We start from the raw sequence: 69,781 nt of genomic DNA, 5'->3' as shown, positions 1-69,781 counted from the left end.
AATCACATAGGACATCCGCTTGTAGTCAGCCTGCCTACTGCTTCCCCAGGCCAACAGCCTCCAATCAGGGCACACCTGAGGCCTTCCCTTTTTTCTGCTTTAAAGCTTTCAACTCTGCCTGCCTTTGAGTCTTTGCCAAAACGCAGGCGGCACTGGCCCACTCCTTCACTATAGCAAGTTCAGAGCAAATAGCCTTGTTTTCCTTGGTCTTCGTTTATTTCCACAGTTAACCAGAGAGACTTAAATACACGTGCATGTATGCATAAAATATGTATGTGTGTATGTACATACAGACTGGCAGCACAGAGTTAAATATCCTTTCAAAAATTAGTTTTAGGGGCTTCCCTGGTGGCGCAGTAGTTAGGAATCCACCTGCCAATGCAGGGGACACAGGTTCAAGCCCTGGTCCAGGAAGATCCCACATGCCGTGGAGCAACTAAGCCCATGCGCCACAACTACTGAGCCCACGTGCCACAACTACTGAGGCCCACGCACCTAGAGCCTGTGCTCTGCAACAAGAGAAGCCACCGCAATGGGAAGCCTGTGCACCGCAACAAAGAGTAGACCCTCTCACCGCAACTAGAGAAGAGCCCGCGTGCAACAATAAAGACCCAACGGAGCCAAAAATAAAATAAATAAATTTATTAAAAAATAAATTAGTTTTAATTGGCAAATGACTGAATTTTAATTCCAGGATTCTTTGGCAAATATCTAGGTAAAAATGTGTCTAAACAAAATGGAGGCGCTTTCCCAGAAACTACTGTATCCAAAATGTCATGGTTCTAAATTTGCAGAGGGTTACCTTAAAAGTGTAACCTGTGCTGCGTTGGAGAATGGGTGGCCGGCCCTCAGGAGGGGCAGTGTCTGCCTCCTCCAGACCCTCTTTGGCCCTAAGATGGTGAAACTAGGACAGACCCCCCAGCAAACTTCAGGCTGGGGGAAGCCGAAGATTCTGGGCAGGGCAGATCTTTATCTGTTCCTAGAAAGGGACTGTGACAACCAGAAACCACAGGTGGACAGAAACACCAAAGGCTCCAGGTATCACTGGAGGAGAAATGCAGAGAGGGGCCCTGGGGTCAGATGAGGAAGAAGAGAGCTCTGTGGGATCACTGTCACTGTCACAGTGAGGACAGGAGGGACGAATTAATCAGCCTTGCAAATTGAATTGGGCCCCTGTGGACTGAAAGAAATTAAGGTAACCTTCAAATAAATCAGCTATGGCCAAGTATGTAACATTTTTATTAAAAATGTAAATCTAACCCTGGCTTCTAAACCAACCAGACTGAGCATCTTGACTTTCTGTGACTGGCCTTGTGAGACTAGAGTTGGGGTCTGGGGGGTGTCAGGTGGTGGAGACACAGGCTGCTCCCCTGGTCCTGTCGAGTTGGGGCCTGGGGCAGAGGTGAGGGGTTTGATGCAGGCTGTCAGATGTATCTGTACCACCAGCCGTCTGACCCCATGTCCCTGATCCCAGCTGTCCTCCCTACCCTTCTGCACCACAAAGGGGACGCCCAACCGCACCCAAGCTCTCCAAACTGGGTGCACTGTCACCATCATGCTAATAAGTCAGTGTTTCCTTTTTGCTGGTAAAATCCTTTCTGGCAGCTTAAACACATGTTCAGCTACTGCATTCGAGTTTCCAGCACACCGTCTCAGGTGTGACATCTTTTGTTTTATCATTAAATTATCACTTTTTCTGCCTGAGTTCAAATCCTAACTCCATCCCCTGCTCAATCCGTGCCCTCGGTGCCTCTGTTCTCTCATGTGGAAGAAAGCAGTGCTAAGTGCGTACTTGGTTGGGTTGACGAGAGGATTCAATGAGTCAAGTGCTCAGGGGGGTCCCTGGCGCATGGCAGGCACAGCGGACATCCTAGCTCCTCATCACTAATCTGTCAGTGGGGACCGGAATCTAGGCACTCAGTGGCGGGCAGTCGTGGAATGTACTCTCGGGCTTTGAGGGCTGCAGACAGCTCCAAAGGCAGCCATCCCAGGAAGGAGAGAAGGAATGTGGCAGAAATCATGTGCTAGCTGAGAAAATAGTACTTGAAAAGAAATGAGATATCCCTGAAGATGCTGAGATATTTGGTAGAAAGGGCCTTGGAGATGCTGCTGGTGAGGCCAGAGGCTGGCCTCCGTGTTTCTGAAGCAGTAGCCCTGCTTTGATCGTGTGGTTGGGCGAGCCTACCAAGCAGGGTGATGCCTTTTGAGTTTTGACCATCGAGGTGGTCAGAACTGCTACCTGGTGGGCCAGCTTGGCTGAAGGCCTAAGACCCAGCAGACTTCTTCTGGTAAAGCTTCCCTGAGGCCAGGACCGGCTGCATGATTTGTGGGACCCAGTGTGCAATGAGAATGCAGGCCTCTTGTCTGAAAAGTAGGAAATGGTGCTGTTAAAGATACTAACAATACACAGCTTTTTCCTTTCTTCTAAGCCTGTCGTGATGCTTTTTATTTGCTACTTAATGTCACGCTCCATCAGGCGTGAGGACAGTGAAGTGAAGGTGCAGACCCTCAGAGGCTGCCAGGATCCCGTTCCCGCCAGCTACTGGACTACAGGGCCCCAGCAGGGGTGGGAAGTCGACCTCCCCTTCCCACGGGCCTGCCACCCAAGCTCATGGTGGAAGGGGAATCCCAAGGGAATGCAGCTTCCATGCACAGACACACCTGGTGCCTAGATGAGGGGTGGGCCTCCTACAAGTGACCTGCTAAACACGCCACGGCACAGCCAGCCTGGGGCGAGGACGGCTGCCTGCTCTGAGGCTCCTGCTGGGAGCTGAGGGCGCCAGAGACACACTGGCCTCTCGGTCACTCCCCACCACGACCAACATGACCCCGTCACTGGCCTGGGCTGAGGGCAGCAGCAGGCTGGGGTGGGGTGGGCAAGGCTGGGGAGCAGGTCGCTGAGAACTGTCTAGTTCCTGGTCCCAGGAGGCAGTGGGATGCAGGACCCCAAGCCCCCAGCCTTCTATTGCCCCATCAGACTTCACTTAACAAAACACAAATTCAAAGGTAAAATTATTAAGCATTTCAAGACCACGACCACAAAGCATGAAATCCTTAAGTACGGGGCCCTCCTGAGCCTGGCGCCCTGTGTGACTGCCCTGATGCAAGCCCATGGCCCCCTTGACACCCCCTCTCAGCCCTCTGGCTTCTCAGCACCCGGTGCAAGCTTCCCTCATGGGATAAAATCTGCATGCTGTAAGCAAAGGGCCACAGAAATGCAACCAAAAATGGTCTGTAATGGATTCTGTCTCACTCACAAGTCCCCACTCCTGCTAAGGGCAAAAAAATGAAAAAGAAAAGTTGAACACCGTGAACTTGCTAATCAAAGCTAACTCAGTCTCTTCAGCCTTCAAGAACTCCTTCCGAGTTAACTCAGTCCCATCAAGATAAGAGGAGTTCAAGTACATTCAGGTTGGGGTTTCCTGTCAGGGCTCCTTCTCCCCACGCCTTCCCCGACAGCGTCCTGGCTCCGGCTTCTGCCTCTAAGACGTGCAGCTAAGGCGGTGCCTGTCCTGGGCCCACTGAGCAGCAGTCGGCCTGGTCCTTGAGCTCTGGCCACAGAACCCTCCGAGACCACCGCCTGGCCTCCCATGTTCTCCAGCCACGCTCACCTTGGGCCTTTCCACTGCTGTTATGACCTGGGGGAGCGAGCCAAGGCCTTTGTATCTGATCTCCTGCCTCTTCCTACCTGATGGGAACTTTCCCAAGTCGTATCCTTTGACCTTGTATCCTGCTTCTGGGTCCAAGTCCACCAGATTTGGTCAGTGTTTCTTAAAGGGGAGCCCTTCGAATTTAGAAAATCCCTTTCTTCTCTGAACCAAGTTCAGTTTCAAGACTATTATCTCATGTGCACTCAGAGTTGGTCTTAAGACTCAATGGTTAAAGGGTCTTTTTTTTTTCTTCTCTTGTTACATTTCTACTACAAAAATCACAATCCTCCCTGAGACAAACAGGTGCCTCTGGATGAATGAGAGAAGGAAAAGATATTAATATATTAAGATTTTTATTTCTCTTTTACCTCTAGCATAGTACTTACCACAAATGTATTGAAATTGTTTCCTTATCTGTTTTTCCAAATAGAGTGTAGTTACCTAAAGGCAGGGGACAAATATCACTCATTTTCTATGTCAAGTACCTAAATATTGTGCCTGGCGCTTTAAAGGCCCTCAGAAATGGATGGATGGATGGATGGATGGATGGATAGGTGTGTGGGTGGGTAGGTGAATGGACAGGTGGGCAAGTGGATGGGTGAATGAATGAGTGAAAGGATGGGTGGTGGATGAATGGCTGGGTGGATAGATGAAAAAAATCTTCAGGGGCTTCCCTGGTGGCGCAGTGGTTAAGAATCTGCCTGCCAATGCAGGGGACACGGGTTCGAGCCCTGGTCTGGGAACATCCCACATGCCGCGGAGCAACTAAGCCCGTGCGCCACAACTACTGAGCCTGCGCATCTGGAGCCTGTGCTCTGCAACAGGAGAGGCCATGACAGTGAGAGGCCCGTGCACTGCGATGAAGAGTGGGCCCTGCTCACCGCAACTGGAGAAAGCCCTCGCACAGAAACGAAGACCCAACACAGCCAAAAAGAAAAAAATCTTCAGGACTTTCCTGGTGGCACAGTGGTTAAGAATCTGCCTGCCAATGCAGGAGACACGGGTTCGAGCCCTGGTCTGGGAAGATCCCACATGCCGTGGAGCAACTAAGCCCGTGCACCACAACTACTGGGCCTGCGCTCTAGAGCCTTCAAGCCGCAGCTACTGAAGCCCGCGCGCCTAGAGTCTGCTCCGCAACAAGAGAAGCCACTGCAATGAGAAGCCCGTGCACAGCAAGGAAGACCCAATGCAGCTCAAAATCAATCAATCAATCAATCAATAAACTTTTAAAAAAAATATCTTAAAAAAATGTACCTAAAAAAAAAAATGTACCTAGCAAACTCCTACTTGTAACCAAATGGAGTCCCATTCCACCCTGAGACGTAGAGGAAGCTGGGGCTATAGTATTGTAGTTGTGGTTATTTTAATGGGGCATCTTATTATCCTGAACAAAAATTATCGTTCTATTGGTAAGGAAGAAGGGCAGAGTGGATAATGGGTTTCCAGGAACAGCCAGAGGAGTTGCATTTTAGCCGAACCTTTGCAAGATGTGTGAGAGGGAAAGGGTATTTTGAGCTGAGGAAACAGCCTAACCAAAGGGGTGGAGGCGAGAGAGCCCATGGCAGGTGCAGGGGCTCCTAGTAAGTTCTTTCTAAGTGTTAGCCCATCACTGTTACTATACCCAGGCAGAAGGTTCTGTAGAAAAGATTTGTATTTCAACCTACACTGTAAATAAATATTACGTTATAGAATGGGGTATGAAAGACTGACTTGTAAATGTGGGCTGCCATTATTTTTTGAATCTCTATTCTAGCTGGGCTGTGTCCTTTTTGTTCATTCCTAACATGCCTCGTCCCTTCTCCTTCCTGTTCTCAGCCGCTCCTGCCAGAGAGCTGCCTATCAGTCTTCTCAAAGATCCAGCTGCGGTTTTGTTGATCCTCTTCTTTTTTTCTTTAATTTCTGTTCTTTGTTATTTCCTAATTTCCTTCCTTCTACTTTAATTTTGCTGCTTTATTCTATTCTCTTCCTTCCTTCTAGAGTTGGACACTTATTTGGAGTGTTTCTTCTTCTTTTTTTTCTTTTTGGCTACACCGTGCAGCATGTGGGGTCTTAGTTCCCTGACCAGGGATCGAGCCCACGCCCCTTGCATTGTAAGCGTGGAATCTTAACCACCGGACTGCCAGGGAAACGCTCTTCTTTTCTAATGTGTGTGTTTACGGTTATAACTCTCCCTCTGCATAATCCTGCAGTGGGATTCTTCTAGTTTAGCACATAGTGATCTAATTACCTTTCGGTTCTCAATATTTTCTGATTTCCCTTATGATATCTTCTTTGACCCTTATATTGGGTGATTCGTGAATTTGAATTTTAAAACATATGGGTTAAAAAAAAACAATTTTACCTAAAAATAGAGTTGCCATGTGATCCAGCAATCCCACTCCTGGGCCTATATCCAGAGAAAACTATAATTTGAAAAGATACATGCTCCCCGATGTTCATAGCAGCACTATTTACAATAGCCAAGACGTAGGAGTAACCTAAGTGTCCATAGACAGATGAATGGACAAAGAAGATGTGGCATATATATATATATATATATATATATGTATGTATCCCACTGTAATTTATTAATGGAGAGACATGTAGTTGCTGTTTATTTATTTTTACTGCTTTATATGACCAAGATGTAAGCTATTTATCTTCTCTGCCACCAAAGGATATTTAGCTTATTTCCATCTTTTCTCTATTATACATAATGCTGCTATGAACATTCTTAATAGCTCTAGTGCTCATACTTTTACGTATGAGAAGCAAAACTAGAAGTGAAACTGTCAGGTCATAGCATCACCAGATAATGTCAAATTGCACGCTAGGTACTTCCCTGGTGGTCCAGTGGTTAAGACTCTGTGCTCCCAATGAAGGGGGCAGGGGTTTGATCCCTGGTCAGGGAATTAGAGCCTGCATGCCGCAGTGAAGATCCTGCATGCCACAACTAAGACCCGGTGCAGACAAATAACTAAATAAATATTTTAAAAATTGCACTCTAAAGTGGTTGTCTATCCTCTGTGTCTCTTAATCTCTCTTGAAGTTTTCCCTACATTTTCTGCTCTACTTTGCATTCTGGATTTTTTTTTTTGTGGTACGTGGGCCTCTTACCGTTGTGGCCTCTCCCATTGCGGAGCACAGGCTCCAGATGCGCAGCCTCAGCGGCCATGGCTCACGGGCCCAGCCGCTCCACGGCATGTGGGATGTTCCCGGACTGGGGCACGAACCCGCGTCCCCTGCATTGGCAGGCAGACTCTCAACTACTGCGCCACCAGGGAAGCCCTTGGATATTTTTAAAAAATATCTTCCAGTTCATCAATTCTCTCTTCATCTCTGTCTGATCTGCCATTAACCCTGTCTTGAGCTTTAAATTTCATTTTTTATATTACTCATTTCTAGAAGTTCTATTTGGAGCTTTTACTTTTGTTTGTTTTTAATTTTTATTATGGATATCTCAAATATATAAAATTAGAGTTAATAGAATATGAAACCCCTATGTACTTATGCTTATTCACCTTCCACAAGTGCCAACCCACACAGCTGTCCACTCTGGGATTATTCTGAGGCAATCTCAAATATCATATCATTTCATCTGTAAATATTGTTCAGATCTGCCTATTCTTGTTTTCATGATGTATTGCTATTTTCTTGAGCGTTTGAACCTTTCATTTTGGCCTTGAATCATTATAAGCATTCTTATCGCACAATCTCTTTTGGCCCTGCTGTTGTACTATCTCAGAGTCTTAGGGCTCTAATCCTCCTGTTTGTGGCATCTGCTGTGTTCAAGATGACCTCTTTCTTCATGAATACAGGCATACCTTGGAGATATTGTGGGTTTGCTTCCAGACCACCACAATAAAGCACATACCAAAATAAAATGCATCACACGAATTCTTTGGTTTCCCAGTGCATATAAATTTATGTTTCCACTATACTCTAGTCTGGGAAGTGTGCAATAGCAGTATGTCTATAAAAAACAAGGCACATACCTTAATTAAAAAATACTTTATTGCTAAAAAATGCTAACCATCATCTGAGCCTTCAGCAAGTCATAATAGTAACATCACAGATCACTGTAACGAATAGAAAAAGAATGAAAAAGTTTGAAATATTGTGAGAATGACCAAAACGTGGCACAGAGACATGAAGTGAGCAAATACTGTTGGAAAATGCTGCTGAAAAACTCGCTTGGCACAGGGTTGCCACAAACCCTCAATTTGTAGAAAATGCAGTGTCTGTGAAGCACTATAATGCAAGGTGCAACAAAACAAGGGGTGCCGGTACCGGAATTTGGTATCGTGAGCTCATCTTTGGAGGAGCTTGTTTTTCCCAGGAGAACTTCTTGCTACCTGAGTTGTAAGAGTGTCCCTCTAAAGCCATTTTGCAGCTGCTCTGCCAGGTGGCCCAGGGTTATCACCAGCCTGGGACCAATTTTTTCCTTTGGCATGAGAATCTCAGACCATGCATACAATACCACTTTGGGCCTCAAACCCATTCAAAGCACATAGGTGAGGTTTGGATTTTTCAGAGGATCCTTTTGTAAGTAGCCTGTTCTCGCCTGTGCTGTGATAGACAAACTTCTTGTTATCTCCTCATGCCAGGGGACAGGGTTTTCCTAGCTCTTCACCCCTTCACTGAGAGATCAGCCTTCAGAAGAGCCTGGCTTTTCAGGCAGTCAGTTTCACCTGTCCACCTCCTGTCCTCCGAAGATCTTACCTTCCATCTCCACATCTCATCCCAATCTGGAGGCCAAAGCCAAGGCCCCTGGGTTACTGGCTCTGATTGCATCCCTCCCTGAGGCAGCTGTGGGGTCAGATCCCATGATTAGCACTCTGGTTTCTCCCTCTTTGTTCTGGCCCCTGGGGCTATCCCTTTCTTGCTTGCCAACTCAGCCTGCGCTTACGGTTTCTTTATGTAGGTATATTTTATCCCGCATTTCTATGTTTTTGTATGGAGAGTTTTTTCACATTACACCGGTCAAGATTTTGTCAGAACTGAGTCCCCTTTATTGTGAAAGCTGGTTTAATTTGTTTCTGCTTTTGTTTCTTACTTGCAATTTAAAAAATAAACCTAGGAACTTCCCTGGTGGCGCAGTGGTTAAGACTCCGTGCTCCCGTTGCAGGGGGCCCGGCTTTGACCCCTGGTCAGGGAACTGGATCCCACATGTATGCCGCAACTAAGGAGCCCACCTGCCACAACTAAGACCCGGTGCAACCAAATAAATAAATGAACAAATATTTAAAAAATAACACACAATTATCATAGCATCATGCTCAGATCAGACCCACCTGCCCCCAAAGCCACTGCAGAGGTGCACCCATTCCCTCTGGTCCTTGCTTTGCCAAGAACTTTGGGTATGAATGGTCTATCTGTACTACACAGAGGCAGGCCTGCTCAAGACTCTGGTTCATGTGACCACACTTCAGTCATCCTACAGAGACTTTGAGGACAGAGTCCCTGACCTTTTTTTTTTTGCGGTACGCGGGCCTCTCACTGTTGTGGCCTCTCCCGTTGCGGAGCACAGGCTCCGGACACGCAGGCTCAGCGGCCATGGCTCACGGGCCCAGCCGCTCCGCGGCATGTGGGATCCTCCCGGACCGGGGCACGAACCTGTGTCCCCTGCATCGGCAGGCGGACTCTCAACCACTGCGCCACCAGGGAAGCCCTCCCTGCCCGTTTTTGGGGACAGACCAGCTCTGGTTTTTGCTGTATGAAACATACGAATAGTGCTCTGTGCTGCTCCCATTTTGCAGAATTCTGGATTTTGCTGTGATACGGCCTCTGTCTTTTTTCTTTGTAAGTAGGCGACCATCCATCTAAAATACTGATTTGTATCACTACCGCTAAATAGCCAGCCAGCAAAAACTAGCCTGAGTGTTCATAACCTAGTTCTTTTCCTGTCAAGAAAGAAGAATCTAAGAGATGGAGTAAGTTTTACCTGCCGCTGCCACAAATCTTTAGCCCCTGGGCTCAGTCCCTGCTGTGCTCCTTGCTCATGTTCTGGGTTCGATGAGGGAGGGGCCAGGCTTCCCCCTCCAAACCCCTCTCTGCCCCGCTGCCAACTGATGTGAGGCAGAATTTGGCCAGGCCCGTATCAAAAACCCCACTGAGAAGGTTCTCTTTGTGATGATGAAAATGTTCCAAAATTAGATTATGGTGGTGGGTGTACAACTCTGTAAATATACAGGAATATTACTCTTTAAATATACGAAAAAATTTAAAACCATTGAATTGTGCACTTCAAGCAGTAAATTTATGGAGTATAAATTAAATCTCAATAAGACTATTTCTTTTAAGGGCATAAAATTATATGGGGAAAAAAACCTGCTTGGGCACCAAAGCCCTGCTGTGACCGTAACCTCCTCCCATGCACCACGCTGTTCCAGGCACCGTGACTCGGCACAGACCGTCTCCTCCACCTGGGATGCCCTTGCTGCTGACCTCCTAGGTATCCTATACAGCTGAGCTGCAGCGTGGCTTCCTCCAGGAAGTTTCTCTGATGCTCTGTGCCTCCCGCAGTATCCTGGCTTACCTCTGCCACTGCTGTGGTCCCATGGAAACCAATGTCCCCAGTTTATTTATTGGTTTGCCTCCTGTGACTACATCTTAGTTATCTCGGCACCTCTCGGGTCTGTCTAGGTGCCTGGCCCCTTGAAGATGCTCCGTTGATTCTTCAACCAGACCCAGCTGGCTTCCCGGGTCTCCCTATTGAGTACTGAGCCCTCTGCAGTGGTAGGTACTGTAGCGGTGAGCCTGCAGGCGGTTAAAACTCCTGTGGAACTACCGAAATGCCTGGTTACCCTCCTCCTTGCACTCCTTTTTAGCTTTTTCTTAACCTCTGATTTAGCAATTACCAATTAGCAGTTTTGCAAGAAACACCTTCCTTGTCTTGCTGGAATGCTTCTCTACTAAGGTGCTTTTCCCTTGGGGAGTGGAAAAAAACTAGGGGACTGCATGTACTAACTGAATGAAAGAGCGGAGAAAGGCCAATTAACATTCAGCTAAGAGAGGAAATGATTTCTCCCATCAGCAATAAAAAGTGACAGCTCTATCAGAAAATGAGCTGGGGGAGCCGCAGAGCCTGGCCGGGCAGGTGGGGCGGGAAGGAGTCTGCGGGCCTCCTCGCGAGGGGTAGGGATGGCTGAGGGCAGAGAGTGCTGGGACTCAGGGAGTCGCTCAGGTATCCAGAGGAGCCCTCGGGAGGCGGCCCGCCCACGAGGTCTTCCACCTCGTCCCTCCTTTCTGAGCTGCTCCCCCCTCCCTCCCCGGCAAGAAGACTAGCTCTGTTCAGGTTTTAGAGCCGGAACTCAGAGCTCTGACTCTCCTAGCGGCTTCTCCCTGTGCACTCGTTTCCTCCGACCTTATCATAAAAGGAAGCCACGTGACGTCTATTTATGGTAGCGGCGTGGTCTGGGGAGAGGAGGCTCACAGTACGTGAATTCCAAGGGCTGATGAAATTGTTCTGGCCCTCCGGATCTCTCCCTGCCATGAATGAATAATCGAGCGCGGGGGCAGGGCGGAAAAATCAAACTCCAGGGTTATCTGACAGACGGGTGCCTGCCTGAGCGCTACGTAGGTAATTTGTTCTAGAAATCAGAGCTTATAAACCAGATAGGAGTCAAAAGCTCCTATCAAATTCAACAGCTTTAATGTGAGAGGAAGTGCAGAGAAAAAAGAGGGGGGAAAGCACCCCCATTTGGCCTGGTGAGGAAGACATTTAGCTTTCAAAAATATAACCACGTTCTATTTTAAATGTAAGTACATTTTTCTGAAAAAGAGGAGGCCAATGAGACAGATACAGCAAACAGCAAATGATACAAAGGAGATCTGAGACTAGAGCAGCTGTTCGTTTCAACTGGAAATACATCAAGAAGCAGTTTGGGGTTGTGTTTTGTAGACGGTTCCGGACCACGTCCTGTCTGATTTACAAAAATGAAACAAATTCAGGAGAGCGGGTTCAGAGCCTAAGAGCATCAGCTCTTCCCAAGGCATCTATGTGCCCATATCATGGGGACATAGGGAGCAGAAACTGTCTGCTGAGACAGTGCAGGGATTCTCATTTCTCCAGACAGCTGTCTTCAGCAGACATTCGTGGGGGAAAGGCAGAAGTCTGGAGCAGCATTGTCAGAGATGATAGCTCTGGGGCTTTGGTTTTCTGAATGGCTCCCAAATGCTTTTGAACTGGGATTTCTGATCGGGTCTCTTGTCCAAAATGTTCTACTGTTTTATGTTCTCAGTATAGTAGGTATAACAAGGCAATAAACGGTAAGGCCTTTCATACCCAAGAATTGATTCTGGATGAAATCAATAAGTTCAGGTATATTTATGGATGCCATGCCCTTAACAGGTTATTAAAAGATGTCTTTCAAGTTACACTGCTGATTGTTGAGGTTAACAGCAAGGAAATGCTAGCTGTTGCTAAATAAATCCCAACTGTTAATAGTTTAACACAAAAAGACATGTGTCTCACCCCTATAACAGACCGATATGAGCGTTCACAGTTGGTGGGAGGTGTTTCTCCATTCAGTGATTCAGGGACCACAGCCTTTCCGTCTTTTGGCTCCACTACCCCCTAAGGCTTCATCACCTGCCTCCATCACAGAAAGGGAGAGGATGAAGAAAGAATATTTATTTCTTGACTGCATTGGCTTGGAAGTGGCATACAGCACTTCTCACACTCCATTGGCAAGAACTGTTCATACTGCCTCACCAGAGACAAGGACAACTTGGAAACTCAGTCCCTGGTTGTGTAGCCGCTTCCTGGCAACACATCTATGCCGTTGAGGGGAAGAGCGTGCCTTTTGGTAGATAGCTGTCTTTGTCTCCTCCAAACATCTTGGTGCCACTTTAAAAAACAATCCTCTGCAAAGAACTGAAAATGAAAATATGTGTGGGATGCAGGTTAAGTGGAGCTGAAAGGGAATATACAGCATGAAGTGCTGACATTTGAAAAGAGGAATGTCTCAAATCAATAACCTAAATTCCTACCTCAAGAAACTAGAAAAAAGACAAACAAAATACACCCAAAGCAAGCAGAAGGAAAGAAATGATAAAGAGTAGAAATCAATGAAATTGAAAACAATACAGAAAGTCAATGAAACAAAAACGGGTTCTTTGAAAAAAAATAGTAAACCTCTAGAAAGACTGACAAGGTAAAAAGAGAATACACAAATCACCAGTATCAGGAATGACACAAGGGTATCACCACAGATCCTACAGCCATTAAAAGGATAATAAAGGAATACCATAAACAACTTTACACTTATAAATTGATAATTTAGATGAAACAGACCAATTCCTTGAAAACCTCAGACTACCAAAACTCAAGCAAGATGAGATACATAATCTGAAAAGACCTATAACCATTAAAGAAATTGAATTCATCATTTTAAATCTCCCATAAAAAACCCTCTAGGTCCAGGTGGGTTCAATAGAGAATTCTACCAAACATTTAATGAAAAATTAACACCAATATTATGATGCAATCTCTTCCTGAAATAGTAGAGAAGAGAATACTTCTCAAATCATTTTATGAGGCCAGTATTGCCCTGATATAAAAACCAAAGGCAGCATGAAAAAAAGAAAACTACAGACCAATATATTTCACGGACATAGAGAAATCCTCATCAAAATGTTAACAAATTTATAACAAATATAAAAAGAATTATATACCACAATCAAGCGGAACACATTCTACGTATGCAAGGCTCTCTCAATATTCAAAAATCAATTAATGTAACCCACCATATCAATAGGCTAGAGAAGAAAAATTATACGATCATATCAATGAATGCAGAAAAAGCGTTTGACAAAATCCAACATCCATTCATGATTTTAAAATAACCCAGGACTTCCCTGGTGGTCCAGTGGTTAAGAATCCGCCTTCCAACACAGGGTACTGGGGTTCGATCCCTGGTCGCGGAACGAAGATCCCACACACCACAGGGCAACTAAGCCCGAGCGCCACCACTACTGAGCCTGCACGCTGCAACTAAGACCCGACACAGCCAAAAACAAACAAACAAACAAATAAATAATTTTAAAAAATAAAATAACCGAAAACTCTTAGCAAACTGGGAGTAGACGGGAATTTCTTCAACTTGATAAAGAGCATCTGCAAAATATCTATAGCGAATAGTCCCACAAATTTTGTTTTTGTTTTGTTTTTTTTTGTTTTTGCGGTACGCGGGCCTCTCACTGTTGTGGCCTCTCCCGTTGCGGAGCACAGGCTCCGGACGCGCAGGCTCAGCGGCCATGGCTCATGGGCCCAGCTGCTCCGCGGCATGTGGGACCTTCCTGGACCGGGGCACGAACCCGTGTACCCTGCATCGGCAGGCGGACTCTCAACCACTGCGCCACCAGGGAAGCCTATCCTTTTGCTTTTGTTTTTTTAGGGGATTTCTTTCATTTCAATTTAATGTATTTATAATTAAATAAGGCAGTTACATGGTTCCAGAGTCAAAACTACAGAACAAGGTATGTTTCGAGAGGTCCAGTTCTACCCCTATTCTCTCTACACTGTTCCCTCTCTCCCACTTCGTGTGATCCTATTTTTTAGGTTTTCTTTCTTTTTTTTTTTTTAAAGAACTAGCATTTTATTTATTTATGGCTGCGTTGGGTCTTCGTTGCTGCACACGGACTTTCTCTAGTTGTGGCGAGTGGGGGCTACTCTGTTGCGGTGCGCGGGCTTCTCATTGTGGTGGCTTCTCTTGTTGTAGAGCACGGGCTCTAGGCGCGCAGGCTTCAGTAGTTGTGGCATGTGGGCTCAGTAGTTGTGGCTCGCAGGCTGTAGAGTGCAGGCTCAGTAGTTGTGGTGCATGGGCTTAGTTGCTCTGCGCCATGTGGGATCTTCCCATACCAGGGCTCAAACCCATGTCCCCTGCATTGGCAGGCGGATTCTTAACCACTGCGCCACCAGGGAAGTCCTTGGTTGTTTTCTTCTTAAGAAGGAGAAAATCCAGTGTATTTGCATGTTTGTACACTGATGGAAATGACCCAACAGCAAGCGGGGAATGATGCAGGAGCCAGGGAGAATTTCCAAAGCAGTGGGTTGAGTTGGCAAGAAGGACAGGATACGGCCCCAGGAGAGGTCCCGGGTGGGTGCGGGCAGCGCAGGAGAGCAGAAACTCATTGAGTTCCTGCTATGTGCCAGGCATTGCCACAGTGCTGGGAACTCAGCAGTGGGCAAATGACAACTCACTGGTCTCGTGGAGCTCATGTTCCAGTAAAGGGAGATGGACAGCAAACAAGGTAAAAGAAGATAAAAAAGACACTGCAGTAGTGCCAAAGAAGAACACAGGCAGGGAGGGAGACGCAGCTTGGAGAAGGTGCCATTTTAGACGGGGTGGCCTGGAAAGACCTCCCCAGGAGGGGAGCCTTTTAGTGAAGCTGGGAAACGGTGACGGGAGGGACTGTCATGGATATTGTTGGGGGGCAAGGCTCAAGGCAGAGGGATCGGCAAGTAGCAAGGCTCAGAGGGGAGCGAGTTTGGCTGGAGAACCAGCAAGGAGGCCAGTGTGGCGAGTGGGTGAGCCTGAGAGAGAAGGGGAGGAGGCTGGACGGAAAGTAACAGGTGGGGTGGCAGCAGGTCCTAGAGAGCCTGTGAGGGCTCAAGGACACTGGCTTTGACCCCGAGTGACACGAAGGGTGTGCAGGTGTGACGCGACCCGGCTTAGCCCTCTGCTGCTGAGCACAAGCTGGGGAAGGACACGTAGGCAGAGGCGGGCGCTTGGCGGGGAGGCTGCACGGTGAACCGGGTGGGAGACAGGGGCTCGGAGGGGGCCGGTGGCGTGGAGGGGACGTGAGGGGCTGTATTGTGGGGATACTTTCAGGTGGAGGGGTGCGGTGTGAGAGGAGGCGGGGACGTGAGGACGACCCCAAGGTTTTAGTCTGAACAAGCAGAAGGATGGAGGCAAGGGATCTTGAGGGATCCTGAGTTCTTTGCTGGCCGGTTCTCCTTTTCCTCAGGAAAGTACAGCAGGTGGGCGAAGCAGAGAGGGGAGGTGGGGTTATTCCTCAAGGAGCGGGGGCAGCAACTGGACCAGGTGGCAGTGGGGCCCCTTCGGGGTGGGCGGTTTGGATCGTGAGTGACAGCGGTCCGTGGGGATGTGTGTTGGCCTCCAGCCACCTTGGGGAGAGTGGGCGTCTGCACAGGTGGGTGGAGGGTGGGATCTAACCAGAGCCGGGCTCTCCCCAGGCAAGTAGGATGAGGATGGAGAGGGGGGTTCCAGGTGTCAGAGTGGCTGTGGTGCTGAGTGAGGATGGGGTGAGGGTAAGATCATGCCTCGTAGGTCCTGAGGTAGCCAAGGATTGTTGGAACCAGGAATCCGGAAGCAGGAAGTGGATGGTAAGAGGTGGTGACGAAGAAGTGCTAGAGATTGAGGGGCTGAAGGATCTGGGCACAGGTGCAAGGTCCAGAGCGTGCCTTGGGTCCTTGGGCTTCGAGGAGGACAAAGCCATTGGAGGAGAGAAAGTGAAGGACTGAGAGGCCTAAGGACTATCGACACGGATTCTGGAATCACTGAGAAGACAGGAGCAGTTGGTGGATGGGACAGGAGGCCATGCGCTAGGATCTTCAAGGACCGGGGGCGGCGTGGCCTGGAGGTCTGGGTACCTGCCGCAAGGAGAGGTAACAGGTGACACGTAAGGAGAGCTGAGGACGGGAGGCGCAGAGGGAGGCTTTGTAAGGAAGAGGGAGGAGAATAGTCCAGAAACAGCCGCGAGAGCAAGGATGGCACAGACCCACCTGCAGGCCCAGTAGCGCCAGAACTAAACAGAGCTGCTCCCACCTCCCCACCCCGGAGGGCTGCAGCGGAACATATGGATTATACCACAAAGCTCGGTTTAGTCCTAGGGCCCGTCGCTGGCCACCCTCCTCCCCACCCTGGCCTGGTCGTTCCAAGAGAAGGGAAGCAGACCTGGAGGAGGCTGAAGTGACAGCAGTGCTCCTCAGTTGGTTGACCTTTGTCATCCCTGAGCTGCGACAGGAACCCAGATCTTCCCAGACCGTGCTCCCCTCTCTACCCTACCTCTGAGCAGGTCTGACTCAGAGGCCATTAGAAACCTGATGGGAACCTGGAACCCCACTCTCAGGTGTTACCCAAGGGAAATGGAAACTCATGTTCACACGAAAACCCAGACATGAATGCTTATAGCAATTTTATTCATAGTCACTGAAATCGGGGAAGAGCCCGCATCCTTCACCTGGAGGGATCAGCCACTGTGGTCATCCACACAGGAGCACACTCGGCGGGAACCCCTCCTCAATACGGGGGAAGCCGCACGACAGCATGGACGGACCTCAGAAACGTATGTCCAGTGAAAGAATCCAGACGCGATAGGCCACGTGCTTGCGATTCCACTTCTATGAACCTCTTTTTGGAAAAGACAAAAGGAGAACAGGCCAGTGGTTCCTGAAGGCTGCGGCGGGGGTCTGACCACAAAGGGGCTGCAGGAGGGAATTGGGGAGGTGATGGACTGTTTTTTTTTTTTATTATTATCTATTTATTTTGGCCGCGCTGGGTCTTAGCCGTGGCACAAGTTATCTTCGTTGCGGTGTGCGGGATCCTTTTTTTTAGTCGGGCAGGCGGGCTCCTTAGTTGCGGCATGCATGCGGGATCTAGCTCCCTAACCAGGGATCGAACCCCGGCCCCCTGCATTGGGAATGCGGAGTCTCAGCCACTGGGCCACCAGGGAAGTTCCTGGAATGTTCTTTATATTGACTATGGTAGTGGTTACACGACTCTATGCACTTGTCAAAACCCAGAGAATTATATACCCAAGAGAGTGAATTTTATTGTATGTAAATTTAAAAATAAATCTTTCTAAAAGTTAAAAAAAAAAAAAAACCTTCATTGTTTCCAAATAAAGGAAGAAGAAAGTTGTGATACATCCACATTTAGGGATTTTAAAATGAACTCAGTCTCATCATTTTGGAGCTTTTTATCAGAGAGGGGGAGGAACCAGTATTCAACAAGCACCTTCCTAAGATTTGGTGAGTAGCCAGGCACGTGCTAGGACCTAGTGTGTATTTTCTTGTTTAATTCTAATAAATTTGGGGGGGGGGGCGGGATTATTATCCCCACTTTACAGATGAATAAACTGAGGCTCAGAGAAGTGAATTACGTTCAAGTCAAAAGGAAGATGGAGCAGGGATTTGAACCCAGGTCTGTAGACTCCAAAGGGTATCATGGGATAACAGATAAATGTGCTTTTCTATTTTCCAGACTTTTCATAAGGTTATGTGGCTTTACAATAAAAGGTTACCTACTTCTCTCTTACTACTCCTTGTTGTAAAAGGGTTGCTCCCAAGTGGATTCAGAGGTGTTTAAAATCCCTTGCCTGCCTCTTCTTCAGGAGTCATCATCCTCCCTAACGATCCCTACTTGGTTTCTTTATTCGGTGGATTTGTTTCCTGAGGCTGCTGTGACAAAGTACCACGAACTGAGTGGCTTCAGACAACAGACACTTGTTCTGGAGGTTAGCGCTCCAAAGTCGAGATGTCGGCAGGGTCATGCTCCTGCTGAAGGTTCTGGGGGAGAATCCTTCCTTTCCTCTCCCAGCTTCTGGTGGCCCCCAGCATCCCTTGGCTTGTAACTACATCACCCCAGTCTCTGTCTCCATCTTCATGTGGACTTGCTTCCTGTGTCTCTGTGTGTCCCCTCCTCTTCTTACAAGGACACCAGCCACTGGATTTAGGGCCGACCCTAAATCCAAGATGATTTCATCTCGAGATGAAAGGAACTAATGATATCTGCAAAGACCCTATTTCCAAATAAAGTCACATTCACAGGGGGTTAGTCTTTGAACATATCTTTTGGGGAACACAGTTCAACCGACTACATTCAGTAAGACTGTCTCAGAGAGGGCGGAGAGAAGCTGGGGCCCTGGTGCTCGCTGGTGGCCTTGTAGTCTTCGCTGCCCCAGGCTGTCCCGCCCAGACCTCGGGCTGGGGCTGCGCCTCCCTCTCCCCTCTCCTCTGTCCGGCAGGCGGGGGGAGGGCAAGCTAGTGTTGCTGCTTAGCAGCAGAAAATCACAAAGTCACCATTCCTAATAAATCCCATTGCTTCTCCCTCCTTCCTTCTCCCAGCAATTTCCCCAGTGGTGTCTGTGGTGAAACAAGGCGACCTGGAGAAATGGGGGGGAGGGAAGTCTGGATTAGAAAAGAGCCTGACGAGAACATATCCTTTTATGATGGGGGCGGTTCTGCCAGTTTTTGCTGGGCCTCCCCTGTTCCCCCTGCCGCCCCACCCTGCCCTAGGAACAGCCTTGATTGTCCTGTGGGGACTCCTGCCCTCTCCAGGTCAGTCAATCGGGCAGGGCTGTCCCCACCGCAGCTGGCTTCTTTCAGTTCCCTGCCCTCTGCCTCTTCCCCCAGGGCCAGTCCCCCCAACCCCACCCCGGGCAGAGCAGATCAACAGATCTTTGCTTTTCTGCAGCCTTGCTTGGCCCTCCCTCCCGATTTAGCTGACCGGCCAGGCGCAGGCTGGAGCAGCCCACACCGGCCTGCCCACCGGCCCGAAGCAAGACGCATTCAGGTGAAAAGGGCGAGGATGGCCCCACCGCAGTAAAAACCAACAAACCCAGTTCCCTGGCTGTGTGTGGCTCTGTGCTTTATTTGTTTGCAGGTCAGAAGAGTGAGGAAGGTTGCAGGTGAGCCTGAGGGTGTAGACCCCTTTGGGGGAGAGGGACTGAGGGGTGGGAGGGCGGGTGTGATGAGCTTTGTCTTTATAGATCTTTGATTATTACACTTTCTGAGCTCTGATTTCACTCTGTCCCCCAGCATCCTCACTGGGCCCTTGTTTCTGCCCTGCTCTGTTCGTCCTCCTTCCTCACCCTTGGGATTTCAGAGCTTTCATCCTGAGCCCTGGTCCAAGGTCCACTGCCACCACCCACAACCTTGCCTACCAGGCCCCTGGCTCCCTGCCCTGACGCCCGCAGCTCCCAATCAGGGTACCCCTGGCTTTTCTGTTGCTGGATCAACCTATGAGCATCCTTGACAGTAACTCATGAACTTGCCACAGCTTCTCCGATGCCTGGCTCCCTTCTCTGAAAAGTTGGGGAGCTGCTACCTTACAGGGGTCTGTGCACAAGGGAAAAAAATGGTTGAAAAAGTGCTTTGTAAAACTGGGATTTGCTGTCAAATGAGAAAGCTTATTACTAAAGATGTGAGATGCAGAACACTTAACCAGCACTTAAACAATCTTTTTTTTTTTTTTTTTTTACTGTCACGAAGGCTGAGCAGAGGGGCCGTGGAATCCAGGATGTCAGGACGGAGATGCCACCTTGTTGTATGCTACCCCAACGCCCCTCCCGCCCCACCTCTCCCCTCCCAGCTGACCTGGGGGTGGGGCGGGACAGAGGATCCCCACCCGGTGAGGACACGTTCACCGCCTCTCTGACCCTCTGCTCAGCGCATTCAGCTGACCCTCTGTCCCTCACGGTGGCCCTGGCAAAGAGGAGAGAGCCAGGGGCTGTGGGGGCCATGGCGGGGGCCGTGAGGGGATGAAGGGGCCGTCAGAGAGCAGGGCATCTCCAGTATCAGCTTTGGGGCTTCATCAATATCTTGCCAGGGTGCAACACGTACAGTTCTGCAAGATTCAGAATAGCCTCAAATCACCACATTTTCGGAAAACGGATGAAAAGCTGATCAAACAGACGTTTGGTGCCAGGATGAAGGGGAGCTGGGTCCTGCACGATCGAGTTGGAGGCAAAGTGCGGGCTGGAGTTCTCTACAGCTGGAGGAGGAGCCGTCAGTCATCCGTCAGGTCTGAAAGGGAAAGGAAACGAGGCGGAGCCTGGCTGCCGAGGTGGCCGGGTGGGCTGGTCAGAGCGCCCCCGTGTGGAGGGCAGGCCGAGGCCAGGGCGGGAGGCTGGCGCCCCGCCTGCTGGGAAACCACAGCCTAGTTGGAACTGGTTCAGAATCCTGATCAGAGACATCACCCCCTTCTCCATGCCTGGGGAGACAGAGGAGCTCCCAGCACCGGGCTCCTGGGCCCCCCTGCAGAGCCCCAGACGGCAGCATCCCCGGACAGAAGTGAACAGCCCCGTGTACGTCCACGGGCTCTCACTCACAGGCACTCCCATTCCTTGTGGCTGTTCTTTTCATCGGCCTCATGGTGGAGGAAGGGGAGGCTCAGAGGACCCTCATGACTTGCCCAAGTTCCCGCAGGTAGGAAGAGGCCGGACTGGGCCTTGAACCCGGAACTCCTGCCTCCAAGTCCAGACTCAGTTTCCTATAAGGCAGAGAGGCCACCCCTACCTGCAAGGGTTATTTCCAAGGCTGCGCCTTTTGAGAGAGACGGAAAACTAGCAGGAGTTTGGCTGCCACATCCTCTTTGGGGCACTTTTTCTGGAACAGCCAAGGAGTGGCTTGGTTCCACCTGCCTGGATGTACCTGCTCAGTCGGTGCCATTCAGTCAAAATACAGGCTTTATTTCGGCCACTGAATTGCAATATGTAACTGCATTGCGTTCACATGACCATAGGTTTCTGTAAGGTTTGCAGATGTGAGACATTTCAACCTCAGTTAGTTAAACCTCTTTCCCCTCAATTCCCTTCTCTTCTCTCTTCCAGGCGGCTGGTGCTGGACTGGCCCTGGGTTATGTGGCTCCCAGTTACCTCCACGTGGAGGCCAGTTCTTGGGCCGTTGAGGGTCCAGATGGCTTCCAGGAATTCTCCCACCGATGAATGAAGAAGAGGACATCCGATGAACACGATGGAATAAAGTTTAAATCTCCTGGTGATTTGACATGAAATATTGACATCAATGAACATAACTCACAATAGGTCCCTGCAGAGAGGACAGCACAGCCACACTGGGTAAGGAGGGTTGTCCATCCAAGGAGCAGGGGAGTCCCCGCGTGAGGAAACTGGACATGCCCTGAATTCTTCCTGCTCATCTATGAAGGAAACTTGGTCGAAGTTTATATTCTCTCGATAGAATATGACGTTCCAGAATCCTTGTCCAACAAAGAGGTGATCAGTGTACAGAATCACAGGGAATGCATTGTAGAGGTGGGCGGGCAGTCCATACAGAATAGTCTATGTTCCTGGGTTGCTTAATGTTATGGTTTTGTCAGCCTTTTAGAACTTGTAACTTGTGTGTTCTGTTCTCACAAGAAGGGGAAGTTAATATTCACAGTCGTACCTAAAATTGGCTTTGCACTTGTAGGGATTTTTTCCAGTGAAAATCCCCTGGAAACCGTAAGCCTCAGACCCCAGTTTCCTCTGTGCTGAGAGCAGGCGGTATCCAGAGAAGAGAGGGGCTTGTTCCTACCACTGCCTCGCTCTGGGTCCTGGCTGGCCGGGTTCCCCAGCTCGGTTCTTTCTCTGTCAACAGGGGGATCGCGTCCCTCCTGGGGGGCTGTGACATCACGTGTGTAAAGTGCCTGCAGGCCTCCTGCGTCCGTAACAGATGCCAGTTCTTAGCCCCTTCCCTCCGTCTTTTCCTGGCGCGTGTCTCACAAAGATGGTTTCAGTTCCTCCCGTGGGCCCCGCTAAGAGGGTGAGTATTATCTTTGCCTTTGCTCTGAACTTCCGCATAGAGAGCGGATCCCGAGAGCCCGAGAAAGCCTTTTCAAAATGACCTGTGAACAATCTCAGCCAGTGATGTGAGGGGTTAGGATCAGCCTGTCAGGATAAAGAGGGGGTCTTCTGCGGCAGTGCCTCTCCCTTCGGGCCGCCCTAATGGGCCCCTTCAGGGAAGGGCAGGCTTTGCCACGGGAGAGGCAGACGTTAGTCAACATCATGAGTTACTTCAAAAGAGGACCCACGTGGGGGGTGGCCTCTGGGGCATAGAGGGGGCACAGCAGAGGGTCGACCAGCAGCTCAGGGGAAACAGGGGACCCAGAAGGAGGTAGGGGATTCTCAGGAGGCATCTGTCCAGAATGTGGGCAGGGCCGTGGTCCCATTGACCTCAGCCCTGGTCAGACCCCAGCTGGGCACTAGGGAGATGCAGGCTGGAGGAGCCCTCTATGGGGAAGGGTCTGGAAGCCGGGTGGGGGGAATGATCAGGACCAGGGATGTCCTGGCCTGAAGAGGGGAGGCAGGACACCACACCCCCCTGTCCTCACCTGTGAGAAGGAAAGAGACCTGCTCGGGAAATGGAAGAAGAAAGACCTGGAGGTGAAAACTCCGAGGGAAAGGGCTTCCCTGGTGGCGCAGTGGTTAAGAATCCGCCTACCCGTGCAGGGGACATGGGTTCAAGCCCTGGTCTGGGAAGATCCCACATGCCGTGGAGCAACTAAACCTGTGTGCCACAACTACTGAGCCTGTGCTCTAGAGCCCATGAGCCACAGCTACTGAGCCTGTGTGCTGCAACTGCTGAAGCCCGTGCGCCTAGAGCCCGTGCTCCGCAGCAAGAGAAGGCACTGCAATGAGAAGCCCATGCACTGCAACGAAGAGTAGCCCCCGCTCGCCGCAACTAGAGAAAGCCTGCACGCAGCAACGAAGACCCGACGCAGCCAAAATTAAGTAAATTTAAAAAAAAAAAAAAGGAGGACTTGTATCCTTCTTAAAAAAAAAAAACAACTCCGAGGGAAAGACATTTCATCCAGGGCAGGGGCGGCTCCGTGAGCCTGAGAGCCTCCCGTCAAGGGAACACAAGCAGAGGGAGGGGTGGGGAGGGGAGGGAGCAAAGCCATAGGGACTCCAGGGAGAGGTGGCAGGAGCCCCAGGCCACCTGCAGACCCCAGGAAGCCCACTGAACCCATCCCCCCTCATCTCCTCCTCCCCCAGTGTGTTCCGCAAACAGCCAAGGCCTCCTGCTCTCACCCCTGCTTCCACCCTTCCCACCTGACCCCAAGCACAGCTGTCCCCTCAGCTGCCCGGACCCCAGCACCATTTGCTAGTCTCCTCCCCTCCCCCTCTGGGGGGGAGGGGGAAGGATGGTGTCAGAGGGGACCCTTGCCTGGGTCCAGGCCCTGGGCCAGGTGACAATGGGCCTCCTGCCTACTCTGAGGTCAGCTGCATCTGGCAAGGAGCCCAGCCCCGGTCCCATGGGCAGCTCAGGGATGGCCATGGCCTGCGCATGGCTCATCTTCCAGAAGGTGGTGACACAAAGATCAGCAGCTAGATTCAGGGAGGGAAGAAAGGAAAAGAAGTGGCCAGCAGGGCGCAGGGATGCGGTGACTCAGGCCCGGGCTCCCAGCCAGGCTGGGCCGCTGCTTAGGAATACTTTCACCCAAGTCCAATGGAAGAAGCCTGAAAATACTTTCCTTTGGGCTCCGTGGGGGTGGGGGAATTTCCTGGGGAGGAGGTTTCTGGGTGAGTGAAATCTTTGGGCTCTCAGGCTGCTGCCCATCTGCTGTGACCTGGTGGAAATTTCACGGCGCAGCATCCAAAGGTCTAGACTCAGCTGACTTCTCCCCTTTCTTTTTCTACCTGGACGAAGGGCAGACTGTGGTCCTTCTCGATCAGCACGCCCCATGAAGATTTCTGGTCCTAAAAAGCCCACCACCTCTCCTCAGTGTTGCAGGCGGTTTTGTAAAGAACGGGGTTTTCACTCCAGTGAACGCAGGAAATCTCTTTACTTCCAAATGAGCTGTGTCTTCTGGAGAAAGTCTTTCCACTCAGAAACCGTGTCATAAATGATGCCGGGCTTCCAGGAACAGCCAGGAATCTGCTTAACTCAGAGTGTGGCTGAAAATCTGTACTGTGAAGTGAAAACAGTAGGAATCTATACTAGTTGCAATACCAGTAATTTTTTAATAGAAAAATAAATGGTTTCATTCATCTGATTGTTGACACTGGAGAGAGAAGGTAGCTTCGTCAGAGGATGGGGGAGGAGGGAGTCCGTCCCAGTCTGGCTCCCCTGGACCCCTGTCCTGTCTCAGCTTCTTAGCCTGGACCTGACGTCCCAGCCCCTCCTGCCAGCCCTCTCTCTTCTACTCCTGGAGCATCTTACCAAGACTCTGTGAATGTTGTGGCCTTGGTTTCCATGGCAGGCTCAGCCTGATCTGGGCTTGTGTCCCCTTCACACTGGGTTCCCACTGGGTTGTGACTTAGATGTGTGGGTGTCAAGCTCTGTCCTAGATGGAAAGGGCCCAGGACAGGGCCTGGCTCAGAGCAACGCCCTGGAGATGTTTGCTGAATGAATGAATGAGCGAACCAAAGTTCCTTGTGGGCCATTGGAGGGATTTCTGGACTCCTGTAGGAACTAGAGGTGCTGGCTTGGGTTCTTTGCTGTCTGTGGACCTAAGGCCTTCTGACCTTGACCCAGGTCTCCCCAGGCAGAGGGTATGAGGGAGCGGGCCTAGACACAGTTCGATGGGAAGAGAAGTGAGAGGAAAGGTACCTCTGGGCAGGGAGGAGAGGGGAGAGCAGAGCTTTCCTGAGGGGTCAGCTGGTGGGAGAGTCACCGGATGCTGCCCAGCCCCCTGCACCCTGCTCTGGAACCTACCAGGGGTCCAGCTCGAGGACTCCAGGCTGCCTGGAAGGCCTCCCGTCCCGTTCCCACTCCCCAACCTTCCCGCGTGTCTCCCTGCTGCCCCCAGACCCGCCCCCCAGGCAGAGTTCCTCATCCATAACCGCACACCCTTGGGGGCTACACCTGCCTCATCTCCTGATGCTGGACGCTTGTTCTCTGCAGAACCTGCTCCCCTCCGAGCCGCCGGCCCACCTCTTGTAAAGAGACCTACTCGAGAGAGGCTCAAAGGCTGAGGCAAAACAGCTACTTTCAATCAACATCTCGTTCTTTGCCAAGCACTCTCACCTGTGTTACCACAACTGTTCCTCATCCAATCCGTGCAAGGTGGGTATTTCACCCCCATACTGTAGGTGAGGAAACTGCCCCCACTGGCTTAGGAGGTAAGGCTGGGATGCAAATGGAGGGGGCTTGTTCCAGTTCCATCACACCGGCCTTCCAAGGGGGAGGGAGAAGGGAGGGAGGACAAGTGGAGGAGAAGGGGGGAGAAGGAAGGAAGGAACCCTCTTTGAAGGGTTCCTGCTGGCCAGTGGCCCCTTCAGAGCAGGCCCCCTGGAGAGCTGCCCATCACCCTACCCACAGCCCCTTGGAAATCTGCCTTGGGAAGCACTTCGGGCAGTTTCTCAAGTGTGACAACCAGCATCTGTTAAAACACAGGTCCTCTGGCCTCCGGAAGCCTTGTGGAGCTGGATCGCTGGTGTGGGACCAGGAATCTTTGTAAGGAGTGGCTGCCACACAGCCCGCTCTGCCCACAGGGAGCTGAGGCCCTCTGTCCCAAAGAACCATAAAGCTGTGTGAGGTGCCAGTGCATGAATTAGCCTCGGGGGAGGCTAGTTGCTTCCTTAATTGGCTGAACTCTATGGGGAGCCCTGCTGGGGGCCATGGACTGGTTTTCCTGGCGCCCAATAACTGGCTCCTATGAAGCTTTCCAAGAGGAATTTCTAAGGTGTTCCCAGCCAAAGCAGCTGTTAGGACAGAGTGGGGCGGGCTCTGAAGGAGGCTCCTGTGTGTGCCCAAGGAGGCAGGCGGGCTGGGGCCCTGCAGCCGCATGCCCTGCCCTCTGTTCCCACAGGCCCCCAGCGCATGCCTGGTCCTGCCGGCCCTGTCCACCCCCTGCCCCCTGCGACTTTATCATGCGACCTCTCATGTCCGGCTCTGACCTTGCTGAGTAGTGGCCTCTGGGCAGCCCAAGACCCCAGAGAGGGAAGAAGTGACCTGGAGAGGAAGACATCGCAGGTGAGAGCCACATGTGCCACCAGGTGGCACCATCAGCACAGGACAACCCAGGGGCTGTCCTCGTGGCTGGAGGGGGTGGCGGCTTGAGTACGGGACCTTCGAGCTCTGGTCCCCGCCGCCCAAGGACCTCCAGTGATTAGCCTCCTGGTCGGTGCTTGTCTCTGCTGGGGACACAACGGTACCAAGAGCCTAATCCTAACAAGGCCTTGGCACGTGGTGAACATGGAATAAAGGTTGAAAACTGATGCCACCTTTGTTTTTCAGATCTTCAGGATTATTTTCAGTGTGGCAGGGGCTGGGGAGGGGGCACTAGCTCCTTGCTGCCTCCCCCCAACAGAGTTAGCAAGGAGAGTCTTATCTAACTCTGAGTATGTGTCCAATAGGAAAACCCTGCACTGTGGTCCCCTCTGGGACCCCCAAGCAGGCCACTTCATTTTTCCCCATCACTAAATGAGGGTTGTAATACGAGCCCCTCCGGGAGAATCAAATGAATTGCAGGAGAGCATAGTGATTAGAAGTGCAGCCGGGAACTCAAGTCCTTGTTCCACTGCTTACTAGCTGTGTGGACTTAGGTTAGGTGGCTTACAGTCTCTGAACTTCAGTTTCCTCATCTGTAAAATGGGGGCAATAATAACACCTACCCACATGAGGTTTCTGTGAGGACTGAAGTATTCGATACACGTAAAGCCTTTAGAATGATGTCTGGCATGAAACAAATATTTCATAAACAGGCCAAAATCGGAGCAGCTTGAACGGAGAAGGGACTTTGGAGATGGGCCAGGTCAGCATTCCAGGCCAGGTAGGCATCTTCCAGCAGCGTGCGGGTGGATGGTTTGCACGGCTACGGCAACAGAGAGCTCGTTCCCTCCTGAGAAAGTTCACAATTAGATGGGTCTCGTTCGACTGAGTTATAGCCAGTTCTCAGGCCCCCTGGGCTTGGTGGTCAGGTCCACTCTCAGACTGAGGTCAGCGGTGGGGGGGTCCGTCAGCACCACCCACCTGCAGGCTGCTACACGGTGCAGAAAGGGGGCCTCCAAGGCGAACCTGAGTATTGCTAGGAGAGGAGGGAGGCTGCCCTCCGCACCGCTCTCTCCAGTGTGGGGGTGCTTGAGGGAGAGGATGGAAGGAAACAAGGAGCCGACCCAGCTGCCCCTGGTACCCCGGGCAGTGGGGACGTAGAGGCCCGACAGAGGGGGACATTTTCCATCTCGACCACCAGGCCAGTTCAGAGGGCGTTCTCGGGGGCCCCTCCAACTGGTGGGCTCCTCTGGTGCTGGCGTCTATACCGAGGAAGGAAGTGACTTCCTGCAGGGGGGAAAGGGAGGAGAATGGAAACGCAGAGAAGACACAGAAGATCCTGAGCGTCGGAGCCAAGCGCGGCTCCAGGGGACTCACCTCACTCGATCACTCACCCTCACTCACTTGGGGCAGTTGGAAATCCTGTCTGGGGGTTCTGTTTTCCTCCCTAGACAGGGAGCACCTTAAGGGCAAAAGTAAGATTTATGTTTTATACTCCCACTGCCTGGCATACAGTAGGCACTTAATATGTGTATGGAGGCCAGCAACTGTGGTCCAGTTTGGAAAGCTTTAGTCTTTGTGTGGACAAGGCACCTTAGGACTTTAGGGGATGTGTGTGCTTCCCCATTTCCTCTTCCTTCACAGCTGCCACCTCCTCCGTGAAGTCCTCCTGGGTAGCCCCTCCTCCCTCCACCCCAAGTAGTTCACTTCTTCCCCTGCCTCCCTCTTTGCTCTGTACACACTTCTGCCATTGAGGCGGGCTGGAGCAGTGGTTAGGAGCAGAGGCTGGGTCATTTCCCCTGGACACATTTCTTAGCTGTGTGACCTTGAGCAAATTTTATTTTAACCTCCTTGTGCCTCAGTGTCCTTATCTGTAAAATGGTAGTGATTATAGTACCTGCCTCATAGAATTGCAGTGAGGATTAAATTGATGTGTAGATTAAAATCATTTTGGATGGTGTATGGCATTGAGTAACTGCTCTGAACTGTGATGTGATTGTATAATTGTGTTGATTATATTATATTATCTGGAGGCCTATATATTAGGCGTCTCTCTCTCTCTCTCTCTCTCTCTCTATATATATATATATATATATATATTATAGTTCTCCCCCTGCCCGGAGACATGGGCTCCTCGAAGCTGGGGTCTTTCACTTCTGCATCCTTCTGTTGAGGCCAGTGCCTGGTGAAGAACAGGTGCTCAGCAAAATGTGAAGGGATAGATGGATGGATGGGTGGACAGGCAGACAGTTGACTGGACAAGAGCAGGGGCTGAGTATGCAGGCCCCAGGGCCCTCGCCTGCAGACTCAGCTGTGGAGGCCTGGCCCAAAGGCCACGAAGCTCCTGGCTACCCACTGGGGATGCCAACAGAGGCCTCATGTCCTCTGCTCTTCCTTTCACCCACTTATTCGAAGCTCCTACCAAGGGCAGGGGAGAGGAGAAGCCTATGGACCAAAGTCCAGCAAGTTCATTGCTTGGTGGCCACTTCAGTGAGAGGAGGTGGAGAGTCTTGAAGAAAATGAGGTTTCTGGATGTGCTGTGGTTTCTCTTCCATCACCCTTGTTCCTGAGGCCCAGACAGTACAACCTGGGCCCTCTGGCTCCCCACCCAAGGTCCATGCCTGCCTCTCCCCAGGAGACTGAGTGGCTTCAGAACATCTACGAAACTCAACAATGACCCAAGACCCCCAGCCACTTCTTTTCAAGTCACATCTGCCCGGGGCATGGCCCTCCTCCTGCCCCACCCTGGAGTCCAGCCATCCCACGGGGGCCTGAAGGGAGCCTACTATGAGCCAGGCTCGATGTTAGGCACCCACCTTCAGAGCAAGCCTGGGCAGGAGGCACTTTACCCCCGTCTTATGCTCATTCATGCATCATTCATGCACCAGTATTTATCGAGCACATACTAGGTGCCGGCACTGTGCTAGGCTCGGCGGGGTCAGAGGTAAAGAAGACAAACAGAAGGCCACAGGCAGGCAAGAGGCCGTGGGCTGGACTTGGGCTCAGAGGTGGCAAAGCTCCTGGGGCTCCGAGCGTGCAGATCCGGAGGTGGGCTGCACCGTTAGGGGGCCCAGGGCCTTGTGTTGATGGCCGGGGGAAGGTAGAGCAGCCCCGGAGTGGACAGGCAGGTGTGGAGGCAGAGCCCGGGTCCGTGTTCCGAGGCTGCCTGGCGCTCGGCTGCCTTCCGATGCCGAGTCCTAAAGAGACCCCAGAGGCACAGACTGATGCCTTTACAGTGCTCCCTCCGTGCGTGGAGGCATTAACATGACGTCTATCACCATGGTATCGAGGTGCTTAGACAACCTGCTCCCCCCAGGAGCTCGGAAGCAGCGTGAAGCAGATTATCTGTGTCTCACTGTGACATATGCTATCATGTATCACTGTGATAGATCCACAGTCAATACCACTGGGGTCCCTGCCGCCCCCCAGCCAGTAGGAAATGTCTTGTGTTCATACGTCTTCCTCACCTGGTGGGCGGGCCCTGCTGCTTGCCATCCTCCTGGCATTCCTGGAGTTGGTGGGAAACGGCTTCTGGTTTTCATTGTTTGTGTGCTAAGTGGCTGAGGGGAAAGCACTCAGACGAAGGGCGGAAACTGGACCCCGTCCTGCCATCCCTGGGGGCCGCGTCAGGGGTGGGGAGAGAGGTTCCGGCTTCACACAGCTGGGCACTGAATGCCCGCCCCAGGTACCCACCCTGATCTCGGCAAGTTGCTTTGCCTCTCGGGGGCGTAGTTTGTCAAATTGGGATAAAAACCTTTATCTTGAGGGTTGATGGGCACTAATGGGGAAAGGAGGGGAAGCGCTCAGCTTGCGCTGAAACACATCACCTTCCATTCAGCCCGCCTTCCTCCCGTGCCAGCTGGCTCCTCTCACCACCTCCCCAGACCCCTTCCCTCTGCCACTCCGGACACGTGGCAGACCTCTGTCCCCCCACATTCGGCCCTGCCCGGTGCTGGGCTCCAGAAGGCCAGGCCGAGCGGCTCCCAGTCTGCGGGGGAAAGGGGCCCAGGCGGCAAAGAATTACCTGTGCTGGGGCCTGTGGAGGGGGGACAGGGGCTGCTGTTCTGGCTGGATGGGGAAGAAATGCACGTGTCTCCTGGTGGAGAAGCGGTGGCTCAAGTTTAGGGAAGCTGCAGGGAGGGAAGACATCTCATGTGAGGTCGGTCAGAGGGGAGGCGTTGGCTGGGCCTCTGCGGGGCACCCAGGGTGGCCTTCACTGGACTAATGACGGGCTCTTTGGCCCCGTGGAAAGCGGGGAACTTGTGGCTCCTGCCCTCCCCCTGACGGCCTGCCCTGTCCCATCCTCCCGACCACTTCCACCCCCTGCTCCCACACCCAAAACCCTACTCTTGGAGGAGCACCTTAATCCAACGGGCTCCTGGACTATTTCCGAGGGGAACTTTCTGTGAATGGGGATGGCTTTTTGTTTTTGTTAAGAGTTTCAGGCGTGAGCAGCTAAACCAGCCCTGGAAATCCCATGGAAATCCTGTGCCCACCTCTGTCACCAGTGTCTTCTGGACAGGCCACTAGCTGGAAAGGGGCTGAGGAGGGAGAAGCCCACCCCCCGGGGGGATTGGGAGGCCTAGCCCCTCCCAACTCTTCCCCTGGACAAGATCCTCACCTGGAGGCCGGCCACCTGGCCTGGGGCTGTTCCCACTACTTGAGTGGAAATTCTGGGGTTATTTTTTTTATTTTTATTTTTTTTTTGGTACGCGGGCCTTTCACTGTTGTGGCCTCTCCCGTTGCGGAGCACAGGCTCCTGACGCGCAGGCTCAGCGGCCATGGCTCACGGGCCCAGCCGCTCCGCGGCATGTGGGATCTTCCCAGACCGGGGCACGAACCCGTGTCCCCTGCATCGGCAGGCGGACTCTCAACCACTGCGCCACCAGGGAAGCCCAATTCTGGGGTTATTGAGAGGACAAGGGGGCCAACTGAGGCCTTGAGGAAGCGGAAGGGCGGCCAGGGAGGAGCTTATTGGCTAAGCCAAGGGGAACTGTGGATGCCAGCAGGCTGTCTCCTCGTGTGAGCTAAAGAGGAAGGAGGGACACTGACCCGGGGGCCCCGATGGAGAGCCGGCCTCCTTGGTGGCGGGCCCCACCGGGCCCCATCCCAGCCCCCCGGCTCCTGGGCTTGTTCCTGCTCCCCTGGACCCTGCAGCTCGCAGGCACAGGTACGCCATCCTCCTTCCCACGCGCTCCTCTCTGGCTCGTGTTGCCCCGCAGCTAGTTCCCGGGACCTGTCTCGGGGGATTTGCTGGTTGCGTTTGAACATTGCAGACTTCACAGGGGAAGCCTTCAGGGACCAGGAGATGTTTAGCTAAGGCCTTGCCAAGGTGGCTTTGAAGAGGTGGGGGCAGCGTTCCCCACCCTCGCTGCTGAAACAGCCTCCCTACCAGCACAGCCTGACCTCCTGGCCCTTCAAAGAGGTGGGTGGGCGTTGCTGCGGCCTGGGGGCATCCAGTTGGGTGGGCAATCCCTGTAAACTCCCAAGGCAGCTTACAGTGGAGCCACCGCATGGAACCTGCCCAGGTGTGGCCCCTCTTAGCTGGGGGAGGAGGGAGGCAGCTGCTGGCCATGGGAGCACAATGCCTGGGGCACAGAATTGCCACTGTTGCCAGAAAGGGGGGCACCTCCCACTTCCTGAAATACAACCAGAGGCCACATCATTACTTTCCGGGGGCTGACACTGTGCCCCTTTCCTGGTCCCAGGTTCCCTCCGAAGCTGGGTGGACTGGATCCAAGCCAGGCGCTGGGATGAGTGGCTTTGGGGCGAGTTCATCCAGGCCAGGGAACTCCCAGGAGCGTCCCTGGCCAGGGCTGCCCACCCCGGGGTCCCTGAGGCTCGGTCTCACCTGGGCAGTGCCATCTCACCTGGGCAGTGCCGACCTTCTTGCAGCCCCAGGAGTCCTCCCCCTGCCCTCCGCGGTGCAGGCTGGGTGCTTTCCTTCCCCTTCCCCTTGACTTTTATGAGCTTTCCAGGAGCTGCTCTCCACTCTCTACTTCATCCTCTGCCTTTCGGTTATACCATAAACAATAACAGCTATTCTTATTATCATGAATTAGCCTCTTTGAGCACATAAGCTGGGCTTCACATGCGTACTCAGGCCCCCTCGAGGCTCCCTTGGGGTGCTGTCCCCACTGGCACCATTCAGGAACCGGGAAATTGAGGCCCAGGGAGGCCAGGTAGCTTGCCCATGGCCTGGAGGGTAAATAGAGGCCAGGTTCAGCCCCGAGCCAGGACTCTTGGCAGTGGGCTCTGGGGGGTCCTCTTACCTTTCTTTGTAAAGAACATTCTTCACAGAAAGATCTACCCCCCTGGGGAGGCAAGACTTGACTGTGTGGCACCTACTGCAGGCCTTGAGGCCCGGCCCCCTGTGAGGTCATCTCCTTTCATCTGGGCACCTCACACACACCCCCTCACCCACCCATGGACAGATGCAAAGATGGCCTGAGGAAATGTGGCTTGTGGGTGACAATGTGTTGGAACGCCTACTTTTTCATTTTTAACTTAATTTCCCCCCAATTCCCATCATTTCTCTTTGTGTGGTCCCTCCTCCCCAGAAGGGACCTGGCACATCCTAGTACCTGAGTGGAAGAGGCTTTTCGGGGTGCTGCTGTGAGAAGCATTTCTGTAACTCTCTTGACTGGAAAGAAACAACAGATTTCCCCCCCAGTATTGCAGCAAACATGCAGAAGAGAAACTGCTCTTTCGCAAGAGATGGAAACACCTTGTGGTCTCCTAGAAACTCTCTTAGTTTGGGGCAGCGCCTTGCAGCATGCGGGATCTGGGACCTTAGTTCCTCGACCAGGGACAAAACCCATGCTCCCTGCATTGGGAGCGTGGAGTCTTAACCACTGGAGCACCAGGGAGGTCCCTTCTAGAACCTCTTGGAGCAGCAGACAGCACCCCATTATTCCTGGTCCTTCCCCTGTGGGCACCTGGCTCTGTCTCTCTGCTGTGCCACACCCCTTCCCCACCCTCTTGTCTCTGAGCAAGAGGGTTTGGTGGAGGGTTTGGTGGAGGGAATCCTACCCCTCCTATGTCCCCCAAACCTCCCCTGACCTCACCCATCAGCCTGGTGCAAACAGCTCCACCACTGCCAGCACCAAGACCCAGCCTGTGGCCTCAGCTGTGTCCACCGGGGGCCTTGCGGAGCATATCGTCCATGAAGCTTTGGCTTGATGCACCGTTTCCCTGAACTGCCTGATGCAGCGTTGAGTGCAGGCCAGGGGCGTTTGCAGGCCTGAGTTTGGGTCTGAGCGCTGCAACTCATCCTGGGCCCCTGGGCAGGTTCTTAATGTTGCTGTGCCTCGATGGCCTCATCTGTCAAGTGGGTGCGACAGGAGTGCTTGCTGGTGGCCCATCCCCAGACTGAGGTTAGGGCATGTGGTTAGGGCTCAGAGAATGTCAGCCACCTGCCAGCCTAGAGGAGCCAATCGAAATGCAAGGTTCAGTTGGCTGGCTCTACATCTTGGGGAGCCCACGGGTTCCTTGGGGTCACTTCGACTTTTCCAGGGGTCTCCAGCACACCCTCGGATGGCACCTCAGGACCTCTGTTGCTCCCAGCCCTCCTCCTCCTGCTCTCCTCAGAGGTGAATCATCTGAGTCTGAGGCTCAGCTTTCCTGGGAGCAGCTGCACACCTGCTCTAGCCCTGCTTCCACCAAGTCTCAAGTCACCTGCAAGGGCTCTGAGGCCAGACAGACCATGTTCAAGTCCTGCCTTCTTATATTGACTGCTGTGTGACTTCAGGCAAGTTACTTAACCTTTCTGAGCCTCAGTGTCCTCAAAAAAGTCAGTCCTCTTTCTCTCCCTGGCCTTTCCAGAGCTCTGGGCTGTATTTATCTCTCAAATATTCATTGAAGAGGACCAGTTCTAGGCACTGGGGGGACCTGGTGGTGAACAAGCCACAGCCCCCACCCCAAGCCTGGTGGAGTCCGTGAGACTCACCCACAGAACAAGACCCAAGGCCGGAGTACCGATGCAGGCTCGCCTCCCCTCCCCCGTTTGCTCTGGGCTCAGGGTCACCGCTCCCTTTGTTGCCCACAAGATGCTCGGGAGCCTGCTGCCTCCCTTCCCGCAGCTCTGGGCCTCTGTCAGGACTGGCCTCTGCTTTTCATCTTCGTCTAATCCCGATAAAGAGCTTTCAAGTCTTGGCAGACGAGAAGCACCTCTCTGCTGGAGGTGGGGCAGGGGGAGTGTTGGAAGGGGAGACAGGGAGGAGACAGAGCAGGTGGGTGGGTGGCAGGCACAGCATGAATAAAGGCTGGGAGGTCGGAAGGCAGAGCCAGGGCGAGGGAACGGTGAGAGGTTCAGTCTGACTGGGGAGGAGGGTCTCTTAGCAGAGCTGTGGGATACAACTCCCACTGAGATATGATTCCAGGTGGATTATAAATGCTCGTCAGGTAGGGGTTCAGATGCCATTCCAGTTGGTCCTGTTGTCATTCTTTCTTTTTTAAAATTGTGAAATAGCATAGATACACAGGAAAGTACAATAGATATTATAGAACAAAATCCTGTGTGTCTACCCCCCAGGTCAAGAAAGAGAACATGCTAGTGCCCCAAAGCCTCTGGACACCCCCAAGACAACCCCTCTCCCCTCAGAGGCACCACGATCCTGAATTTGGGGCAATCGCTTCCTGGCATTTCTTTATACTTGTATCCTTTGGTTTGCGTCCCCAAGTACTATAGATGGGTCTGGCTTGTTTTTGAACTTTGTATAATCAGAATGATACCGTGGGTGTTCTTTGCGACCTGCATCTTTCACTCAACATTATGTTTTTTTGTTTTGTTTTTTAAAATAATTTTATTTATTTATGTTAATTAATTAATTAATTAGGCTGCTCCAGGTCTTAGTTGCGACACGTGGATCTTCATTGCGGCGTGTGGGATCTTTAGTTGTGGCGTGCGGACTTCCTAGTTGCGGCATGCATGCAGGATCTAGTTCCCTGACCAGGGATCGAACCTGGGCCTGCTGCGTTGGGAGCGTGGAGCCTTAGCCACTGGACCGCCAGTGAAGTCCCTCAACATTATGTTTTTTAAGATATATCCAGTTGACGGTCTATGCCATTTTATGAATCCTATGCCATTATATCATGAAAAATAATACAGACACAGAAAAGTACAATACATATTAAATAAATAGCCCTGTGTGTCTACCACCCAGCTCAAGAGAGAGAACATTCTAGTGTCCCAAAGCCCCTGTACCCCTCAACCCGCACAAGATACCCCCTCTCTTGAGCATCTGTGGATTTTAGTATCCATGGTGGGTCCTGGAACCAATGCCCCGTGGATACCGAGTGATGACGGTATCCCCTTTTCCGTGTCCACAAGTAAAGTTTTATTGGAACAGAGCCATGCGTAGCCATTCACGGCTCATCTATGACTGCTTTTGCCCCACAGCAGCAGAGTTGAGTAGCTGTGATAGAGACCATATGGCTCGCAAAGTGTAAAGTATTTAGTACTTGGCCCTTTACAGAACATGTTTGTCAACCCCTGCTGAGGAGCGTCCCATTGAATGAATATACTGCGATCTATTTAGTTATGATTGACGTCCCAGGTGTTCCCGTCTGTGGCTGTGAATACTCATGTGTGGTCTCCAGGCACACGTGTATTCGGTACCTCCAGGGGGTATATTCCCATTAAGGCTGCTTCTCTCTGCGCTGTCCGCCTCCCTGTCTGGACTGTTAGCTTCGAGAGGGCAGAACACGTGCAGACCTACCTGGCTTCGAATCCTTGACTCCCAGCATGGCCTGGCACCCAGAGGATGCCCAGGAGACACTAACAGTAACAGGATGAATTCAACTCGCAGCCAGACAACCCCTGGAGTTCTGAGCAGGGTGGAGGTGTGATGCCACCAGGAGAGGAGTGACAGAACCCTCCTGATCCGTGAATGAGGGGGTGGATGTCGGGGTGCTGGGTAAACGTAAGCCGGGAAACAGGATTTGACCCTCCACCTGATTGCTTGCTTGTTAAGGATCTAGGTGGGGCCGCATGGTAGTGGGAGTGCGGGTGTCAGGCACCGGGGTGGGGGTCAAAGCCAGAGGAAGGGAAGGGGGCGATTGAAATGAGCCTGGAGAGGTGGAGGGAGAGGGAGTAGATGTGACATTGGCAGGTGGAGCAGCTACCTGGCTTCCTGACCCACCTGGGTTTGAGTCCTGGAAGACTTTGTCCGAGTCACCTGACTGCTCTGAGCTCCTATGTCCCTGTCATGGCGCTCAGCACCCTCCTATGCAGGCCTCTTGCCAGTGGCAAGAGGAGGGCACATCCAGGACCACTGATGGCCCCAGGGCTGGCACCTGGGACCCCTCAGGGAAGGATCGTGGGTCTCCATCGTGGGGACAGGCTGCCTGGAGGAGGGGGTGGGCCTGGTATCTGCTCGCCCGTCAGCACACACAGCCACCCCAAGACTGCGTGGGCTGTGGTGGAGGCAGGGTAGGGCCGGAGCTGGCGCCCTCTTGAGGCTCTAGGCCTGGTCCCTGCTTGCTGCTCACGGGCAGGTTGTGGGGTAGGGGTGGGGGCAGGAAGGAGGCACCAAGTGGGTGCAACCCAAGCTCAAGTGCAGGTTTGGCCTCCTCCCCTCAGGCAGCCCATCCTCAGACAGTCAGGCGAGGCACTTGCTACAGCGTTGGCCATAGGGTCCAAGGGCACGTTTCTGAAGGCAAGTTCATACTTGGCAACACGTACCAAAATTTAAAACATGCATACCCTTTAAATCAGAACCTCCCCTTCTCAGACCTGTCCTATGGAGCTAGGGGCCCAAGAGAGAATGTGTATATATAAGGATGATCACCCCTGGGTCCATGGAGCACAGCTGCAGACAGCCTCATTGCCATCAGCTGGTTCTTGCTGTGGAGAATTTCGGTAGAACCCTCCCCCTCCCCCCTCCCCCCCTCCCCGGCCCTGGGCTACCCTTTTCTCCCAGGTTCCTGCCCTCCTTCCCCACACCCGACTTTGAGCCGTGCTGGTGACTGTCTGCCCCTGAGCTTTCGTTCCTGCTGCTCCCTTGGCCTGGAAGGTGTCCTCTCACTTGCCTACCTGGTGACTCCAACCTGTTGGCCAAGGTCAAGCTCTGGTACTTTCTTACTTTCTCTGTGGTGCCCTTTCTGGTCAACTCTCCCAGTCCCTGATGAACCAGCCTTGCTCCCCAGGGTGTTCACCTGTGGTTCTGAATGTGCAGGAGCTCAGAGGTGTGGAGCACGACTGAGCTTACCTGGGGCAGGTGAGGGTACAGACAGCCGAGGAGCAAGTACCCAACCTTCGGAGGTGGCTGTGTAAGAAAGAGAGAAGGGGAAGGCTGGAGAGGAAGGGGTCTATGGGGCCAGGGTCAAGGCCAGAAAGAACAGGAGCCACAGCTTAGCCACCAGGGTCTTTGCTGACCTCCTGGGCGGAAAGCATCCGATGTTGGGAGGGGAGGGGATGGGACAAGAGGGAAGGACCAGGCTGGCAGACGGGAGGATGCGGAAGGGGTGGGAGAGGAAGATGGAGGGCAGTCGAGTGATGCTGTGCCCGGAGGGTATAGGATCTTTGGGGAGGGGGAGATTTAAGAGAAGTCAGGATAAAAGTGTGATCTGGTGGAGGCATCCACAGGAAGGAGTTAGTGTGTTGTCAGCCAGAAGCATTTATATTTTAAAAGGAGGCTGGAGGTGGGGGCGCCGCATCCCACAGAATGAGTCACTAACGCGAGGGTTTTGGGCAGCTGAGGAAGGCTGCTTGGAGCTCTCTAGTATTTCTCTTGTCATTTCCCTAACATCAAGTGTGACCGTGTCACTTCCCGATTTTGAGGCCCACAGAGGCTCCCCAGGTTTCCAGGACAACATTCAACCCCCCACCTCCCTCTGGTCCCGACTCCAACCCTTTCTTTCAACTCCACCACGGCTCTGGAGTCCCCCAACTCCTTGGCCTGGTTCAAGCCTTATAGAAGCTTCACCCAGGAGCTTTCCTGTGCTTAAACCCCCTCGCGTGGACCCTCCCCTCTAAACCTGGCTGCCTCCGATGACTCTTTCTCCAAAGCTCAGCTCGGTAAAGAGATGGGAAAGAAAGACCAGAATGCTCACAGCTGTGATGTCACGGGGGCGGGGGGTGGGGGGAGAGAACTGCATACAAGCCTGACGCCCTTATGATCCTTCGCTGCGGTTTCTAGAATTTATACAGTGAGCATGTTGCGCTTTCATAATGCGGGGGTGGGGGGAGGGGTGTGCCCTAAAGAGTTATAATTAAAAAAACAAAGCACCAGCTCCAAGGGTCGCCTCTCCAGGAAGCCCCTGCCCCTTCTGTGTGGGCTGGGTCTCCTCCCCTGGGTTTCTGCCATCCCTGAGACTCCCCTTTATCTCACCACTTGCAGCTTTGTCCGGCAGGTGCCTTCCCAGGGGCAGTGGGACTTTGGGGGGGACACACATTCCTTGCTGAAGGATGCGTCCTGGTGGGGTCTATCCCCCTTGCTCCATTTCTCCCCTTTCAGAGACAAGGAGCAAAACCTCACTCCAGCCGTTGGCTCTATGATGCTTCCAACCACATCCTGACCCCCTACTTTAAGGGTAAAGCCGGTTGTAAAGGGAGAAACAGAGTCCCCAGGCCACACCCTCAAATGAGCTCCAAAGTTTGAGCAACTTACCTTTCAAAACAGCCCAGGAGGGAGGTGACTGCTATAAAAATACCAATTAACACGCTGAAGCGTGTACATTTCTGGGACTAAACATTTGACATTCTGCACTTGGTTTGTGTCCCCGTGTGGTCCCTGTGCACCCAGGGTCCAGAGTCTGGAGGCCTGAGAACAGCATGCAGGCAGGCATGGAAATGCCCTCCCCCCCCCCCACCCCCAGGCAAGCCACATCCGTGAGCATCTTTGTCAGTCGGAGGTGTTGAAAGATGTGACAGCCAGTCTGATGGCAGTGTTCCGAGGGCATCAGCGCTAAAAGCTCCAGGATACACACGCTCTGTTCAAAGATTGCCTTCCAACGCCTGCTCTGTGCTTCTCCCTAATCAGCTGCTTGGCCACGCACCGTCATGTTTGATGCATGTGTCCTGAAGGACTCACCTGTTTTTCTGTGGCATCCCGGGATTCAGGCTCAGGCAAATGGCCAGAGCTCTGTGATAAAACCAGCAGCCCCGCATCTGTGTCTTCCTAGCAGCCCATCAGAAGGGCCTTGAAAAAAAGGCATGGCTCTGAGAGATGCCAGAATTAAACTGGAGGGCAAAGCTCCATGCCTAAAATAAAGACCGTGGGAACTGCTCTCTTCTGTAGCTGGACAAAGCGTTTTCATTTAAAATCGACCTAAGTTGGAACGGATACCTTTGATCACCACCTCTGGGCTCTCATACCCTTGGCTCGGTGCCCTGGAAGGGATTGAGTTCCAGGCAGAGGGGGAAGCTGGGGCCAGGGCCTGGCTCTGGGGTTGGATGGCGAGAGGAACAGTGAGTGGCCCAGGACAGCTGGAGAGGCTGGGGAGGGAGGGGCGTGTGGGGGAGAGTGCCAGGTTCTAGGGGTGAGAGGATGTCTGTGCCGCGGTGGGCGAGGGGCTCTGGCTGGCCCCGCCACAGCACCAGTCTGTACAGGGCTCCTGGGGCCACTGGTTTCTGCTCTGAGAGCCACAGGCTCTCTTGAGCTGGGCAACAGTCTCGGTCCCCCTGATGCTGCAGGGTTACTCACCACCCTCAGACCCCCTTCGGGCTGTCAGATGTGTTTCCCCATTAGATGACCCGAATTTAGGGGAAAGGCCTCTGAATTTTTATCTCCCTTTAAAAGAGGGCAGTTCTTTCATTTGAAAAGGTTTTTCTTTTGCTTGCTTTGAGATTTTAACATTGTAGCCCAGAGTAGTGGATAAGAGTGTGGGGTTATCTGCTCGAAGAGACACAGCTTAAAATCCCATTTCCTCCACTAGTAACTACTGTGCCGATTGGGCAAACCTCCTCCCTTCTCTGAGCCTCAGTTTTCTCATCTGCAAAAGGGAACACGCCCAGTGGAGGTTAGTCCTTGTCATCGGAGGCTTGACGGCGAAGACTGAGGGTCTGTGCTCTACGGGCAGGGCCATGCACCCAGGAGTGGCTCAGGGAGGAGGTGAGCGAGTCCTGCAGACTGAGAGGGTGACTCCACAGCCCGGGGAGAGGAGGGGAACAGACGGGCATTCTGAGCAGCTGGAATAGTGTGGGCAAAGGCTCAAGAGCCTGGTAGACTTGGCGTCTGTCGGGGAGCGAGTGAGTGAGGACCGAGGGCAGCTGAGTGGGGCTGCACAGGGCCTGAGGGAATTAACTGGATCCGCCAGGACAAGGACTTAAAAGAAATTTTTTTAACAGTGGCCCAAAGTTAAGGGATGCACGTTCTAGCGTGACCCTGTCTGAATCCAGTTGTAGGAATGTAACAAACCGGAAGGTCACAAACAGCGTCCTTACTACAAATGAGATGCTCCATGTTCTGTGTTTTTTAATTGCATGTCTTGACCCTGTAAATTGATTTCAGACTCCTTCCTGGGCCTTCTCCGGTGAGGGGTCCAGGCAGGGCCAGGCAGGGCAGGATCAGGATGGCTGGTGGATCCCCCTTGAGGGCAGTGCCCGGCAAGCCTGGCTGGGGAGAAAAGAAGGATGGATGCTGGAGCTGCCAAGGTGGAAGAGGGGGCTGCTGTGCTGGGGATGGAAAGGTCTGATGGCGTGGGCACCCCCCACACACACCCCGTCAAGTTCCTTGATTACAGATCCCTGCCCCAGAGACTCAGCATGGAGTCCCTGGGCTGGAGTGGGGAGTGAGGCACCGACTGCCAGCCAGCTCTCAAACCCACAGTTCAAGCGCCCACAGATTCAAAAGAAGAACCGGAAAAGGGAGGAATCAGGTGCCGGCGGGTGGTAGATAAAGTCTTTCCCAACAGGGGCGGCAGACAAGCAGGCAGGATGGGGGAAGAGCAGCTGGAAGCTGCTGGGGCGGGGAGGGCCTCCCGGCTCAGAACCCCTGCACACACACTGCTCTCCCAGGCAGGCGAGCCTCGAGGGCCAGGCCAGGGTCCACGCCCCACGGTGTCGCCTACCCCTGGTATCCGGCCCAGCACAGGGCCTGAGGTGTTAGACAGGCTTGGGGCAGGAGGCAGGGAGTCCTTGGGGGTCCTGTCATGCCCGGAGGCCACCCTGTGCTGCAGTGCCCTGTGCTGTGGGCTTCTCACTTACGTGGGCAGAAGAGTCAGGCTGGCATTTGCCTTTCCACATTCACAGTGAGGACTTAGGACTGGTCTGGCTTCCCTGCCTCCTTGTCACTGGGGAAAGGCAGCCTGACCCTGTGGCAGGCATGCTGTGTTCTTGGACCCATTTTTTCTCATGACAACCCTGCAAGTTTGGCATTGTTTTTCTCCCCTTGTTGCAGGGAAGGTACCGAGGTTCAGGGAAGTAAAGTCACTTGCCTAAGGTTGCACAGTTTTTAATGGCAGAGCCAGGATCCAAACCCAGGCCTGCTACCTCCGGAAACTGGTCTTCTCCCAGGCACCCCTCCCCCGCCCCCCTCCCCCCGCCATTTCTGTTCAGGCCGCAGGCTTCCTAGCAGTCCCTGGAGCTGCCAATAAGTGAGGGATGGAGGATGTACCATCCCTGAAAACACCATCTCCTGCAAAGTAGGAGTGGGCAGGGCTTGGGGTGTAGCCGTGCTGCCCAGTGCAAGCTTCTGGGTGCTTGCCGTTGTGTGGGGCTTGGGTGGTGGCCCTGGGGAGTGGAGCCCTCCCAGGCACCCTGCTGCAACTCTTTCCCAATCCTTCTCTCCTCCGACTCGCCATGGACCTCACCCAACAGTGCTGCACCCCCTCCCGGGTCCCGAACCATCCACACTGACACAGGCTCACAGTTCTCCCATCCAGAAAAACTCCCCCTGGACTCGACCTTCAAATTCTCCCTGCGCCTCCCGCCCCCTCTTGTGCTTTCAGACCTGCATTGGGAAGAACAGCCGCCTCCAGCCCCTTCTCCCTTGTGCCACCAATCCGTCCCTCCTGCAGAAAACACGCCAGGCTCCTTGAAGTGCTTTCCTCCCGGTGCCTGTCCGGGCCTGTAGGCTGCACCGGGATGCACAGAATTATCCAAAAGCAGCTTTGTGGTGCTGCTGCGGCCCAGATCTCTCGGTGTGCGGAGGTTCCTCCGCGCCTGGAGCTGCTGCAGCCATCCTGAGCACGGCAGAGCCCTGCGGTCATTTACCGTCGCAGATGAGTTCTTCAAGTCTCCAAACCTGAGTTACAGCCAAGATTCAGAACTGACTGACGCCGAACTCATTCCTGGTGCCATGGGGTGAGAGTAAGGAGTGAGGGCCCCCTTCCCTCCTTCTCTGCTCAGATCCCCTCTTCGAGCGTCCCCACGTGTCAACCGGGTGGAGCGGGAAGGAGCGAGAAGCCCTGCCCATCAGGTATTGTGGACACGGGGCCTGTCTCTGGGTGCAGGGTGTGGAGTGGACTCTCTTGGGCACTTTCGTGGCCACTCAGGGGCCCCCAACCGGGCTCCTGTGGTTCTCCCTCCTGCTACAGCCTCAGGAATCCAAGGTCCGCCCCAGTCCTCCTCCCTGGGCCGTTTGCCCCTCTTGACAGCCCATGAATCTAAGAGAATCCCCAGGCTGGCCCACTCGGCCCTGGCCCACCTTGTCCCCCGGGAGACACACTCCCTTTGCTGAACTAGGGCCAAAGCGTGATGCAGCTGATACAGGGCTTGAGACAGGCGCCAGCCCGCGTGCCATCCCTGTGGCACTCAGGGGGCACACCTCAAGCTCTGTGAGCATCCCAAGGAAGCCCCTCTGCATCTAGGGTGAGAAGCAGGCCCCCGCAGGGCAGGTTGGGTGCCCCAGCAGCTCTGTCCAAGCCCTCTCTTCACCCACACTGTCTGGTCCGTGGTTTCCATGTGATCTTGCAGCCGTGCAGCCACCTGTCAGCCTCCAACTGTGGAAAAGTATGCCTCCTACCAGGCGTCTGACAAAGCCCTCTCTTAGCATCTGACGTCTCCTGTGCTTGGTGCTACCGCGAACGCTCACAGTCTGGCACCGGTCACACTTGGCTGGGTCTGACTCCGCTGCCTGGCCCGAGTGCTGGCTTTTCTTCCTTAAGCACAGTCAGACAAACTTGGGTTCAAATCCCAACTCTACCATTTAGGAACTCTGTGGCTTTGGACCTCTAAGACCTTCTGTTTTCTTTTCTTCAAAATGGGGTTGCAATCGTTGCCTCATAGGATTGTCACGGTGTTTATTTTTATTTTATTTATTTACTTACTTACTTATTGCTGCGTTGGGTCTTCGTTGATGTGCGCGGGCTTTCTCTAGTTGTGGCGAGCAGGGGCTCCTCTTCGTTGTGTTGTCCAGGCTTCTCATTGTGGTGACTTCTCTTGTTGCAGAGCACAGGCTCTAGGTGCACAGGTCTCAGTAGTTGCAGCACACGGGCTCAGTAGTTGTGGCTCACGGGCGGCATGTGGGATCTTCCCGGACCAGGGCTCGAACCCGTGTCTCCTACGTTGGCAGGAGGATTCTTTTTTTTTTTTTAATAAATAAATAAATTTATTTATTTATTTATGGCTGCGTTGGGTCTTCGTTGCTGCACTTGGGCTTTCTCTAGTTGCGGCGAGTGGGGCCTACTCTTCATTGTGGTGCGCAGGCTTCTCATTGCGGTGGCTTCTCTTGTTGCGGAGCACGGACTCTAGGCATGTGGGCTTCAGTAGTTGTGGCACACGGGCTCAGTAGTTGTGGCCCACAGGCTTAGCTGCTCCGCAGCATGTGGGACCTTCCCGGACCAGGGCTCAAACCTGTGTCCCCTGCATTGGCAGGCAGATTCTGAACCACTGTGCCACCAGGGAAGTCCTGGCAGGAGGACTCTTAACCCCTGCGCCACCAGGGAAGTCCTGGCAGGAGGATTCTTAACCCCTGCACCACCAGGGAAGTCCTGTCACGGTGTTTAGTTGATGTAGGGTCTGTGCCACACGAAGCCAGAATACGTTTTCTATACCTTTTCTTTCCCCTCTGTCCTTGGGCCAGTTCTGGCCTCACTGTACGTGTGTGTTCCTGCTTCCAGACCCCCAGGGCATCACCACCCCTTCGCCTCCTCCCTAGTCACAGTTAGTGGTTCCCTCTCCACCAGGCTTCCCACTCCAGGCTCCCTCCCGTCCCTGTTAGACTGGGGACATTGCCAGGGCAGGGAGCCCCTCTGGACCTCAAACAGGGCCTGTGATCTAACTGATACTCTTAAATGTTTGTTGGAGCTGCAAACAACTGGTAGCTGAAAAGCATCTGTGGACTCAGAACTTACTCTGAACCTGTCTGTAGCACGGGGCCTTAACTGGTGGATGCTTCTAGGTGGCCGCCGATTGGAGCAGCCTGGACCCCAGAGGGGCTTCTTGGAGGCACAGGTCCAGGAGAGGAGGTGGGAGCTGGGCTGCCATGGTCCAGGCTCTGGGGTGCTGACACCCAGTAAAAAGAAGGGGCCCTGGAAGCAGTTAGCTACATCAACAGGTCAGAACCCAATCGCCTTTGCTGCAAGAGCAGGCCTCCCGTCCTCCTCCTTGTTTGGGCCTGCTGTCTCCTGACTGACGGACCTTACTGGTCCACAGAGATGGCCTCATCCCTTCACTTTTTGGAGACAGCAGTTTCACCTGAGGTCTGAGGTTCTCTCTGTGGCAGACCTGAGCCAAGACCATACACTTCCACAGTCCTGTCCCTCTGACCTTAAAATAACAAATCCCAGAAGAATACAGAACAATGATCATCTATTTTTATAGATTTCCCCAGAAATGTAAAAGATTGGCTTAATTGCACTAGCAGATTCCTTCATTTTCTAGAAAGACACCTCAAATGGGGATAATTTTTTAAGACAGTTGGATGAACGTCTTCCTGCCAGGACAAACAGGAAGGTGGCCTCGCCGTGCTGACAGCACGTCCAGCCTCCCCGGGCCTGGAGGGGCCTCTTAGATACGGGAGAGGAGGAGCAAGCGGCCCTGGGGGAGGGGGAGAGGCCTCGGCGTAGCCACTTTCCCGGTGGTTTTGGTTGAGTTCCAACCTGCCGACCCTCATGAGGAAACACCAGCCTGTTGCTGGCGCTTGGCGGGCTGCCTCCCAGGGTCACCAGGAGAACCAGATGAGGGGAGGTACGGAAGAGTTGGCAAGTGGTTCCTGAGCCGAGTTTGGGGGACCCACTAGGCGTTGGCCAGGTGAGGAGGTGGCGGTCCCAGGCAGAGAGGACGGCGGAGGTGGCTGCAGAGGGGGGCGGTGGCCTGTGCGCAGGAAGGACACAGCATGGGCTGGAGAGCACTGCTCATCTCGCCTCCTGTCCTCTCGGCCCACCTGGGACCCTGGGGGGGTCATGCACAACCCCTCTCCCGCCGGCTCTGCACCCCTACCCTGCCCCTGCCACGCCTCCAACCTCAGGCCTGAATCAAGGCTCCTTGTTTTATGACAAAATGAATATATCGTTCTAGCTAAACAGCAGCCACTAGCAGCCCAGAGGTCCACGGTGCGGTGTGAAGTCCTCTCTCCGCCGCTCACCGGAGGGGCGCCCCCGGGGCTGGCTCAGTGGCGTCTCCACACGTGAGCATCACACAGGACAAAATCAACCTACTGTGACGTCCAGACACACCAGCCGATTCCCTGGAACTGGCTTGAGTTCTTCGGGGGAGGGGGTGTCTCTTTAGTTGCTCCCCAGGAAGCTCAAAATATCTGTTTGGCCCGAGCTTGGAGGGATTAGCGGGTGTGGAGGACCTTCTCTGCCCCTGCCCCCGAGTCTCCCAGGGGGCCTGGCCTCACCTCCCTTGAGGATCCGGCCCAGGGCTGAGCTGAAAGGACCCAAGAAGAAACCAAAGAAACCGGCCTGGCCTCTCGCCAGAGCCACACGGACCGCAGGTGGGAGGCCCACGCCTCACTTCCCCAGCCACCTAAACCCTGCTGCTCCCCGCGAGTGGCTCCAACGCATCTTCTCCCGATTAGCAACCTGGCCAGCATGTTCTAGGCTGCTCGATGCCGACCTCAGTCTAGAACTGTCTGTCGTTCATCTGCAGGAGAGGGAAGGCGCTGGGGGACAGGGCGTACTGAAGGTGGGCGTGGCTTGTGCAGCTGAAGTCCGGGCAGGGGGAGAGGTGGCAGCTGTGCTGACCCTGCACAGGATCTGACCAGCGCCTCAGAGCCTGCGGGAGGGCGGGCCGCCCAGCCGGGCAGGCTGCTGCTTTGGGGGCTTTCAAATTGTTTTCCTAGGTGCCTCTGATGAGAGGGGGGTGGTACACGGGGGTGGGGGAGAAGACAGCTCCCGGAGAACTGCCTTCGTCATGCTCACGGCCAAATGGCTGCATAAGGAGCACCTCTGTGTTGTTGGAAAACTGCTTCTGGGGCATTGCTTATTATAGTCTATAAAAACTTGACAAATGCTCCAAGCTCAGATTCAGGGAAAGGTGTGTCTCTCCTGATTGTTCCCTGGCATGCCTCCCCCTCAGGCTGGGGAGAGCCCTGGGCAGACCTGCCTCCCTCTGTGCGTCTGTCTATGCCAGGAAGTGCTTCTTCCTGCCAGGAAGGGTTTCATTATTTTGTTTCCTGCCCCTTTCCTCTTTACTTCTCATCCTTCACCAGCTTCGGGTTGTCTCAGACCTGTGATTTTATCCAACGTGGCTTCTTGACCTTTGGGAGGGAGAGTGGTTGGAAGCGTGGGGTCTGGGGTCATCCAGCCCGGGGTTGGGGGGGTGGCAGCTCCGCTCCATACCTGCAGAGAAACTGAAAGCTAGAGGCTTGACCTCCCTGACCCCAGACTCTTCCTCTCTGTAAAATGGAGCCCTTACACACTTGTGCCTTGGGTGTGTTGGGAAGTATAGAGTCATCACGTGTAAAGCACTTGGACACCACCTGCACACACTGAGGGCGTGGGACGTGTGAGTGTGAGGCACGGTCCTCAAGGGGAAGCAGGGGATCGAAGTTACCACTCTCTCCTTTTCCTTCCCCTGCAGGAGGGCAGTCGGTGACCCACACCGGCCTCCCCATTGTGGTATCTCTGGCCAACAAGGCCGTGTCCTTCGGCTGCAGGATTACCTACCCATACACCCCCACCTTCAAGCACTTCACAGTCAGCTACTTTTACGTGGACCTCCTGGGCCGGACGAGCTCTGAGGAGAAGACCAGCTGCAAACCTGGTCCAGGCAGAGAGAACCAGACCCACACCGAAGAGTGTCAGATCACCCCCAAGCTGCCTGACGCAGCTGCCACTGGCACCTACTACTGCTCCGTCCGCTGGCCGGGCTCCAGGGTGACAGGCAACGGCACCTTCATCCTGGTCAGAGGTGAGCTTCCTCCGCGTCTCTTCCCAGGGCGAAGGGCCCGGAGGTTTCAGCCGGCAGACTTTGGGGCACAGGAGCCGAAGTGGGGAACGTTTGCCTCATTGTTCAGCTTTGGCAAAACAGAACAGAGCAGCCTCGGGGAGCCCCTGGCCACACAGTTGTGCCGAGACGCCCATCTTTGTGTGGCAGGGGCAGAGGCCTGGGGTGTGGGTCTGACTACCTCTGGCAGGCCCTTTTCTCAGTGTCCCTTTGGCACTATTAGTTCGGTGAGCACAGAATGGGGCATGTGCACGTGTGTTTGCAGAGACCTGTGAACAAAGACATGGCTCGTGTATATCTTTTTGGGGACAGATTCCTAGTTTTCTTCACATTCTCAAAAGAGTAATGACTCCAAAAGGTTAAGAACAGCCCATCACTGAAGTCGCGATTCTCTGAGGCACCTCTGCGACTCCCGCTGGTAGGGGCCAGGGTTACAGAATCCCACGGACCTGAGTTTGGCCCTCAGTCCTGCTGCTTGCCAGGATATCACCTTGGACCTACTCTTCATGGCAATACCCTGCCTGTCAGAGGCTTTTCCTGGGATGAGTGAGATCCTGAATGCGAGGGCTGGCGCCCGGTAGCAGGACGTGCTAGTTAGATAACAGACGCTCGTGAGCCTGGCATGTGGTTGGCACTCTGTAATTTTGGGCCAACCAGCTGGACAGAGGGGTGGACAGAGGCATGGAAGGAGAAAGTGGTGGATGAAAGGCTGGATGGCTCAAGGGAAGGGGCTGGGTGGTGCTCTCACCTACCCCTGGTGCCGGCAGCACCTGCCAGGCCTCGTGCAAGCCCACCCCCTTCACCCTCACCACTCCTGCCTGTATGATCACTACTTCACGTGTGGAAAGGAGGAGGCCTCAGGAGGCGAAATGGCTCACCCAGGTCCCATAAGCACCTCTCGGTGGACCCAAGTCACCGAGGCAGGGGCACCTAAGAAGCAAAGGATGTAGTCCTGACTCCTAATAGGAATCAAGGCAGCAAACATAGAAACGTAGCCAAGGCGAGTGTGGGAAGGAGGACCTCAGCAGAGGCGGGGTCTGGGGGTCCTGGTGGGGGAGAGTTGTAAGTAGGGTTGGGGGGTGGGGGGTGTCTCTCCCAGGCAACTAACGTCTCTGCTTCCCTGCCCTGCACCCAGACACAGGCTACCGAGAGCCCCCGCAGGGCCCCCAGGACCTCCTGCTTCTTTGCTTCATCGGCCTCCTGGCTGTCCTTGGCATCCTGGCCACGGCCCTGCTGCTCTGGAAGAAGGTAGGGGCTGCGGGCACACGGCGACGCTGCCCCCACCCCACTCACCATGGCTTAGGGATGCCACCCCATGAGGGGGTGCCTGGAATAGGTGTTCCTCGTGGCCATTTGCACCAGGGCCCCCTCCCTCGTCCTGCGCTGTGGCTGGGCCTGTGCTGCCAACTCACCACCACCAGGTCCTTTTTGATCTTGTTGCAAGAAATCCGGGCTCTTGAGCCTTTTCCGGGCCACGGGTCCCTCTGAGTGTCTGATGGAAGCCATGAGCCCGCGTGCTTACCATTTCTAGCCCTCCAGATTAGGAAACCTTATCTGAGATTTTCTGGATCCCCGGCAGCCCAGAAGGAAGGAAGACACCTTTCCTCAGGGCCGCTGGGTGCCAGGCACCCTCCCAGGCGTGCTCTGGTTCGCGTCCCAGCGTCACCTGGTGAGAGACTTTTCTTCCCATTTTACAGCTCTGAAAAGTGAGGCTCAGAGAGGCGGTGACTGGCCCTTAATATATTTCCTCCCCACCCTGTTGTTCTTCCAAGGATGGGTACAGGCAGGACAGCTCTTGTTTGCCCTCACCGAGCAGCTCCCAGGCTTCAACCTGGGTGTGGACACAGTAACTGGGCTTCAGGCAGGGGTGCTGAGGGACTCGTGCTCCGTCTGTGGACCCCCCGCCACTTGGCTTGCTGCATGACCACACAAACGCCTCCCATGAAGTGTGAAGCACAGCCGGTGAGGGCAGAGCAGAGTCAGGGCAAGACCTTGACCCTGAGCCCTCACTTCAGCCCCTGCTCTGCAAAAAGAGGATTTTTTTTCTTTTTTTTTTTTGCGGTACGCGGGCCTCTCACTGTTGTGGCCTCTCCTGTTGCGGAGCACAGGCTCCGGACGCACAGGCTCAGCGGCCATGGCTCACGGGCCCAGCCGCTCCGCAGCAATGTGGGATCCTCCCGGACCGGGGCACGAACCCGTGTCCCCTGCATCAGCAGGCGGACTCTCAACCACTGTGCCACCAGGGAAGCCCCAAAAAGAGGATTTTAATGACTGGATCTCAGTGTCCTGAGAGGCCAGGGAGACAGTGGTGCAGAGTAGGTGCTCAGTAAAGTCTCGAAGGGAGGATGGGAGAGCGTGAACCTCGAAGCCTCAGCTTGACCTCAGATCCCAGCCCCTCCTCCTGCCACACGGCCTCGGAGACCCTGCCTCCTTCGTCCCTCTCCCTCTCGCCTTCCCTCCTCTCCTTCCAGGAATAGCTGTTGAGTGTCTAGTGTGTGCCAGGCACTGGGCTAATCGTCAGACACAGTGGATAGCAAGACAGATGCAGCCCCTGTCCTCTTGTCAAGTTTCGACCCTCTCCGAGTGTGTTTTCTCCTCCAGAAATGGGGATAAGGATGGATCCCCACCCTTACCGGAAAAGGGTGGAAGAGACCGCATTTGCGAGTCACCAGCTGGTGCCCGACCCCTGGTGGGAGCACAGTGCATGGACACTTCCTGCTGTCCCTCCCTGCACTTGAGGGAGGAGGGGCTGCTGTGAGAACCTGGTCCTGAAGGAGAGAGAACTCAGGAGGCCAGAAGCTGCTGCTGGGTTTGTGTTGCCAGAGAAGTTCCCAGAGCTTCCCGGAGCTGGATCCAAATTCGGACGTGGCCCCTGTAGGTGCTGCCCCAGAACTGGATGGCCAGCGTTTGAACCATGAGCTGAGCGCAGGAGCAAAGCATGCAGTGGGAGCCCCGGCCAGAGACAGGCCCGGCAGCCAGCCACGGGGGCCGGTAGGACAGGGCCGAGGAGGAAGAGGCATGGAGGACGCCAGCAGCACATCTGATAAATGAATCGAAGCCGGAGCCACTGACTCGGAAGACGCAGATTCCTGTCCTGAGAGCAGGTTCGAGGGCTCAACCTGGGGTCAAGGTTGGCTCCCCGGAGCAGGCAGCCTCCGATGCTGATCCGTCCTCATCCTCGCAGGGCATCAGACACAGTCTCCCTCCTCCACGGCACACTCCTTCCTTGGTCCTAGGATCCCCTGGTGGCCCTGTGCTGGGTCACCCACATTTTCATGGCCTCTGAACATTGGCACCTCCCAGGCCCCTTCCTCAGAGATCTCCTCATCTGTCTACGCTCCTCCGTGACGGCTCTGCTCCCGGGATTACAGTCCCACCCAATGTGGCTGCCCAGAGCCCCCCAGCCCCCCACCCCGAGCCCCAGATCACGTCCACTCCGTGTGGGCACCCACGGACGTCTGCACCCACCTGGTCAGGAACAGCACTCCTTAGTCCCCCCAGGTCGGCCCCAGCTCAGCACATGGTACCAGGCCCCCAGATGCTCAGGCCAGAAGGCTTGCTGCTGTGCCCGCCCCCTCCCTCCCCCTACGGCCGATCCCTCGGCAAGTCCTGCCGATAGTCTGTCCAGGATCCAGCCCCTTCTCTCCTGCCCCAACCCCAGCCCCGGCTTCCGTCACCCCTCGCCCAGAATGTGGGTCTCCCTGCTTCTCGCTTGGTTCTTCTTTCTTTGCTCCCCACACCCTTGCTTCTGTGTCATTACCGTCTCCTCCACCAGAGCATAAGCCCCAGAAAGAAGGGACTTGGTGTCCCCAGTGTCTGGGAGACCCTGACACATAGTGCTTATGGAAGGAGTGATGGAGTAAATGAGAGCTGAGACCTGAAAGATGAGTCAGAGGTGGCCAGGCTGTGAGGTGGGCAAGGTGATAGTATCGCTCCCATTTTACAGAGGGGGAAACAGAGGCTCTACAGGTTTCCTGAGCTGCCGATTGGTTTATTCATTTGAAAATCACAATTGGAAGGGTAAATGCTGATGGTCTGGGACAGGGCACCCAGATGGGGCAAGGCTGGCTCCAAGGAGCATCACCACCCCAGTAATAACACTGCACTGTTTCCCTGGCCTGGGACACATCCTCAGACTCCTGTCCTATGTTCAGGGCACAAGCAAACCCTGAGAAGTCTGCCCCAGCCCCTGGTAGACATGGACTCCTCACGAACCCACAGTGGCAGTTACCTCCCTGGCGGCCCCACCAGCCTCAATAGGAATGCCACGAGGCCAGGCCTGGGTGCTGCTCCCCATGGGGTCCAGGAGAGCCCCTGCCCATGAGCCCACACCGCCAGCCTTGGCAGTGAAGTAGGTGGTGCAGGGCAGAGGCACGAGATTTGAGAACTGGGCATCTGGGTTTGATCCAAGGGCAGTCAATGACTAGCTGGACAAACCTGTTTCCTCCTCTGGCAAGTGGGAAGTCCATGCCCACCTCCTTAGGCTACTATGAGAATTAAATGACAATAAGTCCCAGAGTTCTTTGTAAACTGTGAAGTGCTGCCCGGATGCCTGCACCGATCTCTCTGTGAGACCTGCACTTTCAAACAAAACAGGGGAGTGAAAACTCCAGGTACTGCCAGATCAGCATCTTGGTGAATCACACAGACCTGGGTTCCAATCCTGCCCCTGCCACTTCTGGCTCTGTGACCTGGGGCAAGTTGTCAGCCCTCTCTGAGCCTTCACAGCCTCATGGGTGGAACAGGGATGATATGAAGACTGGTCTTGCAGGTTTGTTGAGAGGCACAGGAGATAAGGCAAGTGATGCCTTTAGAGCCCCACCTGGCACCCAGTGAGGCTCCAGGTACTCCTGAGCCGTTATTATGCTGCGACTGGGGGTGGCGCTGGCTTCTGCCCGAGTGTTAAGCAGCTCTCGAGAGCTAATCCCAAGTAAATGGTCTGGGGATTGGCAGGCGGCTAGGGTTTTTAATTAGGTCCTGCCCCGAGATGAGGCTGTGTTGCTTCACTGTTGGCAGTGTGGTGTGCCTGAGATGAGGGGGGCGTCCGGACAGCCTCCCTCTGACTTGGAAGGAGCTGAGCCCTCACCCTCCCGAAGGCCCACTGCCCTGGCCTCCACGACCATTAGCGCTTCACGCAGCACCCAGCGTGAGCTTTCTGAAACCACTTTCTGATCCTGGCGCCTCCTGGTTAAAGCCCTCAGATGTTTTCCACCGTCCACCCTCTTCTCGAAGCCCAGCATGGCCGTCCTGACCCAACCAGGGCAGGTTCGCCTCTCCGGCCACGCCGACCGTCTTTAAATTCTTCCAGACCTGCTCCCTCTGCCTCTCTTCCCAATGAACATCTCGGCCTTAAACAGCTTTCCTCTCAGCCTCCCTGCCAGGCGAGGCGTTTTTTCCCTCCTGTGCGCCAGGGGCTCTGTCCCCGTGGGTCAGCGCATGAACCACACGTGGTAAAACTGCTGGTTCGTTGTCCATCTCCCCACCGGGTCTTAAGCCCCGGGAGGGCAGGGATGGTGTCCCCTTCTTCACACCACCTGGCTAACCAGAGTGTGTGTGGTTGGCCAAGGGCCACATAAGTGGCCCACGAGTGTCAAGAGTGCTTGACTCCCTCATCACCTCCCTGAATCTGTGCACCAATCTCGCAAAGGAGGGTGATGGCTGGAGAAACTGAGGTCCGGAGAGAGTAAGTGCTTGAGTGAGGCCGCAGAGCCAGTGAGGGGCAGAGAGGGACTGGACACCTGGTCTGGCCTGCGCTGGCTCACTCAGCAACACCCACAGTAATGGGCTGCAGCCAGGGACCCTGTCACACTGCGGGCACTGTGCTCTGGCACTGGGTGGTGGGCAGTTGCCTCGCCGGGATGTTTATCATGTCCGGTGTCCCCGGGCAGATGAGTGGTTTGATGTAGGTCTTGCAGGTATTTGCCCTGTTTCCCTGGAGAGGGTGGATGGAAGGTGCTGAGTGATGCACTTCTGAGTGGCCTCATGACAACCTGCCATCCTTTCCTCTGGTGGGGTCTGGTTGGGGGTGGGAAGAAGGAGAGCCTCTGGTCCCCAGCCCTGACTCCTTTCCCCACAGAGACAGACGCAGGCTCCACGGAAGCACACTGCCCAGAAGGGCCCCAGCGCTGCCAGCAGCCGGGAGCAGCCTCCACCCGAATCTGTCTACACAGTGAGTCCTCCGCCCTCTGAGGCCTGGCTCGGGGTCTGGTTCCCTGGCTCGGCCAGTGTACCAGCTGTGTGACCTCTCTGGGAGCCTCTACTTCCTCACCTGTAAACTGGGGACAAGAATTCCTGCCTGGAGGGATTTCTGTGAAGGTGAACCGAGGTTACAAGTGTGTGGCCCGTGGCCCTGGGCCCTGGAAGGAGTGCAGGTGCGAGGTGCCGCTGGGGTCCCCTCCTTGGCGTGCCCGTGCACTTCTGGAATGAGGGCCAGTGAGGGCACAGTTGGTGAGGAATGGAGAAAGTCCCTTCATCTGACCAAGTGACGTTGACCCGCTCACCAACTCCTTCCTGTTTTTATTGCACAAACAGCATCGGAGCCACAGCAACGGGAATCACAAAAAGAGGAAAGAGTCAGGCAGTGTCCCACGCCCTTAACACACAACGATTTTCAATTCTTCACACCCCCCTTCCCCACCACACACACACACACACACACACACACGCACTGTTTTATGTCCTTACAGTCAAGCAGAGACACGGCTGAGATGCTGTGCGCTCCCCCAGCCTGGCTTGCCCATCTGGTCAACACGTGGTCACTCTGCCCGGTGGCTGGGATGGTGACAGACATTCTTTTTTCAGTTACATCTATTTTAGTTGAACAAATAACATATGCTCATTGTGGAGAAAGTGAAGAATAAATGCCACCCAGTGTCAGCTGGGGTCTCAACTCCACGGGGCCTCCAGCCGCCAGGTAGGGGTCTTGACTCAGCACCTGGGAGATGCACAGCCATGCCTGGGTCCTGCAGGTCCTCCAAGGGCATGTTCCGGGACTCTGCCTGTATGGGCTGTAGCGGTTCCTGTCCCCACCACCCTGACTCATACATGCAACTCAGGTCCTTCCTCGATGTCCATAAAAGCCCACGCAGAGGGTGTTCAGAATATGGTCCGGTTTACTGAGGATGAGGCAGATGGGGACGAGGCAAAGGCAGCATTCCTACAGGGCAGCGCCCATAACCCCAAACAGAACGTAACATGGCCAGCTCTCATGGGGCCTTCAGCCCCTCCACCCCAGGGAATTTCCAGCAGCCACTGCTTCCCACGTGGCCCCAGACTTCCCCATATTCTCTCTTCTCTCCCAGCAGCTCATCGTGGTATTTTCCCTAGGAGGAATTCTGGTGTCAACTGTTAAATGAAAACATTTCTCTCTCTCCGTACACACACACACACACACACACACACACACACACACACACACACGAGATCTTTCTATATATATCAAAAAGAGGAAAATAACCATCATTGTAAGCCTATCTTCTTCCAGTATAAACACTAGTAGCGCTGACCTCTGTACCTTCCAGTCTTTTCTGTAAACACATACAAAGAGACCCATACACACACTCACACATACTTTTTTTTTAAAAAATTGGAGTAGTGCAGCTAGTTTTGTTCATGTTACAATATCTCATGAACATCTTTTCACATGAATAAATATCCTTCTCCAAGATTACTTTTAATGGAAGAGACTCACGTTTGCATGGAACATCTTTCTTGCCCGTGTTTAGACTTCTCTGGAGCGTGAGGAAGAGGCCCAAAGGCCCTGCCGGGTTGCAGGGTGGCTTCAAAAGGTTTTAGGGCTGGCAAGGAGATGTGAAGGGAGGCCGCAGACTCTGCTAGCCCTTGAGACCAGTCCCTAGCTGCTGGGGCTGGGCCTGGGCAGATAAGAATACGTTCACAAGAGTGATGATGATGTCACGAAGTCATTTGTTGAGTACCTACTACGTGCCAGGTACTGTTGTAGGATTTTATACCTGTTATGTCATTAATACTCATAATAGGGCTTCAGGATACAGGTGTTGTCCCCATTTTAATTTTCTTTTTTTTTAAATTTATTCATTTATTTTTGGCCGTGCTGGGTCTTAGTTGCAGCATGCAGGCTTCTTATTTGCGGCATGCGGACTCCTTAGTTGCGGCATGAGGGCTTATTAGTTGCGGCATGCATGTGAGATCTAGTTCCCCGACTAGGGATCGAACCTGGGCCCCCTGCATTAGGAGTGCAGAATCTTACCCACTGGACCACCAGGGGAGTCCCTAATTTTATTTTCTAATTGTCTATTGCTGGTATGTAGAAATACGATTGGTTTTTGTATATTGACTTTATATAGAGAGTAACCTTGATGAATTCACTAATTAATTCTAATAGTTTCTCTGTAAGTTCCTTTGGATTTTCTATGAACCTAGTCATGTCATCTATGAATAGTGGAAGTTTCATTTCTTCCTTTTTAATCTTCATACCTTTTCTTTCTTTTTTTTTTTTGTTTTATCGCACTGCCTCAGACAGTGATGGTGAACAAGAGTGGTGACAGTGGACAACATCCAGGGAAGGATTTTTTTTTTTTTTTTTTTTTGCGGTACGTGGGCCTCTCACCGTTGCGGCCTCTCCCGTTGCGGAGCACAGGCTCCGGACGCGCAGGCTCAGCGGCCACGGCTCATGGGCCCAGCCGCTCCGCAGCATGTGGGATCCTCCCGGACCGGGGCACGAACCCGTGTCCCCTGCATCGGCAGGCGGACTCTCAACCACTGCGCCACCAGGGAAGCCCAGGGAAGGATTTTTGTATACGTCTCCTCTACTTTCTTTGGAGGGATACTTAGATCACTGATTTTCAATCTTTCTTTTTTCCTAATTTATGCACTTAAGGTTATGAACTTCCCTTTAAGTATGGCTTTAGTTGTATCCCACAAGTTTTGATATGTCATAGTTCTGTTGTCTTTCAGTTTAAATTTCCCGCTTGCCCCATGAGTTATTTAAAAGTCTTTTGCTTAATTTTCAAACGTTTGTTTTTTAGTTATCATTCTGTTTTTTGTTTCTCACGAATTCCACTGTGATCAGAGAATACATTCGGTAGGATTTTAATCCTTTGAAGTCTTTGGAGACTCCCTTTACTGTTGGCTTGTATTTCGTGTGCATTGTGCATGGCTGAGGGAGTGTTCTATGTGTGTCAGCGAGGTCAAGTTTATTGACTGTGTTGCTAAAGTATGCCATATCCTTATTGATTATTTTGTCTATCAGATGTTGAGTGAATTGAGTTAAAATCTGCCCATTTGCTTGTAGATTTCTCCTTCTGATTATGTCAATTTTTGCTTTTTATTCATGTGGAAAAATGTTCATGATGTATTGTGACAGGAAAAAAAAAAGCTGTACTACTCCAGTTTTTTTGTGTGTGAAAAGTTGACCTTTTTTTTTTCTTTTTTCTTTTTTTAGTGGTCCACGGGCCTCTCACTGTTGTGGCCTCTCCCGTTGCGGAGCACAGGCTCCGGACGCGCAGGCTCAGCGGCCATGGCTCACAGGCCTAGTCGCTCCGCGGCATGTGGGATCCTCCCGGACCGGGGCACGAACCCTTGTCCCCTGCATCGGCAGGCGGACTCTCAACCACCGCGCCACCAGGGAAGCCCAAGTTGACCTATTAAGGAGCATGGATTTGGAGTAAGCCAGACAGACTGGCGTTCAAGGCCTAGTTCTTTTGCTCACGGGTTCTGCTACTTAAACTTTCTGAGCCTTGGTTTCATAACCTTTAATATAGGGCTAATGATACAGTATTACATTTCCGGTTTGCAAACATGCTATGATTTCTTCCATCTTAAATTCCTTATCTTGAGCTCACAGCCACCTCCAGGGACCCTGTCCTTTCTCGACGACTCCTTATAACAGATCTGTCAAAATTCCCTGTCTTCAGTTTCTGGCTCTCTTTTCCGACCCACTCAGTCAGGCTTTCTACACACCTCTCCTTTCTGCCCCCCAAAGCCTTCCTTCTCAAGGTCCCCGTTGACCTCCACATTGTTAAACCCCGTGGTCAGTTCCCAGCCTTCCTCTTTCCTGATGAGCAACAGCATGTGACACCAGCAAGCTCTCCCTCCTCCTAGACACACTTTCTTTACTTGCTTCCAGAACATTCCACTCTCTCCTAATGCCCCTCTGACTCACTACCATGCCTCCTCAGCCTGCATCCCTGGTTCCTTCTTAGGAACCAGAGAAATCCTGACCTCTAAGCATTAGAGTCCAGGCCTGGGGCCCTTTCTCTTTGATCGTCACTCTCCTCCTTGGGAGTGAAGCAGCCTCAAGGTTTTGAGACCCTCTACACTCTGACAACTCCCAAATTTATACGTCCAGCCCAGGCCCCTCCTCTGAACACCAGAAGCAACTGCATTTGGACCCCGTATCGGCTTCTCTCTCAGACCAATCTCCAATTCTTTACCCATCGAAGTACCTCTTCCCACAGTCCTCCTCATGCAGTGAATGGTTGCTCCATCCTCCCTGATGCTCAGGCTAAACCTTTTGAAATTGCCCTTTCCTTCTCTCCTTCCATCACTGCTCACATCGGATCCATCAGCACATCTTATTGCGAACATATCCAGCATCTGACCTTCTCACCCCTCCAGGGCTGACGCTGGTGGGAGCCACCACCATTTCGTGCCTGGAGTCCTGCAATTGGTTTCTAATCAGCTGGCCCATTATTATCCTTGCCCCACAGTCTGTGCTCCGCCCAGGAGCAGCAGAGTGATCCCACCCAAACACAGATCACATCCCGCTCTGCTCAGGGCCCTTGGTGAGTCTAGGTCCCCCGAGAAGCAGACACCAAGACGGGGGTAAATGTGTGATAGTTTTATTAGGGAAACCACCTGTGAGAGAAAATGGAGAAGACTGGGAGAGTCGTCAGACTCTTGCAGATCTCATCCTGGGTAAAGGAAAGGGTGAAGGAAGGCAGAGAGGATGCACCGACCACCGCACCATCTAGGGAAGATTCAGCAGGCCATGGGGAGCCCAGTCAGAGGAGTCCCAGGTCTCCCAGGGTGGGAGGCTGTGATGGCATCCCTGCTGAGCTCAGCCATTGGCTGGCGGTAGCCCACGGTGGCGGGGGGGGGGGGGCCCTCTGTGCACACGTAATGATGGGTTTCAGAGCCCAGCAGCTGGGGCCCCGGGTCGATGCTGATCCCTGGAGTTGGAGGTCTGCGGATCACATTCTCATGACCACCTCGGCCGTCTAGTGAGATAGATTCTGTCTCACTCAGAGTCAACACCGGAGCCCTGACAGTGGTCTCTGAGAGCTCTGCCCACAGGCCCTCCCACTGTCTCTCCCCTCACTCACTCGCTCCAGGCACACTGGCCTCCTTGATGTTCTCCAGATGCACCAGGCTTGCCCCCCATGCCCACCCCGCAGGGGGGCCTTGGTGTTGGCTGCACCCTCCCCTCCACGGTGTCCTTTCTGGAGCCGTCCAGGGGCTGCTGTCTCACTCCCCAGCTCTCTGCTCAGAGGACACCTTTGCAGGGAGGCCTTTCTGACCTCCCCACCCTCTCCATGAGCCAACATCCCCATCCTCCTTCTCTGGGTCTCTCCGTGGCCCTTACGGCCACCGATTTCTTTCTGATCGTGGTCTGCCTGGCGCCCTCCCCCGCACCAGCCCAGTGCCTGGCACGTAGTAGGTGCTCAGCGATCAGCTGAGCGGAGGCCTGTTCTTAGCTCCCAGCTGGCTGGGGTTCCCTGGGGCTCGGTGCTGGGTACAGAATAGGTGCTCCATGGCGAATGTGGGGCCTCAGCCTTGTAGTTTCACGCTCCCCAGAAGCATCTGGACACCGCCCCCCCACCCAGCTGTGTTCCAGCCTCTGCCTGGCCCAGCGCCTCATTCTTGCTGTCAGCCTCCAGCCCTCCCACGCCTCACGGCAGCAGGAGGGGCCTTTCCGACACACCACTGATGCTGTCGCTTCCCACTCAGAAACCTCCAGGGGCACCCCATTGCCAGCTCCTCAGCCTGGCACGAGAGGCCTTCATTGGAGGCCAAACCCAGCCCTGCCTCACCAGACTCCTGTCACTGCCGTGGGCCGTTTACTTTGCACACGCCAGGACCTTGACCTAGAGCAGAGGTGCTCCATCTCTCCTGAGTACCACTCTTTGCTGAACAAGGCCCCCAGGTCTCAGCCGTCTGCCCCGCAGAGGGCACCATGCAAACCTCAACATGCAGGTGTCCGTGAGACCACAGCTCTTGTGTTTCCTTGGTGACAGGGGAGGGTATTACAGGGGGACCAATGTCCCGGACCCTCAGATTAGGTCCTGGCCCAGGGCAGCTGACTTCAGCTCTGGCCTCAGCCCACCTGGACAAAAGCCTTGGCACGAACTTCACGCCTCTGCCAGGGCTGGTGACCACTCAGCCCAGCATCACTGCTCATACTGGGCAGCAGGAGGCAAAGGGCTCAGAGGGCCTGGATCCCAGACCCGTATCCCAGTACAGCCCAGCCCAGCCCGTTCAGAGGCCTGGCCTTCTCCCCGCGGGCGTACCCTGTGGGAGGCAGTCCCCATCACCAGCAAGCAAGGCCAAGGAGGTATCCTGTTGACAGGGCTGCCCTGCATTTCACAGCCTAGTGATGCCAGTCACTCCCTGCACGCAAACGCAGCCCAGCAGGTCAGGGCTTGTCAGAGGCTTCACTCAGCAGCTGCTAATTGGCAGCAACCTCTGCAGCCTCCCCTGCCCTCAGCCCTGCATCTGCTCCCACCCACAGCATGACCCCTGCAGTGTGGGGCCCAGGCCTGTGGGGTCCCAGGTCAGGATGCTCTTCTCTGGCTGGGAAATCACTTAGCTGTGTGCCCAGGCCAGTGGGAGCACATGGAGCGAAGGGCGGGAGGGGCTGTGTGACCTGAGACATCTCTGGGCCTCTCTGGGCTAATGCGTGGTGGGCAGCCCGCGTGGACTGGACACGAGGGAGAAGGGAACCATCTGTGGGACCCGAGATCTGCTCTCCTGCTGACATGTCAGCCAGGAGGCCCTTTTTCTCCCTTCACTCTGTGACCAGAAGCATCCAGCTTGGGGGGCTGTCAGATCTGTGGATCCAGGTCCGGGCGGACAGGTGGTGGAGGCCCAGGGCTGCTGAGAAGCAGATTCCCATCCCGTGTGCCAGGCTTGCCAGCAGTGGTTGGTGCTCTGGGCAGGCATGAAAGCCCAACAGGCCAGAGCAGGCCTTGGAAAATGCCTTTCACCGGAATTTGGGCTCCTCCCTGGGACAGCCTTGCCCCCTTCCTTACCCAGAGGCAGGTTGGAAGCACCCCTTCCAAGACCCTCCCTCTTTCTTTTTCTTTTTTTTAAATTTTTATTTATTTTTGGCTGCGTTGGGTCTTCGTTGCTGCGCGCAGGCTTTTTCTCTAGTTGCGGCGAGCAGGGGCTACTCTTGGTTGTGGTGCGCGGGCTTCTCATTGCGGTGGCTTCTCTTGTTGCAGAGCACAGGCTCTAGGCGCGCGGGCTCAGTAGGTGTGGTTTGCGGGCTCTAGAGCGCAGGCTCAGTAGTTGTGGCGCACGGGCTTAGTTGCTCCGCAGCATGTGGGATCTTCCCGGACCAGGGCTCGAACCCGTGTCCCCTGTACTGGCAGGTGGATTCTTAACCACTGTGCCACCACAGAAGTCCTGACCCTCCCTCTTTCTGACGCAGAGATCCCTAGGGCAGCCTTGCCATCCCTGTGTGTGATGCCCTTGAAGTGAGGGTCTCCCAAGTGCCAAATGGTTTATTACACAGGTTTTCATGCCCCGCTACCTCTCGGAGCCTCCTTCCCCCCACCCCACCTCCCCTCCCTTCTCTTGCCTCAGAGCACCACCTGTCTCTGCAGCCTGCCTCGGCAACCCCTGCTTGCCTGTTGCCAGGGAAACCACCTCCTTGGCAAGCAGCCGGCATCCATATGACATGTACACGTGGGAAGGAAAGGTTCCTGCCTCTTGCTTAGGCTGTTAGTAGCTCTGTCCCGACATCCCCCAAGGAGCAGCATCTGCCCCTTGCCTGGGACCCCGGTGCCCATCAGGGTCTGAGGAAGGGTCCAGGCTGTGACCGCAGAGAGGGGAGGGAGGCATCAAGCCTCCCTTGATGACCATTCAACAGTTATTAAGCACCTGTGATTCGCCAGACCCTCTGTTGGGCCCTTTATGTACAATATCTCATTTAATCATCCATTGAGCCTGAAAGAGAGATACAATGATTCCCATTTTACAGATGAGGAAACTGAGGCACAGGGAGGTTCCGGGGTTGCCCATAGCTGGCAGGTGTCAGAGCTGAGAGTTGAACCTAGGCTTGTCTGATTTCAAAGCTCCATCTCTTCCTACCATCCTGAGGCCTCTGGTCAGGCTGTTCATAGCTGGGCCCAGAGTGAGTGTGGCCCTAAGACACACATCTAGCTGAGCGAGGGGCCCCGTCATCATAGCTCATTTGGTGGTGTTCTCCAAGTGTGCCAACCACAGCTACAGTGACCCAGCAACAAACCCAGCACAGCTGTGGGAAAGGAGTGTGACTGCAGTGGGTACCTAGGTCATCTGTGAGCACAGGCTGGGGTGAGGGGTGAAGGGAGACCTACAGGGGTGGATGCGTGGGTGGGACCCTCACAGGGACAGGGCTTTGGCCCAGGGGAGTGAGGGGGGGATGCCAGGAGAGCATCCTATTGAAGCCTTGGCCATGGGAGTCACATCTGGGGGCTGCTGGCTGCACCGAAGGACCTAAGGACAGGCAGGGACGGTGAGAGGGGGCCTGGGCCCTTCCTCTTGCCAGCTCCCTGGGGGCCTGGAGAGCCTACCGGGCTGAGCACAGGCTCTGCTAGAGCCTTGAGGCGATGTGAGGGGCTGGCAAGGGGCACAGAGAGGAGTGGCACTGTACTAGCGGGGGAGGGGTAAGATGGCTCCGAGAGGGAACGGCAGGTGCACAGGTGCAGCCGTGTGACCGCGAGTGGCGAGGCTGGGGGTGGTGGGTGTCCCCTCACAGGTCTGCCCGGCCCCTAGGCTCCCTCGGGCGGCGGGGAGGTATAGCAGGCCGGGGCCCTGCCCCTCTGTTCACCTTTCTCTGACCTTCCCACGTCTCTTGCAGGACCTGCAGCGCCGAGAGACCGAGGTCTACGACCGCATCCAGAGTGAGGCCAGCAGCCCGCCCTCCAACCAGGACCTGCTCTCCCAGGTACGCAGGGGCTGGGCAGCGAGCCTCGTCTCACTCCATGTGTCCTGTTCCTCATCTGGGAAACGGGTAAATAGGACCAGAGGAGGGAGCCACCTGCTGCCGAATCAGAGCCCTCTCTGCGAGGCAGCTGGCCTAGTGGTTAGGAGGTCTGGTGGATTTGAACCCCTGCTCCACCCCTTACCAGCTGTGCAGCCCTGGCCAAGGGGCTAACCTCTGTGCCTGCTTCTCCTCGGCTGTAAACTGAGGAGCCTAACGGCACTCACCTCCTAGATTTGCCATGAGGATCAAATGTCGTACTGGGACCCCCTAGGCGCCGTGCAAGATGAGCAATCGTAACTGCCACTGGGCACGGTATAGTGTCTACACTGGCCAGTAAAGCAGGGGTGTTTGGCTCCTAGCTCTCCCCAGGCGGAAGGCGGCTAAAGCCGGGAGCTGGAGTCTACGCTGATGCCAGCCTGGGAGGGTCTGGACAGGGCTTCGTTATTATCACGAGGGGGACTAAGGCATATCACTTGATCATGATTCTCTCTCTCTCTCTTTTTTTAATACATTTATTTATTTATTTATGGATGCAGTGGGTCTTCGTTGCTGCACACGGGCTTTCTCTAGTTGCAGCGAGCGGGGGCTACTCTTCATCGCGGTGCGATGGCTTCTCCTGTTGCGGAGCATGGGCTCCAGGAGCGCGGGCTTCAGTAGTTGTGGCTCACGGGCTTAGTTGCTCTGCAGCATGTAGGATGTTCCCGGACCAGGGCTCACACCCGTGTCCCCTGCACTGGCTGGCGGGTTCTTAACCACTGAGCCACCAGGGAAGTCCCGATCATGATTCTCTCTTAAACCTCAGTCTGCTCATCTGTAAAGTGGATGAGTGACACTTTACTGCAAAATCAACTGCCCCTGAATTCAAATGAGTTCCAAGTTAAGTAGCATCTACACCAGAGCTTTGGACGCCATCAAGTGCAAGGTTGGATTCAGGAGCTCAAGGGCTGTGGGTAGGCACCTTGGAAAAGCCATCAGGAAGTGAGGGGAGCAAGTGCTTGGCCCCGTTGGCCCAGGCTGACTCTGTTTGTTGAATCTCCTATTCTCAAAGCCCTTTGTATACTCATCCCTGAACTAGGCTCTGATTGGAGGCAGGGCTTCCCCAAGGATGTCTGGGCCATCCCAGGCCGTGCCCACCATGTGCCAGGCCCTGAAGTCCTGGCAGGATGACTAGAAATGTTCCGGCCCTCCAGGATCCTTGGGTCTGCAGGAACAGGGTCACTGATCTTACAAACACACAGAGACATTTGTAGCCCCCTGTGAAGGGTGGGCTCTGGGGAGGGACTAGGCCAGAGCTGGGAAGGGGGCTCTCGGGGGTGCAGAGTGAGGAGGAGGTAGCCAGGGAACAGGTAGGATGGAGGCAGCACACCAGGCAGAGGGAAGAGCACCTGGGGAGGCCCAAGGCAGGAAAGAAGAGGTCTGTGGAGTTGGAGGGCAGAGAGCAGGCATGGGCTGGAATGATGGGAGAAGAGGCTGGTGCGGTGGGCTTGGGCGCAAGGACGGGTCTCCCTGTCAAAGCTGCTTGGGAAGCCATCTGCTTGTCTGCCTCTGACTAAAACTAAAGTTGTGCAAGTTTGTTCTTTTCCCTCCCTACTGTTTTTTCTTTCTTTTTTTCTTTTTATTTTTTTCCAGGAGAAACAACATGGATCTGAGGGTGATGGTGAATTTAACCTGGTCTATGAAAATCTCTAGGACAAGCTCTGCCTGCTCCTGGGTCTTGCCTGGATCAGAGGCCCTGGGGCAGCCTCTCCCTCCAAAGGACTCGATCTGTACCAGGAGTGAGGCCCCAGGGGTGCCCCATCACCTCACTTGCCCTCTTGCCTTGGCTGGCCCCACCCCACCCCCCCATTCTGCAGCCCGGCCACACCCGCCGAGTGTGCCACATCTCCGGACCTTTGCCCGAGCGGCTCCCTCTGCCAGGCGGGCCCTCCCTCCCTCCCCAAGGGCTCTCCTGAACGCCACCCAGAGCCCTTCTTACCCTCTCTAGACACACGGGCCCTCTTGTACCAGCCTGAACCACCAGGAGGTTCCCGCCAGGGACCCTCGTCAGTACTGTGTGCACAGGGGTCCCAGCGTGGGTGAATAAAGGAGCAACTAGGCAAATGGCCCCCGTCTCCCCGCCCCCCGCCCAACTAGGCCAAAGGCACGAGGCGACCACACAAAGTAGATCGGGGGATGGCGTGGGGGGTATGGGGCGTGGGCAGGAATGAACCATGCAGAGGCTGGGCTGGGCTCAGGAACAGAGCTGGAGGCCGGGGAGGCGGCTCAGTGGGGTCCTGGGACTGCGAGGGTCCGGGCACACGCAGGGAGCTCTCTGCCTCCCCCAGCAAGGACCCCAAGGTTGTTTCCCATCAGCCTGGCCGCCTACGCTCTGTGTGCCAACTGCTTCCTCACCACGCCCTGCTCACCCCAGCCTCAGGGCCTCGCTGCTCCTGGTCTACCTACAGCCCAGTTCCCCAGAGCCCCTCCACCTGGCCTATCTCGACCCCTCCCACCTCCTCTGTCTTTGTCTGCCCTATGCCCCAGCCCCGGCCCCTGGGGATCGAGGCCAGCCCGGCCCCTTCCCTCCTTGCCCCGGGCCGGTCCCAGCTGCCTGGAGGCCAGCCCTCTCTGTCGTGGTCCAGCTGCATAGCTCTGTTCTTGGGCCTTCCCCTGGGGTGGGCAGAGGGGTCCCTTTGTGCTGCAGAAGCTCAGGCCCCATGGCCCCTCAGTGTCTGACCCTGAGCCATTTCTGCTGCTCGAGTGTTCACGTTACCCCTCATTTCACCTCACGGCAGCCTACCTCACAGGCAGACCAGGGCTAAGGGTGGGCTCACCCAGGCTGTCGGGCTCTGAGCCCTCCCTCCCCTGCTGTCCCCCATCCCTCCCTTGCTTTCCACTATTTGGTCATTCGTGCAATGGGCAGGCCAGTCCTCCCTCCACACACACCCAGTGCTGTCCCCAGAGTCCCTCAGGTGCCCTCTCACACAAACCCCAATGTGCCCAGGAGGGTGGTGGCCCGAGGCGCAGGCCCTGGCCAGACCCCCGGCTGGTTTGTGGGTAGCACCTTCAGCCCTGCAGGTCAGCGCCCCCGCAGGGTAAGGGCTGGGGCCGGCAGGGTGGGCCTGGGTTGACGTCAGGAAGAAGCCCCAGCCCCTCCGCTAGGGCTGTGTGTGGCCCCCTTGGGCCTGTGGCACGGTTCACAGCATCTCAGCTTGGTTCTGAGCCTGGCCTTGGAGCACACGGCAAGGAGGGCTCTGAGCGGGAACACGGGGCTGTGGGGAGAGGCCCCCCCTTGCCAGAAGGCAGTTTAACGAACTCCTACCCTGTTTAGGGAGGCGAAGCTGCCTTCCAGGCCCCTGACTCCGTCAGCCTGAGGCAGAGGCCGGGGCTGGGGGCCGGGTGAGGGAGGCAGGCCGCTCAGCGTGCAGCGGAGCCTCTCCAGGGAAGACCAAAGGCAGCAAGACAGGAGGAGGCCGCCTCGCTGGGCCCCAGAGCGTCCTCAGCCCCTGGCCCCGGACCCTCAGGCTGGGAATCAGCCTTTTCCAGTTGGCCCCTGGGGTAGTGCGGGGAGCCTGGAGAGACTGCGCCCCCCGCCCTGGCCCAGCCCGCTGCAGTCCCCTCTCCACGAAGCAAAGGATCCTGAGACCTACACAGGACCATGGCCCTCCCCGTGTGCAAAACCCCCCACTGTTCCCATCTCACTTGGAACAAAATCCCAACTCTTCCCTGCGGCCTGTGAGGCCCTCAAGGACCAACTCATCGCCCCTCTTGTGGACACAGACGTTGTCAAGTGTGGTGACCGAGCTCAGTTCAGGGCAAGGCTGGGCAGGCGCTGAGGTCTTCAGCGAGCAAGGAGAGAGGCAGGGAGGAGGGTCAAGGTGGAAGGGGGGACCCCCCAGAGGAGAACGTTCTGGGACGCCCAGTACGGAGCCAAGAAGACTAAGCACCCCTCCTTCCCCAGCCCCCGGGACTGGGAGCCTGCGGAGATGGGCTGGTGCAGGGGTGAGGGGTGGCAGACGACTGCAGGGGGCGCAGGTGGCCACGAGAGAGGAGGAGGGGGCAGAGGGGGCTCGAACTGAGCTCCTGGAGGGCAGGTTTGCGTGGTGGACTCTGAGTGGGCTGAGGAGAGAAGAGAGAGGAACCGCCCTTGGGGGTCATCTGGGGCTGGCCTCTCTCGAATCCCAGCTCCACCTCCCAGAAGCCATGTCCACCTGAGCCTTGGCTTCAGTAACAATCAAGTCGCTGAGTGTTACTCAGAGAGGACAGATGGGGAACTCCCTGCCCTGCAGAGGCTCAGCGGGTGTGTATTTCCTTCTCCACTCATCCTTCAGGAAAAACAGGCTGCCACTGGGCAGTGCGGAGGGAATCTGCTAAATGAGGGGCAGGCCTCCCTGGAGGTGGGGACCCCCTTCTTTGGCCCCCTGCAGGCTGAGGAGCAATAGGTGAGACCCAGGTGAAGGGGAGCCTTAGACCAGTAGGGTGGATGGCAGCCATCCTGAGGGTGGACCCCTGGCCCTGGAGCTTGTAGCAGAAGCCCCTGGCAGCCCCTGATGGCCAGGCCTCGGGCACTGCTTCCTCCTGTCCCGACCCCGCCCCAGCCTCACCACAGGGGGGCGGACATGTATGTCACGGTCTCGGCCTATGCTTCTTTCTGCCTGACCCGCCCTAGCTCTGACCTGGGATTCCCTACCATCTCTAGGTCACACCCCTGCCACCCCTCTTCCAGGCCTCTGGGCATCTGAAACATCTCACCCACTGCTGACACCCTCAGCCTCCACTGGTCTCTCCAGGGTAGCGGCTTAGAAATGGCCATTCTGCCCCTTCGGGCAGGTTTCAGCCTCCAGCCCTCCCTCCTGCTCCTGCCCCTCTCAGCACTTGGAGAAAATCATCCCTGGAAACCAAACCCAGGAATGCAAAGCGGGTGTGGGAAGCGGTTCCCCCTCCTCGGAAACAATTTCCAAAGGATTCTGCAAAGCAGAGTTTCCATGGGAACACGTGCTGGTTACACTGGAAACCTTGGTGGGGCTGGGGTCCCCTTCACAGCACATGGCAGGACCTTGGTGTGAGGGCCACGGCCAGATGCAGTCGTTGCATTTTGGCCACCGGGCCTCACTCACCTGAAATCAAGTTACAGGCAAATCTGCCTTTTTTTCCCCATTCGAATTGAAAGGCTACGCTCCGTTCTAAGGATGCCTCTCGGATTTCCAGGATGGATTTTTATGTAGTTCAAGAGTTTTCTTGGCAGAACGCCCAGCCAGGAGAGGCGGGCTGGGGCCTTGGCCCAGCCAGGCTAACAGAGTGCGTCCCTCCCGCACGCCAGGGGATGGCATTGGCCCACCTGAGGGGCTTCCCCAGACCTGAATCCAGACTGTAAGAGCTGCGGACAGTGGCAGGAGGCACTGAGACACCTTCCTTCCTAGGTGCCCTCCTTGACCTACAGTCAGAATTGTGGCCTCTGGGCCTTGATGGTGCGTGGGTCAGGCTAACCGTTACTATTCTCTGCACTTGGTGTTGGCGTGTGTTTTGTATGTGTGTATCTCTGCAGGCGACACAGGCATGTACTGCAGTAAAGCACGTAGACACTACAGCAAAGCGAAATTCTCTTTGACGTTCCTGCCACCTCCCAGCCTCCATCCCAATGTCCTCCCCAGAGGCAACCCTGGGTCATTGGGGCATATTTTCTTCCGGGCTGTTCTTATTGCATCTACGTACATATATGCACACAGACAAACATAAAATATCTAGTGTTTGTGTGGGGTTCTGGAAAGCTTAAATGGAATCATCTGTAGGTGTTATTTGCTCTTGCTTTGTTCATGCAGTCCCACGTGGTGGGGATCTGCCGGTGACAGCACACAGGAACTGCCAGACTCTTTAATTACAGCAAAGAATTCCACAGGACTGATGGATCCTAATTTAATCAGGCCCCTGTTAATGCCCCTTTCAGTTGTTTATGATTTTCTAACCTCACAGAAGGTGCTGCAGGGAACACCCTTGGACGCATCTGCAAAACTTTCTCTGCAGGAAATGGCGAGAAGAAATCGCTGGGGCCCAGGGCGTGGACATTTACTATTTTAACGGACACTGCCAAATCGTCGTGCATGGAGGTTGCACTGGTTTCTGTTGTTCAGACTCTTTATCTACAAGATCTCATTTAATCCTGAAAACACACTGCGAAGTGTGTGTGTGTGTGTGGGGGGGCTTGTCTCTGCATTTTACCAAAGCAGAGACTGCGATTCAGGAAAGCTGACCGGCTAAAGGTCATTGTAGCACAGAAGGGGCAGCGCTGGGCTGGTTCCAACTGTGTGCAGGCAAAGGGCAGCGGGAGGGGAGGCAGAAAGAGCCATGGAGGGACTCTGTGCCCCCCCGGCTGGGGGGCCCATGAAGGGACAAATTTCCTTAAGAATATTGCTCAGAATTGTGGGGACCCGGGGGTGTCCTCTTGCCCGTCAGTGGTCTATTTCCTTGGGGAAATGAAGGCAGGTCAGTAGGAGTGACGGGGCCAGGCCTGCCCAGCTGCCCACACCCGCTGTGGGGCCTGGCCTCAGGCAGCCTGGATGTTTAGATCCCCAGCCTCCCCTGGAAATTTCCAGGCACAGCAGGCCTGGAGGTGTGAGCTGCTTCTTAGAAGCTTTATAATCTGGGGTAACGCTGCTGTAATTGGCATTGTTTTGCATTTACAATCCTCTCGTTACCTGAAAACCTACTCGCATTGGCATATCTAGAGAGGGGTTAATTTTCCCACTCTGGGACATTGAGGGGCTGAGGAGCACAGGCTTTTTCTCTGTCACCCCCTTACCCGCCCCATCCCACTTCCCCAGTGAGTGCCACAGGCCCCTCCGCAGGTCACATTCCGGCACAGCCCTGTACCTGGCTCCCCACCATGCGCCCCTGCTGATCTGGGGACTGCTTTTCTCCCTAGTTCCCCCTTCCTTCCTCCCTCGAGCCCACCCATCTAGTCTCCAACCCCTCCTCTTTCCGCCCTTCCCAGTTTCTGCCACCAGATTGATCTTCCTATAGCACAGATCTGACCATGTTACTCCCCT

General features: G+C 54.4%; 1 protein-coding gene and 1 long non-coding RNA gene across 2 annotated transcripts; both read left to right on the top strand.

Annotated features, from left to right (window-relative positions):
• Positions 1-19,389: 19,389 nt before the first annotated feature.
• LOC113621108 (uncharacterized) lies at positions 19,390-25,857 on the top strand. Its single transcript, XR_003433027.1, has 6 exons — positions 19,390-20,008; positions 20,207-20,805; positions 21,210-21,611; positions 21,976-22,140; positions 25,225-25,412; positions 25,717-25,857. It is a non-coding gene; the product is annotated as an uncharacterized LOC113621108 (long non-coding RNA).
• Positions 25,858-31,336: 5,479 nt separating this feature from the next.
• NFAM1 (NFAT activating protein with ITAM motif 1) lies at positions 31,337-68,336 on the top strand. The gene is made up of 6 exons (XM_027107867.1): positions 31,337-31,483; positions 47,225-47,554; positions 48,726-48,838; positions 53,667-53,759; positions 62,634-62,720; positions 64,389-68,336. Exons 1-6 carry the CDS (start codon positions 31,378-31,380, stop codon positions 64,446-64,448), a joined length of 789 nt encoding a protein of 262 aa, XP_026963668.1. The 5' UTR covers positions 31,337-31,377; the 3' UTR covers positions 64,449-68,336.
• Positions 68,337-69,781: the final 1,445 nt, after the last annotated feature.

The sequence above is a fragment of the Aethalodelphis obliquidens genome, unplaced genomic scaffold (genome assembly GCF_003676395.1).
Source record: "Aethalodelphis obliquidens isolate GAN/ISIS:26980383/991018 unplaced genomic scaffold, ASM367639v1 scaffold8, whole genome shotgun sequence".
NCBI classification, from domain to species: Eukaryota; Metazoa; Chordata; class Mammalia; order Artiodactyla; family Delphinidae; genus Aethalodelphis; species Aethalodelphis obliquidens.
This window is presented reverse-complemented; position numbering and strand designations above follow the sequence as displayed.

Excerpts from the sequence above, each read along its gene's own strand:
- NFAM1 (XM_027107867.1), top strand. The coding sequence starts at position 31,378 with ATGGAGAGCCGGCCTCCTTGGTGGCGGGCCCCACCGGGCCCCATCCCA. Across the intron at positions 48,839-53,666 it reads CCCTGCTGCTCTGGAAGAAG|AGACAGACGCAGGCTCCACG; the intron begins GTAGGGGCTGCG and ends CTTTCCCCACAG. Across the intron at positions 53,760-62,633 it reads CACCCGAATCTGTCTACACA|GACCTGCAGCGCCGAGAGAC; the intron begins GTGAGTCCTCCG and ends CGTCTCTTGCAG.